The sequence below is a fragment of the Gossypium hirsutum genome, chromosome D07, assembly GCF_007990345.1.
Source record: "Gossypium hirsutum isolate 1008001.06 chromosome D07, Gossypium_hirsutum_v2.1, whole genome shotgun sequence".
In the NCBI taxonomy this organism is placed as follows: Eukaryota; Viridiplantae; Streptophyta; class Magnoliopsida; order Malvales; family Malvaceae; genus Gossypium; species Gossypium hirsutum.
In genome coordinates this window covers 24,221,618-24,293,706 of record NC_053443.1, presented here as the reverse complement: position 1 = coordinate 24,293,706, position 72,089 = coordinate 24,221,618, and the positions used below count along the sequence as shown (strand labels likewise).

The window sequence follows — 72,089 nt, the reverse complement described above, 5'->3', positions numbered from 1 at the left end:
ACTAAATTGACTTACCAATTAAGCTCTGAACCCTTGAAAACCCTAATTTTTTTTCTCCTTTTTCTTTCTCTCTTTTTCTTCTCTGTTTCGTTCTACTTTGTTCTTCTTTTTCTATTCTTTTTCTTTCATTTATTTTATGTTTTAATTATTATAACAATATAATATAATAATATAATAATATTTACTTAAATAATAAGTAAGTAATAATTATTATAAATTTATGTATTTAAACACACTTGTTAATTTGAGGTTTAATTGCTTATTTAGTCCCTTCACTTTTCTCTAATCTATAACTTAACTTTCTCCCTATATGCAATCTAGTCCTTACACCTAATTACTCTTAAATTAAGTAAATTTACCTAATAAAAATCTAATTAACCACACAACTAACTTCGTAAATATTTTTATTAAATATTTACGAATCTATTTTCCGAAAACGGTGACCCAAAAGTACACTTTTCGATACCCGTGACTATCGAGTCGTTACATATAAGATCCCATATCACCAAGAATTCAACCATGACAACTTAAGTGAAACTTTGTAATTGAAAAATCTAAGAGTTGGTAAACTAAATCAAGCTTCCATGATAAAAAAAATCCATAAAAATTAACAAAGAATATCTTCTTACCTTAATGGATTTAGGTATGAAAACGGCTAAAAATTAACAAAGTTTTCTTTCTCTTTTTCTATGGCATAGACGACACTTGAAGAAGATGAAGGTAATTTAATTCTTTTTCCACTCACTTAATATATATTGTAGCACGCCATATCCGACCCGATGGTCGGGTCTGAGTTAAGAGATGTCACATCCGTTGTCGGAGTAACTATGACCAAATTCAATTCAATTTAACCATGTATACACTCTACTAATTATATTACTCATTTACAATATATTATACGATCACTTTTAGGTCTTATACAAGCTTACGAAAGCTCTTAAGATGACTTGGGGTCGAATAAGGACAAAATTATAAAGTTTTTAAATTATCGTGTTAAAGTTGCAACTTCGAGGGATCCTCGTTGCAATGCAACTCACTGACTTGATCTTATCACGACGTTGAGAGTATGTTCTTGCGACGTAACTTACTATTTCCAAAAAAAACCATATGGTACCAAGTTAAAACACTTGAAACAATTGTGTAATAGCCTCACTTCAACCATTTCAAATGACATGCCAATTCCATACATGCCAAAGTATACCAAAATCTTGATTCAAGTTAATCTTAATTAGCCAAACTTCCAAAATGACCATTTTTATACAAAACCGACTAAAAACTTAGGTATATGCCATTTATTGAAACAAAATAAGCTATACAGACATTGTTGAGTCGAGTGTCGCGCTCTAGATGTTGGGTCACTTGTTGTAGCCTCAAGATTTACCTATACCTGCATTCGAAATAACAACCGTATGCTGGCGATAAAGCTCAGTGGTACTTTCATGATTCAAGTCAATTAAACATCAATAACATCATGTATAACACATCCCATGTAACATCTAGTTTTCAACTAAAATCATTACCATTCATGTATCAAAAACTGGGATAATGCACATTCATATTTAACCAAATTTATTAACTATCACTATTAGCAATCAATGTAACATATCACCCTTTTCTATTTAACATCAACAAATTTTAATTCAATTCCAACCATTTATACGTATCATTATTCCATTTCCATATTGAACCCATTAATTTTCCATGTTTCCATATTGGCCCTTCAGGCTCGTATAATTGGTGCGCATGGTCTTTCACATGCTATCGATATTTTTATATCACATAAATACATTTGTAGTATCATTTCTGATCATCAAATCAAATTGAACATCATTTTATCGATTCACATTTTATGTTCCCTATTAACCTTATTTGGCCTCGAGAAGGATACATGAATTCCAACCAACACACAAATCTAGCACCGAGTGCCTTATCAGAATGTCTAAAGTATATAAATTGCGCCCAGTGCTCATCGGCATAACTGAAGTAAATGGTGTGCCCAACACTCATTGGAACGCCTGAAGAAAAATGCGCCTAGTGCTTATCAATTTAACTGAAGTAACTCATACACAATCTATTCTACGACATGCTAACTATATACGACTCTGCTTGAACAGTTAATAAGGTATTCAATGTTCAATTACACTATACAATATAATTCATATACCATTCCATATTCAATATCATAATCTCATTTCAATTTATCATCAAATCATAAATATCTCAGATCATATACCATGTTTCATTCCATATTCATATCATATATCATGCATCTTTTATATCATAATATTTTCTACTTCATTCAATCCAGTCCAATTTCTCAATATTCAATACCATTCACTACAAATCAATTTATATGACAAGCATAAGCTTACCTCGATAATTAATCATGCATTTAATATGTATATGCATATAAATAGTATGATCTCGAATCATAAAAGTACAAACTAAATTCTCTCGTCACTCGCCAATGACTCTCACTTTTCACTTCCTCTCGATGGCCTGACGTAGTCTTTAGCTACTTTTGGAAAATCAATAAACAAACTAATACCAGGTTTCATTCAATTCACATTCAAATACAAATTTAAGTATATTTTTCATTTTATTCAATTTAGTCCTTATACTCCAGATATGCGTATCTTTCGATATCTAGCATCGGATCAAAATCCGATTTCACATTATTTGATTAGGGACCTTAACTCTCTATTCATATCATAATTTCAGGTCAAGTTTTCAATTTATTCAATTTAGCCACTAATATTACAAAGTTATCTAACAAGCTTTATTAGTTTTACAATCTATTTCTTTTCATTATCTAAGCTTAATATCTATCAAATTAAAGCCTAATTCATCAATTTCTCTATAATGGTAACTTGCTAAAAAATTAAAAATTTAACAAATTGATACATGAGCTAGCTAAATCAAGCTCTCATGATCATAAATCTATAGAAATTACAAAAAAACAAAATGCTTGATTGCCTTATAATTTTTAATGGCCGAATGATAGCTTCAAAATGGAAGTTTTCTTCTCTTTTTATTATGGTGGACGGTGGATGATGGAGAAGATGACAATCCTCCATTCATCTTAGCTTTTATATTATTGTTAACCTTAGATTAATTTGTTTAATCTTAATTAGTTTATCAATAAATTATTAAGCTTAATTTAATCATTAGTGAAAATAGTCATCATCCACCAAATCATGTTAAATAACTGTTAAATAACTATTTTGGCCCTTTGGATAATTGCAACCTAAGTCCCCGAGCCTTTTCTTAATTAAAATTTGGACTTTCATAGTTTAGTCTTTGAGCTTTAATTAACCATTTTTTGGTTAAATTACCGAACGCCAATATATTTTTATATTAACTTCGTAAATATTCTTATTTTATATTTACGAACTTGATTTATGAAAATGAAATTCCAGAACTATATTTTCCAACACCACTGAAATTCGGGTCCTTATATGATTAGTAGTCTAATTAACATTAATTAATCTTTAAGTAACACTTAATGGATTAGTAAGATTTAAGGTTAGTTTACTTAGTGGAAATGGATGAATGGGACCATCCAATCAACTAATTAAAAAAGAATGATGGTACAATATATATTTGGTCTTTGGTTTAATTGTCAAAAAGGTTTCCCACGAACCCTATGTGATGGCCTAATGGTAAAGGGTATTCATTGCCTCAGGTGTGGCTTGAGTTCGTGTCGTGTTAATCGTGTTTGTTGTTTGGACTTTACCTTGTAATAGTAATTCACCAAAAAAACAAAAAGAAAAAGAAAACGGTCTCCCACATTTCTCTAATCAAATCTCATTTGTGATAACACTTGAAATTTAGTCATTGTACTATAATTAATGGCTTACTTGATTTTATTACTTGATAATTCAATATTATAATCATATACTATAAACTTAAATTCTTAAATTAATATTTTCAGTAATTCAATTTACGAAATCCGACTTCATAATCGCATTTTCCAATATCAATTAAAATCGTTTCATTACAAATAGATTGATTAAATCATTAAAAAAACTAAATTTAGACCTAAAAATAAATCAAACAAATCAAAATTTCTCGAATTAGTTTAATCAACTTTTTCAAAATTTTGAGGGTTTTTTCAAAGATTTATTTATAAAATTAATTACTTAATTGAGTTGGGCACATAAACAGAATTATTTTCATTTTTTTATTTGGTTTTTTCGATTTAACTAATATCTTTCTTAGCCTTATGAGTATGATGGCTTAATCAGTTAGAAAATTTTAAATTGAATTCTACTACAGTTGATTTAAAAAAAAACCCTCAACATAAGCAGTTGGACTGGGATCTTGCATAATCAACTTCGTCAGCTATTATGACAGTAAGTTTGAGTCTACTATGGTGTGATTTAAATCACCTATCTAGAAATGCACTTTGTACAACATCTTTTCTCCAATTGGGAACAATGCTGATTGATCGAAGCTGGGTTTTTTTTTAAAAAATTAAGTTTGGATGCGAATGCTTTGAATACAGTAGTCTACCTTTTGTAAATGCTTTAGTAGTACTAAGCCTAATACCAGTGGAAAGGAAAATTTACTTACTATATGTCCATTTACACAGGTGTTAGATTAGAAATTTTCATTTACACAGGTGTAAATGGACATATAATGTTATTTTTACACCTGTGTAAATTTGATAATAATATTTGTATATCAAATTCATTTATATCTTGTTTAGTATAGATCATTGGTTTAACTCTAATAATTTTATTGGGATTTTATAATTTAATTTCACAATATCTAGTGCTATTTTGCCATAATTTTAATGGTTCTTCACTAAAATTATTTTCTAATATTTTAAACAACCAATGACTTGTTTCAAGTTGTTTAATTTGTTTTTTTTCTTGGTGGTGTAAAATATTGGGATTTCCTATTACTCCAGCATGTAAATTTGATTGAATTCCTCCAATAAGTGCTTTTATTGAATTTTCAAATCTTTTATCTAATAAAACTGCTATTGTTGGTATATCATGACCTTTTCTAAACAAAGCTCTTATAGTTATCACTATTATTCCTAAATGTATATATCTAACTTGGGGATATTTCTTTTTAATCCTCTTAATTTTATCTTTATTAAATAGTGAGATTTCTATTAATCCGCCTCTGGTATCTTTAGCTACTGTATTACCACTTATTTTTTCTATGTCTTTGACACCATATCTTATATTTAGATATTTTATAAATTTCTTCTTTAGAAATATGATTTTTATTAATTTTTTCTATCATTTCATCAGAAAAGTCTTTTTCTACTCCGATTATATTTCCTAATTTTATATCTTGTTGTTCATTCTTAGGAATTTCTTCTAACTGATTATTAGAACTGCTTCCTATATTAAACATAAATATATATTCTTCTTCATGCATATCAGAATCTGTTTCTGATATTAATTCGTAAATATTTCTTCAGGATTTATTTCCTCTTCTAAACATATTTCTAAATTTTGTTCTTCAAGTGTTTTAATCATTTTTGTTGCACTTTTTTCCTTTATTAGGACAATTTGGTGCTATATGTCCTTCTTTATCACATATAAAACATTTACATATTTATTTTTTAGGTTTTTTTAGAAGTTTTTCTTCTAATAAATCTTTTCTTTTATTATAACCAAAATTTTTCTTATTTCCTGGTTTCCATCTAACCAGCTTTGTAACAGTTCGGTTTAGACCATAGTCGGACAGTGATTGTGGGACCACAAATCTGAGTCAAAAAAATATTTTAATATTAATTTCTGTGCTTATAGTATGTGAATTGACATGTGTGAAATTTTCGTGATTTAATTTATCCGTTTGTGTGCTTAATTTGTGAAAAAGGCTAAATTGCATAAAAAGTAAAAGTGGCATTCTCATTGTTAATATGCTAATTTGTTATGATTTGATTTATGGGAAGTCCTTAAAAGGTTAATATGTCATTATAAGGTTAGTGGACATTTATGTCCATGATTCAAGTGATTTTTATTAAGATTTCATTAAGGTTAAAATAGTAAATATTAAATAAAATAAAACACAAAATAGCCATGCATTCATCTTTGTTTTTGCCAAAACTTGAAGAACAAAGAAGCCATTTTGTTGTTTTAGGTTCGGCACTTTGAAGCTTTAAATTAGGTATGTTCTTTGCTCGGTTTTGGATGATTTTTTCATTTTTGAGATCGTTACTTCGAATACTAGCTAGCCCGTGCTCAAATTTTGAAATGGTCGTGGATTTTGTAATTTGCCATTGTTGATAGCTTTAGATTTTTTTGGTTTGATGATGAAAAATAAATCTTTGTTGATAGATTATTATGTTTAATTAAGTGATTTTTAGTAAAAATGTGTATTAGGGATTAAATTGTGAATTTTGTAAATTGAAGGGTCAAAATGTGAAATAAATGAAAGAAATGAGCTGCTAGGGACCTTAGTGAAATTTGGAAAAGCTTGGTTGTGGTGAAATTTTGAATATTTTGTGTTTTGTGAAATAGAGACTAAATTGTGAAAAATGTGAAATGTTAAGGGTAAAATGCAATTTGCTCGTTTATGTGTTTTTGAATGAATTTGAATTAATATATGATTAAACAAGTCAAATTTTTATTAATTTAGATCGAGAAAAGAAGAAATCAGATTTGGAACGAGGGAAATCGAAAGTTGTCGAATAGTCGTCCCGGTCCGTTCGTTTTCGTCCGAGGTAAGTGTATAAGTAAATAAATATCATTAAATTTGTATGTATATGTATTATAAATTTCGAATTGTTATAAGCATGGGATAATTATTTATGAGTTTGATTCGATTAAATTATGACATCCGAAAGCCCGTACGAACCATAGGATTCTGGTATGTGATTTCATGTAAGACCACATTTGGGACGTTGGCATCGATTTGATAATTACATGTAAGACCATGTCTGGGACATCGGCATCGTATTTGACTTCGTGTAAAACCCTGTCTGGGACAGTGTCATCGATATTTGATTCCATGTAAGACCACGTTTGGGACGATGGCATTGTACGAGCTATTGAGCTATCCAAATATCCTTAACCATTCCGAATGGTATAACGGGCAAAGATTAGCAAGATCGAATATGAGTTCGGTTTAAATAATTAAGGTATGTTTTATGCTTATATGAGATTCGAATGAAAATGTAAGTTTTGATGCAATTATGCGACTATGTGAAATAACTTATGAAAGGTGATTATATATATGTATGAGTTTAGTTATATTCGGCCAAATAGTAATAAGTTATTAATGTCCTTATTATACTTTATTTGCTTATGACTTACTAAGCTTTCCAAGCTTACTGTGTGTATGATTGTTCGTTGTTTTATAATTTTAGGAAGCTAGTTACGAGCTCGGGGATCGTCAAGGAAGTCTATCACACTATCAATCGTTATTTCGGTATTTTGAAAGCTTGAATTATAAACCTATGACATGTATAGACTAGTACTTGTTTTGGTTGATTTTGAATTTGAATATAAAGCCATGCGAAAATGGCTAGAGTTGATGCTTACGTTTATGCATTTTCAGTAATGAAATATATGCTTGTGATGTTTTGATATATGATTCGGTAATGGGTGATGAAAAGCTTGGTTTACAATCGGCCATGAAATTAGCTCATTTGGATAGTGTGTTTATGGTATTTGAAATATAGGTTAAGTGATGGTTATGTCATTATTTTGATTGGTTATTTAGGTGTGATTGGTGATGGCAAATTATGGATATGTTTTATGATCAATTGTGGTTTGGCTAATTTGATTCATTTTATGGTGACAAGCATACTAATATATTATGCTTGAATGTTTAGTCATGTAAGTTCGGTTGTTAAATGGTAAGTAATGAACATGTTTCATAATTGTTTTGGTTGATTGTTTTGGTACGAATCCAAATGGTAAAAGATGGTTATGATTTAGGCATGTTTTGGTTAACTTTTAATGGATAGTTAAAAGTATCAAGTTGAAGTTAGTATTATTATAAGTATGCGCATATGTGTGCTTGTAAATTCGGTCTTGATATGTGGTTCATTTTGGTAAGCTTATGATCTTTATAATGTAATGATATATGTTGGGATATGTCTTAAGTATACAAATGCCATTAATATTAGGGTTATGTGGTTCGAACATTAATATGTATGAAGTACATGAAATTTGGTTTTGTTGCACATTAGTTAATTCGAACATGTGGTTATATAGATGATATTAATATGGTTGAAATTTGAAGCATGGTTTGTATATGTGTTATAAGTAATAAAGCATGATAAAATTTATCTGGTTATGTGTTTTGTATGTGCAAATTTAACTAATATGAGTTGGTGGATGATTGATATTGGATTTAAAAGTTATATTGTATAGAAGTTGATATAACCACGTGTACGAAAATGATAAATGATTATGCGGAACGGTGTTTTGTCCAGTAATGCCTCGTAACCCTAATTTGGCAATAGATGCGGGTTAGGGGTGTTACATTTGATTGGTATTAGAGCTACAATTTAGTCAATTCTAGGACTAACGTAGCGCGTGTGAGTCCAGCTATACATGCCATAATCTTATACTACGATAGTGTGATGATTTCTGACATTTGAAAATGTGTTTTTGTATAGTAAACGGATCCTGATCGAGCCGTAGCAGATGACGTGGAAAGTAATGTACCAGCTCTCGTTCAAAGGGCAGTGCAATCTGATTCTAGACCTATTTCGAGTAACCATGAGGGAGAGGCTAAACAAGCCTTCTTCCAAATAATGAATGAGTGGTTCACGGATTTCATACGAACGAATCCGGCTACTCAACAATCTCCACCCCCGCCTAATGCTCCTCAGACTTTTGTTGTGCCTCTGGTTATGAATCTGGTTCTTATGAATAAGCCTCCGGTCGATAAAATCTAAAAGTATGGGGTCGAAGAGTTCGGGGCCACTAATAGTGACGATGCTGAGAGAGTTGAGTTTTGTCTTAAGAACACAGTTTGAGTGTTTGATGAAATGTCGTGTACTCCCGACGAATCTGTTAAATATGTCGTTTCTTTATTGAGAGATGCAACCTATCAATGGTGGAAAACTCTGACTTCTGTTGTTCCGAAAGAACAAATTACCTGGGATTTCTTTCAATCTGAATTCCGAAAGAAATATATCAGCCAGAGATTTATTGGTCAAAAACGTAAAGAATTTTTAGAGCTAAAACAGGGTCGTATGTCTGTTATAGATTATGAGCGTGACTTTGTTCGACTGAGCTGATATGCAAGAGAATGTGTATCAACTGAAGAAATAATGTGCAAAATATTCAAAGATGGTTTAAATGAAGATATTCGTCTGTTAGTCGAGATTTTAAAAATCAAAGAGTTTGTTGTGCTTGTTGATTGAGCGTGTAAAGCCGAAGAACTTGGGAAGGAGAAAAGAAATTTCTAGATCATTAGAGATGCAAGAAAGAGACCCTCAAGTAAATCATTTCAGTCAGTATCAAAGAAATTTCGAGATGATTCTAGTCGTTCAAAGGCTAATATGGGATATTTGAATAGAGATCGTGCTAAATCATATTCGAATTTCAAAGCTCCTGCTACTTCAATTGCAAGTGTTGGAAATGTTCGATCCGATCAACTTGAGTGCAAGCATTATAGTAAAAGACATCTAGAAAGTTTTAGATGGAATGATCGAGCTTGCTTTAGATGTGGATCTTTAGATCACTTTATCCAAGACTGTCTTGAGTCTGCTGAGCAAGAGATTGCATAGAATCCGAGATCGAGTAACACATCAGCTAGAGGCAGGCCTCCTAGAAATACGAGAAATGTGTGTGGAAGTCAAAGAGAAAGAAAAGATACAGGTGTTCGAACTGAGGCTAGGGCACCTGCTAGAGCCTACGCCATTCGAGCTTGAAAAAGCTTCGTCTCCAGATGTGATAATTGGTACTTTTACTCTTTATGATACTAGTGTTATTGCATTGATAGATCCTGGATCGACTCATTCTTCTGTATGTGAGACTTTAGTATCTAGTAAGACTTTTCCTGTAGAGTCTACTGAATTTGTGATTAGAGTATCGAACCCCTTGGGCTGGTGTGTCTTGGTTGATAAAGTATGTAAGAATTGCCCGTTGATGATTCGAGATTCATGTTTTCCGACTGATTTAATGTTGTTGTCATTCGATGAATTTGATATAACTTTGGGCATGGATTGGTTAACGTTGCATGATACTATTGTGAACTGGTTTACTGGCAGTGATTTCTTCGATGTTAGCTCAGAAATATGCGAGAAAGGGTTGTGAATCTTACTTTGCCTATCTACTCGATTCTAAAATGACCGCAAAGAAGATTGAATCAGTATCGGTCATGTGCGAGTATTCGGATGTGTTTCTTGAAGAATTACCGGGTTTGCCACCGATCCGAGAGGTAGAGTTTGGCATTGATTTAGTGCTGGGGACAACTCTGATTTCGATAGCTCCATATAGAATGGCTCCGACCGAATTAAAAGAATTGAAAGTTCAGTTGCAAGAATTAACAGATAGAGGATTCACTAAACCGTGTTTTTCTCCCTAGGGTGCACCGATTTTGTTTGTGAAAAAGAAAGATGGAACCATGAGAATGTGCATTGACTACCGACTGCTCAATAAGGTAAATATAAAGAATAAGTATCCTTTACCATGAATTGAAGATTTGTTCGATCAGTTGAAAGGGACTACAGTCTTTTCAAAGATTGATTTGAGATCAGGTTATTATTAGTTATGGGTAAAAGACTGCGATGTGCTGAAAACTATTTTCCGAACGAGGTACGGACACTATGAGCTTCTGGTTATGCCTTTCGGACTTAAAAATGCACATGCTACTTTTATGGATCTAATAAATCTAATCTTCAGACAGTATTTGGATCTAATTGTGGTTGTGTTCATAGATGATATCCTGATTTATTCTCATGTTGAATCTGAGCTTTCCGAACATCTAAGATTAGTATTATATTGCCCCAAAAACATAAGTCTTTAATTTTTGCGTGTTTTGACACAAATTGTTTATTTGCTTTAATGGCTAAGTGATTTGGGTGTGTATGGGAGTGTTTGAGAACCCAAGGGTTCAAGTCTTGGCATTTGCAGAACTTTTAGTTTTGCTCTTAAATGAATCTGGACATAGGCATTTAGGTCTTTTAAATTTTAGTGTTGGTTTTGTTTCACAAAATGAGCCTGTGGTCTAGTGGCAAAGTGGCATGTAGAGTTCCCTTGAGGTCTGAGGTTCGAATCTTGTGCTGCACTGTGGTGTGATATCTTTTATCACCTGTGCTGTGAGGTGGTAGAGTTTGATTGAAATACTAAAGAATTTGAATCAATGAGTGAATCATGGAGTGATTAGTGGGAATGAATCATAGAATTTGAGGAGGAATCAGTGGAGAAAATCAAGGAGGGATAAGGGGAGTATTCTTAGGAGAAACTCAAGGAATTTGAATAGGAGGGGGAGTGTGTGCCGTTTGGAGGAATTGAAGTATTTGACATTCAGCTAGGGGGAAATAGATTGGTATTTTCGGCTTCTGGGAGAATTTCTTGGGGTAGCATCTACCGAATTTGGTGTCGACTTTTGCTAGGTTTTGGGAAGTACCTTTCGGGTTTCATTCTATTATACTTTTTTCTTTTCTCTTTTCCCTCTCTTCTTTACAGAATTCTTTCTTCTCTTTCTTTCCCTTTTCCTTTCTCTATTGGCCGAACCTTCTTTCTTTTTCTCTTCTTCTTCTTTGGCCGAATGTTCTCCTCTTTCTGTCCTTGATTTTCACCTTCTATTATTTCCTTTTTGATTGAGAGTTATCTTTCTTTATTGTTGTGGTTCAACCATTTATCACTCCTTTCTATCAGTTTGAACTCTTGAGGGTTGTAGGAGTATCAAGTAATACCAATTGTCGTAACCTTTCTCTCTTCTCTCGATTTAAGGCAGGTATGTGGGCTAACTTTCTGGGTGTTGGCCGATTGTTTGTTGCTTTTTGTAAGTGGTCATGAAGGGGATTTAAACCAATTGATTACAAAATTTTGGTTAATAAATCTGGTTGTGATGCAGAAATTCGTCTAAAGGATCTTAGTCAACTTTCGTCAGTGGTATAAGTGGGCTAAGCCACTGTTGTCGATCGAGGTAAGTGTTTTGGGTTAAGGGTATATTAAGGTGGAGATCAACTCTTTCGTTTAGCGATTAATGAAAAACTGGTATGAATGCAGATTCTAGGTGTTCGTGGATCCTAGTGCATTTTCGCAAATAGGTGTGTAATCACACCCTCCCTCAATTGCAAATCAGCGAAAGCTGAAAAGCCGAAAAAGACGGCACTGAGAGCATAAGGGCGTGCGAACGATTGTGTGGTAAACCGAGCCCACGAAACACGATGTTGGACTGTAGATGCCTCCGTGAGAGTTTTCAAGGGCTTAGGCCGTAATGGGCCTAAAATGACCAAATCACCCTCAATGGGTAAAATGATCGAAATTACCTCGAAGGGTAAAATGACCGAAATACCCTCAAAGGGTAAAATTATTGAAATACCCTTGAAGGGTAAAATGATTGAAATACCCTTGATGGGTAAAATGACTGAAATACCCTTGATAGGTAAAATGAATGAAATACCCCCGAAGGGTAAAATGATCGAAATACCCTTGATGGGTAAAATGATCGAAATGCCCTTGACGGGTAAAATTATTGAAATACTCTCGATGGGTAAAATGACCGAAATACCCTTGATGGGTAGAATAACTGTTATACCTCTAGGAGTTGAAATGAGTGTATGACCGATTTGCTCTCTATATATATGACTGTTACTGAGTATGACATATTGCATACATGTATGATTTATGACATGACATACCGCATGGGGTTGGGATTCTAATATAGGGGAAGTATACTGTATTAGTGGCTTTGCCACATATACTGTTACTGGCAGTCTTGCTGCGTTACTGTTATTGGCAGCTTTGCTGCGTCATTATTACTGGTAGCTTTGTTGCGATATTGGTGTGTTGGCTGGGTGGGTCGATTCTATCCCCACATGGTGTGTTGGTGGTACAGAGTGGTGTGTTGGCTGGATTGAGATGGGTTGCATAACTGCATTGTATTGATTATTGTATTGGGCTAAGGCCCATTCACTGTTACTGTACTGGGCTTAGGCCCACACCGTACTGTGCTTAGGCCCAGACTATTATTGCATGTTGTATGTGGACTATTTGGTAGGGGATTACACACTGAGTTTCAAAAACTCACTCTTTTCTTTTAACTGTGCAGGTAATCCTCAGCCATAGACGATTTGGGGCTGCAAGGGACTCGAAAGTGGCCACACAACTACTGCTGATGTTTACATTTGCCTTTATTTTAATTTTAATAATTTGTTGGGTTTTGTTTTTGTAATAAGGCCTTTGATTGGGTTTTTAACTTTAACTGGGCTTTGCTTATATATTTTATACTGCTAGTTAGGTGAAAACAAATTTTCAAAATAATTACGATTTTCAAAGACACGAACTTTAAACGTTAGAGTTTTCAAATGCTTCCGCATTTTAAATTAACTTAATATAATAATAGCATTTAATAAGGCAAACAGTTGGTTAAGTGTTCCGTTAAACATTACTAAAGAGGTTTCCAAACTTAAGAAACGAGTTTTATCAACAAGTCTAAGTTTTGGGAGTCACTTCAATGTGACACACCAGATACAGCTATAACGTCTAGGCTGGGTTTGGGGTGTTACAAGTACTACAGACTTTGCGTGATAAGCAATTATATGCGAATTTCAGTAAATGTGAGTTCTTCTTATGAGAAGTTATTTTTTTGGGACATGTTCTATCAGCATCAGGTATTCAGATTGATCCGAGCAAGATTTCGGCAATATTAGATTGGAAGTCTCCGAGAAATATTTTCGAAGTCTGAATTTTTCTAGGACTCTCTAGTTATTACACACAGTTCGTAAAAGGTTTCTCTATGATTGCAACCTCAATGACGAGACTACTTCAAAAAGATATTAAGTTCGAGGGGTCAAAAAAGTGCCAGAAAAGTTTTGATCAGTTGAAATCTTTGTAGACAGAAGCTCTAGTGCTAGTTCAACTAGAGTCGAGTAAGGAATTTGTAATCTATAGTGATGCGTCTTTGATTGGTTTGGGTTGTGTTTTAATGTAGGAAGGCAAATTCATAGCTTATGCCTCGAGACAGTTAAAGCCGCATGAAAAGAACTATCCGACACATGATTTAGAATTGGCAGCTATTGTATTTGCATTAAAGATTTGGCGCCACTATCTGTTCGGTGAGAAATTTCATGTCTATTATGATCACAAAAGCTTAAAATATTTGATGACTTAGAAAGATTTGAATCTACGACAACGAAGATGGTTAGAATTGTTAAAATATTACGAGCTAGTAATTGACTACCATCCGGGGAAAGCCAATGTTGTTGCTGATGCTTTGAGTCAAAAATCTTTGTTTGCCCTACGTGCGTTGAATACTCAGTTGACCGTATCCGATGACGGTTTGATTGTAGTTGAGTTGAAAGTGAAACCGTTATTTATACAGCAAATTTGCGAAGCTCGGACTCAATGTGAATTGTTAGCAAAACGGACTCAATGTGATGTGAATACTAATTCAGAGTTTCAAATTGATACTGAGGGTTGTTTGAGGTTCAGATACCGAATTTGTGTTTCGAGAAATGCAGAGTTAATTCAGATGATTTTAAATGAAGCTCACAATAGTCGGTTATCTGTTCACCCGGGAAGTACAAAAATGTACAACGATCTGAAACAGCTTTATTGGTGGCCTGGTATGAAACGGGATATCTCAAAATTTGTTTTGAAATGTCTAATCTGTCAGCAAGTTAAAGCTGAACATCAGGTACCATCTAGGCTACTACATCCGATTATGATTCCCGAGTGGAAATGGGACAGAATCACGATGGATTTTGTATCGGGTTTGCCTTTGTCACTGAGTAAGAAAGATGAAATTTGGGTAGTTGTCGACAGATTGACTAAATCAACTCATTTCATTCTAGTACGAACAGATTATTCGCTTGATAAGGTGGCTGAATTGTACATTTCTCATATTGTGAAATTGCACGGAGTACCCATATCTATTTATTCGAAAAAAGATCCGAGATTCACATCGCGATTTTGGAAGAAATTGCAAGAGGCTTTAGGTATGAAATTACACTTTAGCACTGCTTTTCACCCACAGACGGATGGTCAATTCGATCGAATTATTCAGATACTCGAGGATATGTTGAGATGTTGCATTCTTGAGTTTGAAGGTACGTGGGAACGATACTTGCCACTGATTGAATTCGCATATAATAATAGCTTTCAATCAAGTATCAAAATGGCTCTTTACGAGGCTTTGTATGGTCGTAAATGTCGAACGCCTTTGTATTGGACTGAGCTCAATGAGAATAAGATACACGGGGTTGATTTGGTCAAAGAAACTAAACAGAAAGTGAAAGTGATTCGCATTAGTCTGAAAGCAGCGTCAGATCATCAGAAATCATATGCAGATTTGAAATGGAAAGATATTGAGTTTCATATTGGGGATAAAGCATTTTTGAAAGTATCTCCACTGAAGAAAATACTTCAATTCAGTCGTAAAAGCAAACTGTGTCCGAGATTCATTGGGTCGTATTAGATTATTGAGCGTATCAGGCCGGTTGCTTACAGATTGTTGTTGCCATCTGAGTTAGAAAAGATTCATAACGTGTTTCACGTATCAATGCTTCGATGATATCGATCTGATCCATCGCATGTGATTTCACCGTCTGAGCTTGAAATTAAGCCCGATATGACATACGAAGAAGAACCGATCCGAATTTTGAATTGCGAGGTAAAAGAATTGAAGAATAAGAAAATCTCATTAGTGAAAGTCTTATAACATCGACACGAGGTTGAAGAAGCTACGCGGGAGCCCGAGGATGCTATGAGAGAACGTTACCCAAACCTATTCGCCGGTAAGATTTTCGGGGACGAAAATCCCTAAGTGGGGGAGAGTTGTAACAGCCTGATTTAGAACCTAGTCGGACAGTGGTTTCAGGACCACAAATCTAAGTCAGAAAAATATTTTAATATTAATTTTCGTGCTTATAGTATGTGAATTGACATGTGTGAAATTTTTGTGATTTCATTTATCCGTTTGTGTGCTTAATTTGTGAAAAGTGCTAAATCGCATAAAAAGTAAAAGTGGCATTCTCATTGTTAATATGCTAATTTGTTATGATTTGATTTATGGGAAGTCCTTAAAAGGTTAATATGCCATTATAAGGTTAGTGGACATTTATGTCCATGATTCAAGTGATTTTTATTAAGATTTCATTAAGGTTAAAATAGTAAAAAGTATAATAACATGATATTAAATAAAATAAAGCATAAAATAGCCATACATTCATCTTTGTTTTTGCCAAAACTTGAAGAACAAAGAAGCCATTATTTTGTTTTAGGTTCAGCACTTTGAAGCTTTAAATTAGGCATGTTCCTTGCTCGGTTTTTTATAATTTTTACGTTTTTGAGATTGTTGCTTCGAATACTAGCTAGCCCAGCTTAAATTTTTTAATTGGTTGTGGATTTTGTGATTTTTCATTGTTGATAGCTTGAGATTTTTGTGTTTTGATGATGAAAAATAAATCTTTGTTGATAGATTATTATGTTTAATTAAGTGATTTTTAGTAAAAATGTGTATTAAGGATTAAATTGTGGATTTCGTAAATTGAAGGGTCAAAATGTGAAATAAATGAAAGAAATGGGCTGATAGGGACCCTAGTGAAATTCGGCCAAGCTTGGGTGTGGTAAAATTTTGAATATTTTGTGTTTTGTAAAATAGGGACTAAATTGTAAAAAATGTGAAATTTTAGGGGCTAAAATGCAATTTTCCCGTTTATGTATTTTTGAATGAATTTGAATTAATATATTATTAAACAAATCAAATTTTTATTAATTTATATCAAGAAAAGAAGAAATTGGATTTGGAACGGGGGAAATCAGAAGTTGTCGAATAGTCGTCCCAATCCGTTCGTTTTCGTCCGAGGTAAGTTTATAAGTAAATAAATATCGTTAAATTTGTATGTATATGTATTATAAATTTCAAATTGTTATAAGCATGGGAGAATTATTTATGAGTTTGATTCGATTAAATTACGACGTCTGAAAGCCCGTACGAACCATAGGATTCTAGTATGTGATTTCATGTAAAACCACGTTTGGGACGTTGGCATCGATTTGAGAATTACGTGTAAGACCATGTCTGGTACATTGGCATCGTATTTGACTTCGTGTAAGACCCTGTTTGGGACAATGGCATCGATATTTGATTACATGTAAGACCAAATCTAGGAGGATGGCATTGTACGAGCTGTTGAGTTATCTGAATATCCTTAACCATTCCGAATGGTATAACGGGCAAAGATTAGCAAGATTGAATATGAGTTCGGTATAAATAATTCAGGTATGTTTTATTTTTATATGAGATTCGAATGAAGAGTTGAGTTTTGATGCAATTATGCGACTATGTGAAATAACTTGTGAAAGGTGATTATATATATGTATGAGTTTAGTTATATTCGGCCAAATAGTAATAAGTTATTAATGTCCTTATTATATTTTATTTGCTTATGACTTACTAAGCTTTCCAAGCTTACTGTGTGTGTGATTGTTTGTTGTTTTATAATTTTAGGAAGCTAGTTACGAGCTCGGGGATCGTCAAGGAAGTCCGTCACACTATCGACCGTTATTTCAGTATTTTAAAAGCTTGAATTATAAACCTATGGCATGTATAGACTAGTATTTGTGTTGGTTGATTTTGAATTTGTATATAAAGCCATTCGAAAATGGCTAAAGTTGATGCTTACGCTTATGCATTTTCAGTAATGAAATATATGCTTGTGATGTTTTGATATATGATTCGGCAATGGGTGATGAAAAGCTTGGTTTACAATCGGCCATGAAATTAGCTCATTTGGATAATGTGTTTATGGTATTTGAAATATATGTTAAGTAATGGTTATGCCATTATTTTGATTGGTTATTTAGGTATGATTAGTGATGGCAAATTATGGATATGTTTTATGATCAATTGTGGTGTGGCTAATTTGATTCGGTTTGTGGTGACAAGAATACTAATATATTATGCTTGAATATTTAGTCATGTAAGTTTGGTTGTTAAATGGTAAGTAATGAACATGTTTCATAATTATTTTGGTTGATTCTTTTAGTACGGATCCAAATGGTAAAAGATGGTTATGATTTAGGTATGTTTTGGTTAACTTTTAATGGATAGTTAAAATTATCAAGTTGATGTTAGTATTATTATAGGTATGCGCATATGTATGCTTGTAAATTCAGTCTTGATACGTGGTTCATTTTGGTAAGCTTATGATCTTTATTATGGTGTGATTGAATCAATAACTAGTTAATAAGATGAAATATAAAGTTAGGTATAATAATATATATATACATGCGAATTAGGTGTGTAAGGGAATGTTATTTGTGTTCAATTGATTAATGTGGTTTTTGTTTTTAGGGTAAAATATGCAATATGCATATATATGCATCTCTAGTATGTCCAGCTATATCATAATGTTACTAAAGTCGTATACGTGATTGTACCATATTATGGTATTATGGTTCAATTGGTTTTATTAGGTACTTGTGCAGAAGTTATGAAATGTTATGTTTGATATTCAAATAATGAAATAAATATTGTGATGTATTTTTTTAATGTATGAAATGTAATGATATATGTTGGGATATGTCTTAAGTATACAAATGCCATTAATATTAGGGTTATGTGGTTCGAACATTAATATGTATGAAGTACATGAAATTTGGCTTTGTTACACATTAGTTAATTCAAACATGTGGTTATATAAATGATATTAATATGGTTGAAATTTGAAGCATGGTTTGTATATGTGTTATAAGTAATAAAGCATGATAAATTTTATCTGGTTATGTGTTTCGTATGTGCAAATTTTACTAATATGAGTTGGTGGATGATTGATATTGGATTTAAAAATTATATTGTATAGAAGTTGATATAACCACGTGTACGAAAACGATAAATGATTATGCGAAACAGTGTTTTGTCCGGTAATGCCTCGTAACACTAATTCGGCGACAGATATGGGTTAAGGGTGTTACAAGCTTATATATTTCCTTTTTCTTTTTATTTTTCTTATAATTATTAGGACGTGTTGATTTACATCCAAATTCCCATTCATTTTCTAGAATTTTTGTACAATGTTTATTACTTAATTTATGCTTAACTTGTTTAGAAGCCATACTTTGTAAACAATGTATAGTTATTCTTTCTTTTGCAAAATTAATTCTATTTCCTATAGAATCTATACTTCTTGGTTCTACACTACCTATTTTACTATGCTTTTCTAAATAAGAATCGTACTTTTTTATACAAATCTCATCCCATGGTGGTGGTAATTTATGAAAATATTGGTCTTTCCAGAAATTTATATTTTCATTTTTTAGTTTTTGATATTCATGAAGAAATTTTTTTAAAAAATTCTTCTAGGTATCTTATGTCACATAATTTTATTTTTTACAATAAATAACTAGATGGACAATCCTGATCTTTTTATCAGTATATCCACAAAATTCTATTTTTAGAATAAAAGTTAACCCTTTTAATAAATATTTGGGAGTTCCAATCTGGTTGATTGACTGCCCTTTCTGTTCTTTACCTTTTTTTTATTCTTCCCATCTTCTTAGGAATTGTAAAACATCACCTTGTAATGTTCCAATAAAGTAGTTTAAAATTTTTTCTTTTGACCACATGTTATTGCTAATAACTATAGTCATAGACTGTGCCCAATCATCTATGGTTTTTTCATAGTCTACTATAGGAATATTAGTTAGATCTAAATATATTCCTCATTGAACATCATTTCTTTTGTTTAGATCATCTATTCTATATGGAACTGGTTGAGTAGATGATTTTCCTAAATTTTCAGATTTTATTTCATTTGTAGCAATATTGTCGGTTTGATTTTGCTATAGGAATATTAGTTAGATCTAAATATATTCCTCATTGAACATCATTTCTTTTGTTTAGATCATCTATTCTATATGGAACTGGTTGAGTAGATGATTCTCCTAAATTTTCAGATTTTATTTCATTTGTAGCAATATTTTCGGTTTGATTACCAAAAATTCTAGTTGTATTTTCAACTTGTTCATAACTTTTATTAAAAGATCTTAAATAATCATCTTTTTGAAAATCTGGCTCTATTTTTTTTTCCATGAGGATTTGTTTGATCAGTATTCATTGGTTCTGGTATTTCTATATTTTCTTCCTCATCTGTTGAAGTATTGTCTTCATCAAAATTGTAACTTGTAACCTTTATGTCTTCTAAGTTTATAGAATTATTAGCAGAATTATTAGAACTACTACTATTGTCTGTAGTGTCATAATTTAACATATAATGATAATTAAATAATGTAAACAGATCTTTATGTTTTTCATAAAGTTGTTCTATTAGTTTTAGATATTCTATTCTTTCATTATTATCAGATGTCTTAGTAAATTTGTTCTTCCAATGTTCTATAAGTTGTTTATAGCATTGGAAATCATATTTTTGTTGATGAGTATATCTTAATTTCTGTTTTTCAAGTTTTTTTATGTCTTTTGTTTGTAGAAGACGATTCTTTAGAGGAAGTATCTTTTTCTTCTGACAAAGTTAATATTATATTACTATTTCCATAATATAAAGGTCCTAAATCTATTTCTTATTCTATATTTTTATTAATAAGAACTTGTTCCAATTTTTTATTAACTTCAGATAAGATTTCTTTAGGTTCGTTGTTCAAATCTCATTCTGTAACTTCTCCTAAATTATTTACTTGTTGTTCTATTTTACTTACTTTATTATATAACTTATGAAAACGTATAGAAGTGATATCTATTAAACTATTAAAACCCTTATTGAGAGCTGAAACATTGTTTTCATTTTTAGAATCAATATGCATATCATGATTGCAAATTTTATCATTATATAGACAATTAGTTTCTTCCATGAAATTTATCTTAGGTACTTAAAACCTTCTGTTATCTTTATATGTTCTTACTTTAAAAAGCCAAAAGTCTCATCTAGACATAAATAGGCTATTGTAAAATAGAATAACAGATATATGGGTTTTAAGATAAACAAACATGAAATTAACAGAACTAAAAATAAGGAATAAGAACTTACAACGAATACTACGATATTATTTCTCTAGATAACATTACACTGAGGCTCTGATACCAATTATAACGAGATACAGAAAATAGTAGATAATATTACAAATTTACAACATAAAACTAGTGGATAAAAGTAGGGAGGATGATGGATAAGAAGTGGATGGAGAGAGATTTTCTAAACTTTTCTTCGATACCCCCTTAGGCTTCCTTCATCTCCCTCTTATAGAAGAATTCTTGAACTCTATTTAATTTTTTTTGAACCCCACACAATTTTTCTGATAAGGATAATGTCTCATCATTGATTTGACATAATTGCTTCCACGTTGCTTCCTTTTTTGTCTGCATCTGGATGTCATTTTTTTCCAAGTTGCTTTCTTGGATGTCATTTTCCACGTAGCTTCCTTTTTGTTTACACTTGGATGTCGTTTCCCCAAGTTGCTTCCTTGATATTTTAATTGGTTTTTTCCAATTGGCTTTTATCCTTCCTGGATATTAACTAGATTCATTTCCTCCATTTCATCTAGTTGTAATGAATCTATTGATAGTCTTGGTGAGTTCCAATTTTCCCACATATTCTTGATTTCTTTTATTATGTGTGATGGAAAACCATCAATCTCCATGTCAGCTATCTTTTTTAATAGTTGCACGGATTTTTCGTCTCTATCATCCTGAGTGTTTCCAGTATCATATGCCAATATTTTTCTTCCATCAGTCCATAAGCTATAAGTTTTTTGTTGAAGTAAATATTAGGCTTTGGTCATTAAATCTATTCATGTTTGGATCTGGTAATAACTGGGATTATTATAACACTTGTCAATATTTTTTGTCAAGTGTCTTTTTTCTTCTATAGCTGTTGAAAGGTTGAGACCTCCAATTATTTTTTTGATGATCCAAATTTGATATGGCTGATAAAAATTTTTTTTTTAGCTATACCAATCAGACTACTGATTTCAATATGAAAATAATAATAATAATCATCTTCATATATCATACGTAATAATATTTGGATAATATTACAAATTTACTTACTATATGTCCATTTACACAGGCGTTGATTAGAAAATTCCATCATGTAAAGATAACAGAAGGTTTTAGGTACCTAAGATAAATTTCATGGAAGAAACTGATTGTCTATATAATGATAAAATTTGCAATCATGCTATGCATATTGATTCTAAAAATGAAAACAATGTTTCAACTCTCAATAAGGGTTTTAATAGTTTAATAGATATTACGTATATATATTTTCATAAGTTATATAATAAAGTAAGTAAAATAGAACAACAAGTAAATAATTCAGGAGAAGTTACAGAATTAGATTTGAACAACAAATCTAAAAAATATTATTTGAAGTTAATAATCAATTAGAACAAGTTCTTTTTAGTAAAAATATAGAATAAGAAATATATTTAGGACCTTTATATTATGGAAATATATCAAGAAGATTGTTTATCTTCTTAATATCTAAATAATTGATTTCTAGTTCTTCCCAATCTTGATATAAAATGGATTTTCATAATAAATCATGAGCTTCTTATTCTTCAGTTGTTTTTTCAACTAGAAAATGTGAAAGCTTAGTAAGAGCTCTCCTGAAATTAGCTCTTTGTTCAGTAATATGGGTTTTCCACATATCATTAATAAAATTATATAATTCTGATGGTAAGCCTGGATTATAAAAATATTTTATTTCCTAAATTTCTTATGGTTTCAACAAATTTTCTGATGCACAAAATTTTTTTGCTCCTTTTATGATTTCAGCATAACTGGCTTGGTATGCTGAAATTGAATATTGAAACCAAGGGAATTGACTTACCGATTGTGGTGTAAATGATAAATGAGTTCCAACTGGTTTTCTTACCATTGGGTATGGAATATAATATCCTTGGTTAGGATAAAAAGATACTTGAGAAGCTATTGTCACAAATCCTTGATTAGGATTTGTCGATTTGAATGTTTTCCTTTTATTAGGCCTTTTATGAATAGTAGTTCATTCATCGAATTTTTCAGAGGTTTTTTACCTCTATCCATATGGTCTGCTAAGATAATCAACAATAATATTGTTAGTTCCTTTTACATATAAAACTTCAAAATTAAAAGTACATAATTCATTATACCATCTAATTCTTCTGGGTACCGTTTCCAAACTTTTATTAGTAAGGAAATGTTTAATTGTTTGATTTTCAATTTTTATAATAAATTTTTCAAGGGCTAAGTTAGTCCCCACGGTCTGTTGTAGCCTTGGGTCCAAGGCTGAAATGGCATCTCCATCGTTAAACTTCTTCAGCGCCTGCAATTCTATAAACATATCAGTAAACTTATTGGGGATGAACCATGGCATACGCCATTAACTGAATGGTACCAACTACCAAGTGATAATATGAGCAAAGAGAGAATTAATGGAAAGAAAATCACACCCATTTCGCTGTTATCCGCTCCCTGGGTTCCCGTTTTGGTTCAATAGGGCGCCTGCCTGTAACTAGTTCAACCAATAATATCCCAAACGAATAAACATCACTCTTTTCTGTAAGTTGATAGGTTCTTAGATATTCTGGATCCAGGTAGCCGGCAGTTCCTTTAACCTGGGTTGACACATGGGTTGCACCAGAATCTATGTCAGCAGCCAACCTAGCAAAACCAAAGTCAGTAACCTTGGCCCGAAGCTTTTCGGTGAGGAGAATGTTGGAAGACTTTATGTCTCTGTGGATGATTGGGTGATCTACAAGAAATCAATGGATAATCTTATTAGTCTCTCCCTTCCTATTTCACCAACAACTTAATGAAAATCAAAAGCAAACCTATATACGTATGAAGATAGGTGATTGCATGCGCCACATCAATAGCTATATTAAGCCGTGCAGCAAGGTCAAGAACTTTTCCATGCACACCTGCAGCATTTCTTTTCATGTTTCAAGTCCCAAAGTTCCAGCATAAAGAGGGGTAAAGGAAAGGAACAAAAGGAAAACACAAAACCAAAGAAAGGGTGGACTACTAGTCTATAACAAGAACTCACCATCCAAGTGTTCCTAAGGGTTCCTTTGGCACATATGTCACAACAACAATCCTTTCATCCCCATGTTCTAAATACCCACAAAACTTAACCAAATGCAAGGGTTCCACTTGTGCCAGTGTTCTTATTTCACTTTGGAATTCCACACCTAAATGCTTCTCGTATACACTCTACAAAAAGAAGAGAGGGTTCGTCGATTACTTAGTTAAGCCCATAAAATATGATCAACGCAAGGGACAAAAAGAAAAGACTATTTAAAGTAACTTTCTTTCATAGTTCCAAAATCCAACCTGTTTAGCACGCTTAATAGCAACAAAGGTTCCATCATCAAGTCTTCCCTTATAAACCGTCCCAAATCCACCCTGTCCAATCTTGAAAGCAGGGGAGAAGTTCCTCGTGGCCTTCAAAATTTCCTCCATCGTGAATTCCATGCTCCCAGGCCCTTTCTCCTTTGTTGAATTGGAATAAATCCCTCGATTCGAACCCCTCCTCTCGCTCTTCGCTCTTGACGCTTTCGGTGCAACTGCAACTTTAACAATTGGCGTGTGTAAGATGGTTTCTGTTACTACGTTACTGAAGGGTTAATTAACAATGTTGGTTTCACAAGTGTTATTAATGAATCTATGACTAGCACACAAACCTATGACTGAATCAACATTAACTATAAATTCTTCGTATAAAACTCGATCGATGAAGAATTTTGCGTTTTCTTTCTTCAGTCCAAAGCTTAAATGAATATCTAATAGCAGAGCCGGCAAGTTGTTTGGTTGCCGAGAAAAGAAAAAAGCACCATTAAAGAAAACAAAGACAACATCCTCATTAAAGGAGGAAAAAAAATACAAGAGATTTTTTCTCTGTATTCAAGTAACACATAAAAAGAACATTTTACCGCTTCCTCGGATCCAAGGATCGAAATTCAAACTTATTGAAAGTTTTATACGAGGACTACTTACTGAAATCCGATTAAAGAAAAAAAGAAGTTGTCCATCGACATTTATAATTTAAACTAAAAAGAGAAACAAGGCATACCGGAAGGAACTCTTATCTCACCGGAATCCCCAACTTTCTTGTAGCCATCTGGCTCAGGAGGTGTAAAACAGTCGACAAAGGCACCAACAATGGACCGGGCGATAAGCGTGACTAGATTTCGGCCTGAACCGATTTTTCGAGAGGAAGATGATACAGAGTAAGAAGAGATTGGAGAGTAAGGAAATTGATCCAGCGTTGACCTTATGCCGAAGCTAGGGTTCCGGCTTGTAGAGCTGCAGCTGGAGCTGGTCATCATGAGAGAGAAACCGAAAGTAGAGAAATACTGTGTGTACGTAATAACGTAGAAATGGCTAGGGGTGAGCATTCGATCGAATCGAATCGAAAATTTTCGAGTTAATCGAGTTTCCGAATCTCATTTTATCATCCTAACTTTATTTGAAGTTTTCTCGAATCGAGTCGAGTGAGATGGAATTCGAATTCGAATCGAATCGAATATATTTGTTTGAGTTAAATTTTAAAAAATAATTTTGGGTCCTTGTAACCATTGTCACCCATCGTAATAAAATTTGTCCAACTTAATCAAATTTTTTATTAACTTTCATCACTTCATAATTTATTTATCAATTTTTTATATATTGGTTAGCTTCTTTGCTTGCTTAATTGTTTCAATTATCTTCAGATTCTTGTCACTATGTATTTTAGAATTAAAAAATATATTAAATGTAAAAATATGATTTTTTTAATAAAAGTTATTTTAAAAATAAAATGTGAAATTGATACCAATATAAAATTTTAACACGAATATTTTATGGTATAATTAATAATTCAATTTTAATATAAATATTCAATATGACTAAACAATTCAATAATATAAATAATATAAAATGTGAAATTTAATTTAATAATATAAATAGTAGATATAAATAAAACTACTACTATTTATGTTTAGTGATTTTTTTTGGATAATTTTGATTTTTTATTTGAGAGTAAAGGGTGAGAAGTAAGAGTTTAGGGGGAAAATTAAAAAAGTTTTGGGAATAAAATTTTGGAGGGAAAATATTTAAAAAATTTGGAGGGGAGAGGGTTTGGGATAGATGAGAGGTGAGATGGGAATGGAATAAAAGTTTTAGGGGAAAAGTGGGAGGGAGTAAAAATTTTGGGGGAAAATAAAAGGTTTTGAGGGTTTTTAGGAGTAAAATTTTGAGAAAAAATAAATGGGAGAGTAAAATTTTGGTGGAAAATGAATTTTTGGTAGATTGGGGGGTTGAGAGGGGAGGGGAGTAAAAGTTTTGGGGGGAAAGTGGGAAGGAGTAAAAGTTTTGAGGGAAAAGTAAAAAGGTTTGGGAGTTTGGGGTAAAAATGTAAAATATTATAGTTTGATATTCGAATTATTCGAATTATTCGAATTATTCGAGTTATTCGAGTTATTCGAATTCGAAAATTCAACTCGATTCGAACTCGAAATTCAAAAAAAATATCGAGTTGACTCGAATAACTTGATTAACTCGAATAACTCGATTCGTTTAACTCGAAATTCGAATTTTTTTTCAATTTTTTCGAGTCGAATCGAGTTTTGCTCACCCCTAGAAATGGCGGGTAGTTAAGAGATGGAGATATAAACGAGATGACTTGTTTTCATTTTGGTGATTATTTGAATGTTAATGAGGGTTATATTGCTTTGTGTTTTTAAAAGTTGTTTTAGAATAATTTTTGAAAAGTTTTGTTTAAAATTTAAGCGTAAAAAATACTTTTAGAAATAAAATATTTATTTTAGATATATAATATTAAGTAACAAATATGTATTTAAATAATATTCAAGTTAATATTATTATATTTTAGTAATAATATAAAAAATAATTTATTATAACTTGTTAATATTTTAATATATAAAATATAAATTTTAAATATTTTTAAACAATAAATATTAATTATTTATAAAATTTAATTAGAATATATAAATTATATTTTAGATAATTAAATATAACCATTAAATATTTGTAATTAGATATTAATACATTTGTATTATTTTAAAAATATTTTTTTTATTTTTAATTAATAATTTTAACACATTTATAATTAAGTACAAGAAAAAAAAGAAAAAAATACTTTTAAAAAGTCAAAAATTTCAACCAAAAGTAACTTATTAGCACAAAATTTCTTTCAAAAGTGATTTTCAAACTAAAAGTGTTTTTTTAAATAAATACTAAACAAGGGCTAAATTGAGTTTATTAATTGAAATTTTAGTTCAGAGGATTATACCGTCCCGCCCTTCGGGTAAAACATAAAAATCTCGAATTTTAAATAAATAGGAATTGAGAAATAATATGATATAAAAGAATAGAATTATTTAGGGTAAAAATTAAAATTTTTTACGATAATAAAAATATAATTTCATCATTTCAAAAAAAATATATCTTTATAAATTTTATAAAATTAAATTAATTTTTTATATTTTTAAGAAGATTAAAATGTAATTTCACCTCTATTAATTTAAAATTTTAAAAAATTTTAGGAAGGCTGGGCCTCATAATATTTATAATCACGATTCATTAGTATTTGAGTTATAAAAGAGTATTAATGATTGATTGTAAGTTGTAACCAAAGAGATTAAAAGAAAAAAAATAAGAGATTAATTATCGTAAATTCCAAATTTGTTATTTCGACCGAAGCAATCGTGACATTGGAAGAGTATTTTTACGGTCAAAGTCAAGCTTTCCTAAAATAAAGCCAAGTCAAAGAAAGATTCACAAATTGTTAAAAAATTACAGTCATATTATAATTCAATTCATTATTTTACTCTTTTTTTTCTAAAATTTTATCATTATCATTTCTAAGCTTGAAATTCACTAATTAATATTATATTTAAGAGATGATTATTTATTAAATTCATCATTTTTTTAAAAAGTGCTTTTAAAAAGTACTTTTAAGAAGTGATTTTGAAAAGTTTGGTTTAAAATTTGAGTGTTTAGTATTACTATCAAAAAGTACTTTGAAAAATAAAATATTTATTTTGGACATGTTTTTATCAAGTAAAAAATATGTTTTTAAATAATATTTAAATTAGTTAATATTATTATATTTTAGTAAGAATATAAAAAATTTATTATAACTTATTGTTAATATTTTAATATATGAAATATATATTTTAAATATTTTTAAGCAATAAATATTAATTATTTAGAATATATAAACTATATTTTAAATATTTAAATATAACATTAAATATTTATAATTAGTATTTTAAAAAATATTTTTTTTATTTTTAATTAATGATTTTAACACATTTGTCATTAAGCACCAAGAAAAAAAAGGAAAATACTATGTTATTGGAGGGGTGAAAAAGTAATTAAGTACCACAAGTATTTTTGGGAGAGGAAAAGCTAAAATTTTTAGCTTCTCCTTTTCAGAAGTGCTTTTTAAAAGCACTTCTGAAAAGTTAAAAATTTCAACCAAATGCAGTTTGTTCTTCACAGCTTTTCTTCTAAAAGTGTTTTCGGAGTCAGAAATCTTTTTTTAAGCAATGAAGAACTTGCCTTTAGCCTTGCAATGCCTGGCTCCTCATAGACAGAATTTGCCTAGAATGTGGAGGTGTGGAGAAATCCTGTGGAGCATCCGTAAGGATTATCGGGAACTATCAGCTTTAGACCTTCGCTCTCCTTCATGTAATTCCCAAACAAGTGCTTCTGTTAGAGAAATATAATCCAAAGGCCAACTAAGATACAAATGACAAAGTGTTGTTGAATCTAAAACCAACGTACAAATGTATAGAGAAGGAAATACAGCGGTCCACCTTGAGGATCAACCAATCGAGAATCCGCCATCAATGGAGGCATAATAAGGAAGCAAATAAATTCCCAAAACTGAATTTCAAAAATGATTCTTAACTGCAAGATTATGCCGGTAACGTGCTCGTCTGGTTTGGATTGTGTAGTGGAAAGTCAATTTGTTGATTATTAAATGTTGTTCTATTTCTGTTGTAGATTAGAATCATACCATGGTTAAATTGGTCACATCAGTTCTTGATTTTATTGTTTCATTCGGTTGAATTGCTTGTTCATGACAAAATTCAAAAAAATTCTAAAAGGTCACAATTAAAAAAGAAAAAAGAAAAGGAAAAACTACTAAACACAAATACATAATAAATGAAATATAAGCATTCATTTCATAAAAGTTATAATAACAAATGAAATATTTATCTAACATAAACTTGGTTCAACAAGTTTAGATAGAGTTTTTATTGGTTCAACTTTTTTCGATTTTATAACATCAGTTAAATTAATTGAACTATCAATTTTCGATTCAATTAATAGATTTATTCTGAAATTTGAGCCAAAACGAAACTTATTTTATATGATTCCGATTTTATGTTTGAAACGAAGTGTACCGATTGATATGATCAGTATCGAAACGAAACCGACCATGATATAAATCTTGAAATAAAAAGTGTATATCAATCTTTTTCCAACTAAACTAATACTTGATTAATAACCAACACTAACTCAAGGGTTTTATAATAAGCATAGATAAGATAAATAATACATATAGCTTTAATATCCTTGGTCAAAAAATTAAAAATAATTAGAAGGAAAATATTTCATATACAAGTGGTAGAGTTCTTTTAACCATACAAGTGATTTAAATGTTAAACCATCATTTGTGGAGTGAAAAAGAACTCTGTGCATGCATATTAAATAACAATCCTTGAAAAAACTTGTAATTGATTGGTTCTAAATTCTGTTGGAATAGGGAATGTGACGTAACATGGTAGAAAATGATGTAAAGTAGGGAGAGAAATAACATATAATATTTATTAATACAATTTGGATAGATAATTTTATTTTTGCAGAATCTTATTTAAAGAATGATTTCTTTAATGATGCAATTAAATTTTGATTAAAGCCTAAACTACTTTTACCATAATAGATATTTGCAGCTCCAAAAATGCTTCGAATTGTTACAAATTACTCTCACAAATATTTCACTTTATATTCAATATAAACTCTCCAAACAATACTTAAAAAGTTTGACAAAATTAACTAATAAAATAGAAAAATATCTCACTTTATATTCAATGTAATTGAATGGATAATGATGGTGATATTATAATTTATCACGAAATTCCCTCATCACTTGTTGTTCTATAATATTAAACCATAATCCATTAAAAGTCAAATATACTAACATCAAAAACTTATCAATTTCAAACAACTTATTATAACTATTGTTCGAACATGGGAAAATGCAATCATTCCTAATTAAAAATTAATATATATAGCACCTTTGGGTAAAATACCAATAAAAGCCCATTTTTTTTTAAATTACTGAAATGGGCCTGGTAAAAAATTAATTACCAGAATGGCCCAATTCCCCGAAAACGCGTCCATGTCAGCGCGTTGTCAGGTGACGAGGCAAGAAAACGCTTCCTCAAGGAAGCGCTTTGTCCACGCCGACAGAAAGCATGCCCTCAAGGACGCGTTTTCTGTCCACGTGGACAAAGTGCTTCCTTGAGGAAGCGTTTTGCCCATGCATGAACAGTAGCAACGACTATTTTTTTGACCGTTGGTGACCCCCCAACGGTAAAAAAAAACTATAAACCCCATGTTGAAACCGTTTTTTGAAAAACAAAAATTTAGTTGTAAACTTTAAAAATAAAATTGGAGTTGCCACCGATCCTTTATTAAGGTGTGATCGGCTCACCTTAAAAATTATTTTGATCTACGAATTTTGAGAAAACGAGTTCGGGAGTCAGTTACGTACGAGGAAGGGTTAGCACCCTTGTAACGTCCAAAATCGGTACCAAATTGATTATTTGATGTCTTAGTGTCGAAGGTTAAAAAATTTTAAAATCAACTCAAACGATGAAATTTGAAAAAGGATAATCAATTGTTCAAGTCATGTAAAGAAATCGAGTCCCAATACGTTAGGGTATAATTCCTCATAATCCCCAAACTTTGAATATCACTTTATTTTATGTGAAAATCTTCATTTTGAGAAAGTAACATGCCACATCCAATACGTTAGGACACAACAAGTTAAGTTCCCAAAAATGATTTTTGTACTCATGCACTTTGAATAAGAATATCCTCGGTTATTTAAGATTAACAAAGAAAATCAGAACCCAATACGTTAGGGCTCAATTTCCTTTGAAAATCCCAAACTTCGAATATTGCCTTTATTAAAAAAAACCTTTGAATCAAGAAAATAACTTTGATGTATGGTTAAAGCCAAAATATATTTTCAAAAAGGGTATGTTAAGGTTAATGTACAATGTGAAACAAAACTTTAATGTAATATGAATATGTATTTACAATATATATACAAGTACAATATACAAGCAAATTCGAAAATATGAGTGGGCGCATACTTAACACATAAATATAAGTGTACATATAAAAAGGTAAGTGAAGAAATATATACAACAAACTTATAATAATTTCTAAAAATATGCATGTATATATGTAATGAAAATTGTAAAAATAAAATAAAAGTATGAAAATATGCAAATGTGTACATATTTACAGAGGCAAGAAAAATGAAACGTATAAGTATATATACATAAGCCAATCGTGAAAATTCATATACGTATATATTCAAATACATATATATATGTACAATATGTAAATAAAATAATGGGATACATGAATTAACAAAAAAAATATTTATAATAATTAAAAAATGAAAAGTGTATGTAAAAAAAAATCTTTTAAAAAAATGTATGTATATATATTTATATGTATAAAAAACTATGAAAACAAAGTAATAATACAATGTGCATACAATAGATATATATATTTAAAATATTAAAGTATATACATATTAACATGCATATGCGCATATGCGCATAATAATAATAATATATAGTATTATAGTAGTAAATAAAATAAAACAAAATAATAGTATGGCATAATTGTGATAAAAACTAAAAAATGGGTTAAATTGAATTAAAAACGAAAAAATAGGGGGAATTTAAAAGAAATTAAAAAAATAGGACCAACTTGATTGCGCAGGAAACAATGGAGGACCAAAAGGGGAATTAATCCCTCCCTCCTACATGCTGTGCAGCACTGGATTAAATCGTCATGCGGGTAAAATATTTGGGCCAAATTTTAAGGAGGAAAAAGAACTTGATTAAAACGCGTCACAAAAGGGGGAGGGCTAACTGCGCAATTTCCCCATTTAGGTGGAGACGCGCGGACCCCCCCAAAGCTAAACGGCGCCGTTTCTTGTTTCTTCTTTAGGTTTTAACAACAAAAATCAGAAGCTAATTTTGTTTCCCCCTTCAGCAAAGGAAACAGTTTCCTTAGGGTTTCTTCAACCCCCAAATGCCGCCGTTCAGCCTTATGCCAGAGCCCCGATCACGACGAAGCCGGCAACAATTGGGTGACTCCAGTGAAAGCTCTGTTTTCCTTTTCTTTTTATTTGTTATTTTATACGAAATAAAATGAAGAAAATAAAAGAAAATAAAAACATAAATAAATAAATAAACGGACACTACGAAGTGAAACAAAGAAGAAATCACCTATGCAAAAACAAGTTTGATCTCTCTATTTTCTCTCTATTTCTTTGCATATATTTTCGACTGAATCCCCCCCTTTTTACAGATTTTTCAAGGCTTTAAATAGCCGAAAAATGGAAAAAATGAACAAAATCCAAAAAGAATCTATTCTGTTTTTGTTGGCATATTTGCGTTCGTTGCTACAGGTACTGCGTGCGGGGAAGGCAGCGAGGGGCGCGATGTGCGGGATCGACGGGCGCAACGCGCGGGAGCAGTTGCAGTACCAGCTGCTACGGCGCTGAGGCAGGGGCTGTTAGGGTTTCTAAAATTTTGATTTTTTTGGGCTGGGGTCTGAAAATTAGTTGTTGGGCCTGTTAATGGTTTGGGCCCGTTTATTGGTTTGTGCCCGGACATTATTGGGTTTGTACAGCTGCCCCTCTTTTCTCATTGTCGTGTAACAGGAATAGAGCAAAGACTAAAAGCCCAATTGTGCCCGGTCTTACTGAGCCTCGACTTCTTCAGTGCTTTTCTTCTTCAAGTAGCCTCGTTCCTTCCTACTGCATCTTCAGAGGTACAAGAACTAGCGTTTCAATCCACTCCACTATAATGACGAAGAGATAGAACTCATATGTTGTAGCTTCTCAAAAGAACAAAATTTGTTGTCTTTAATATGCTCCACTGCATCTTCAGGGAGATAAGACTTATAGCTTCAACTTGTTCTGCTATGACTTAAAGATAAATCGGATGCGATCTACTCTACTGCAACTTTAGAGAGATAAGATCTGTGGTTTTAATCCACTCCATTTCAACTTCAAGGAGATAGGAATACTGGCTTTCAATGTACTCCACTGTAACCTCAGGGAGGTAAAATCTACCATCTTCGATTTACTCCACTACTGCCTAGGGAGATAAGATCTGTAATCTTCAATCTATTCCAATGTTGCCCAGGGAGATAGAATTACTGGTTTCAATGTACTCCACTGTAACCTCAGGGAGGTAAAATCCACCATCTTTGATCTGCTCCACTACTGCTTAGGGAGATAAGACTTGTGGTTTTAATCCACTTCATTGCAACTTCAGGGAGATAAAACTTGTATCTTCGATCTACTTCGCCACCATATGGGAAGACAAGATCTGCTCTCTTTGATCTACTTCACGCCAGTACATAAAGACAAGATCTGCTTTCTTCGATCCACTTCGCCACCAGTATGGGAAGACAAGATATGTTCTCTTTGATCTACTTCACGCAAGTACATGAAGACAAGATCTGCTTTCTTCTATCTGCTTCGCCACCAGTATGGGAAGGCAAGATCTGTTATCTTTGATCTACTTCACGCCAGTACATGAAGACAAGATCTGCTTTCTTCTATCTGCTTCGCCACCAGTATGGGAAGGCAAGATCTGTTATCTTTGATCTACTTCACGCTAGTACATGAAGACAAGATATGTTTTCTTCGATCTACTTCGCCACCAGTATGGGAAGACAAGATCTGGTATCTTTGATCTACTTCGTGCCAGTACATGAAGACAAGATCTACTGCTACTCCACTGTTGCTCAGGGAGATAGAATTACTGGCTTCAATGTACTCCACTGTAACCTCAGAGAGGTAAAATCCGTCATCCTTGATCTGCTCTACTACTGCTTAGGGAGATAAGATCTGTAATCTTTAATATATTCCACTGCTGCCTAGGGAGATAGAATTACTGGCTTCAATGTACTCCACTGTAACCTCAGGGAGGTAAAATCCACCATCTTCAATCTGCTCCACTACTGCTTAGGGAGATAAGATCTGTAATCTTCAATCTATTCCACTGCTACCCAGGGAGATAGAATTACTGGCTTCAATGTACTTCACTGTAACCTCAGGGAGGTAAAATCTGCCATCAACCTGCTCCACTGCAACCAAGAGAGGTAAGGCTGGTATCTTCGATCTAATTCGCTGTCAATGCAGGAAGGCAAGATCTGCTATCTTTAACCTGCTCCACTACAACTGAGGGAGGCAAGGCTTTATTTTGATCTGCTTCGTTGTCGATGCAGGACGGCAAGATCTGTTATTTTCACTGATCTATTCTTTGGAGAACATGACCTATATCATGAACCTAATTATGCCTAATGATTAGGATGGCATGATCAAAATGAATCAAATGCTTCTAACTAGACATATGTGAATAACATTTGAATGAATGCAGAATTTCTTTTCTCCAGAATAATCCCGCTTAGGTTGTCATTTCTCGAGGTTTATTAAGGCTTTAACACTGACATGCTACAACGCCTTCTTGCTTGACTGGCTTTTCTTCAATCCTCTCTTATCATTATTCAAGAATACAGGATTTAAATCTTTCTGGTCCCTTACACCATTCCCAAGGTGTCGTACCAAAGGCTCATGCGCAAACGAAAGCTCTCTTCTCTGAGGCAACCTTTTCCTATTGCCTGGTGATCATTGCTTGCTTGTTTATTTAAGCTTTGTCATCAACATGACCTTCTTCTCCCTTTCTTCAGTCAATGTTTTTAACGACAAAATGTGAAGGGATACTCTTAATTTAGACTCTCCCTCTTAGATATTCAACCTTTAAACTTGATGTATTCTAAATAATAGCCCTGCTTCAGGTTACCGTATTATTTAGAAACTTCTAGAGTAATATGAAAAACTTCTCTTGTGAAAGTTTTATTAGTCTATTAATTATTATTCTAATGCAACATGCTTGCAAAAAGATCATGGATAAGAATAGAGTTGGCTTTAAGCATAGCTCAAAATGAATAAATTGTCAAGGATAATAAAGATGGATAACAAAGAAATTGATTTAGGAATGCGTATCTTGGAAATGAATGAAGTGTTCCAAGAATAAAAAAAATAGTATAAGGATTAGGTGCCCCAAATATCGCAGCTTGAATTTTTTTGTATAAACTTTCTAAAGACCCTTCTAAGTTTGACATGTATTTGAGAGATCTGCAATACTCTGTTGATGCTTCAGGATATCGCCTACCCTTTCCTGTTGATTCAGGTATAACAAGATCACTACATGCCCCAATCTGATCAAGATTTGAACTGCTCTGATCACCTCATGCCCCATTCTGATCAATATTTGAGCCGCCCTTTTCGGGTTTTCAACTCGAATCCCCTTTGGTCTCAAGGTTCCCTTTGCCAGTTTTCACCTTGGCCTCTCTATTTTTTCTCTTTTTCTCTTTTTTGACTTTTATTTTTTTGGACTCAAAGCACCCTTTGCGGGTTTTCACCTTGGCCCCCCCCTTTTTTTTGAAATCAAAGCGCCTTTTGCGGGTTTTCACCTTGGTTCCTTCTTCTTCTTAAGCCAAGTATTTATTGACTGAATCTGAGTTTATAGGACAAGGCAGGTTTTTTACCATCCATTTAACTCAAGATTAATGCTCCTCTAGAAAAGGCCCTTTTTACAACGTAAAGTACTTCCAAATTTGGCATTCATTTTCTTCTGAAATCCTTCTGAAGAGGAAGAATATTTTCAACACTAGGTCCCCATCGCGAAACTCTCTAGGACAAACCTTTTTGTCATATGCTTGCATCGTTTGTTTCTAGTATATCTGACCGTGATATCGAGATTGGGTCTATTCTGCTTCATCCAACTTCAGCTCAGCCAATACCCGGAGATAAAGAATTTTGACTTCAAATGGATAGAACCGTGATAAACTAAAGAGAAATGCGTTGCCCCGGTAAAGAATTTTCACTGCATCGTTTATGATGTTGACTGTAGATTTTTGACGTCGTACTGCTGTTCAGATTACAATGACAATGCTTAACCCGGGCATATCCTGGTATGACTATATGAAGATATCTTTAAACTTTTGCTTTGTTTTTTTTTGGTCATGCATGTTCTCTCAATGTCACAGTCTCTATTGTCTCATTTGTTTCTCTTATTGCTTTACCATCCTCAACAAGTTAGGAGATAAGCTACAATTCATGACATCTTCAAAGTCATGAGATCGCTCTAAACACACGTCTCACTCAAAAGGCGATTTTGAGTCTGTAGCAGCGTCACTCGTGCCATTGGTATTTGGGGACCCATGGTGGGTACCAAAGAATATACAAAAGAATATATGAATAATATGAATGAATGAATGGTTTGGCAGAAAAATCCAAAAGAATGAAAGAAAAAATCGTAAAGAATGAAAGAACATTTGCTCAAAGATGATTGCAATAATGTATTTCATTAAAATAATAATGTTTAGACGTGAGCCTATCTCACAAAGAAATTCTTATTGCTTCTAGGCTGAAAGCAACAATTGTGTTCTGAACATTACTCTAACAGACTCTAAATACTTCAGGGGTTTCCTCTACAGTCCCATTATTTAGAACACCTCTAAGGCAAATATCTAACAAGGATCCTTTTAATTGTGTCTGGGTATCGATGTGCAAACTTCTCACCACTTCTTCATACATTGCAGTCCCTCCATCCTCAATCATGATTGGGTAAAGGATTTTTTGTACTTGATGAGTCACCCAACTTGACAATACCCATGTTGATGAATTTTTCAACTAGCTTTTTGAAGGTAATGTAATTCTCTATTGAGTGCCCCTTAATTCCCGCGTGGTAGTCACATTGTGCATTCGCATCATACCACTTAGGATACGGAGGTTGTGGAGGTTTTAAGTAATGAGGAGCAACAACATGCGCATCAAATAAGCTTTGATACAGATCCTTATATAACGTCGGAATTGGTGTGAACTGGAGCTTCTCAGTACCTGGTTTCACTCTAGATTCTTGTCTTAATAAACCTTGTTGGTTAGTAGCCACCTTTCTTGGTTGACTCACAATAACTGGTTTAGAGTAACTCGTGTTGTTCACCTCATCTTCTCTTTTCCTTGAGATTGACCTCTTGTTACTCTCCTCTGCATCAATTTTTCCGCTCCTTATGGGGCTTTCAATCATTTCACCATTCATGACTATGCCAGAAAAGCTTTTTGTGGCACTTCCTAACATATGTGTGATGAACGGGGCTTTCAATGTATTTATAAAAAGCATCGTCATTTCTTTCTCTAAGAGCGGTGGTTGAACTTGGACGGCGACTTCCCTCCATCTTTGTGCGTAATGCCTAAAGCTTTCACTCAGCTTTTTCTCCATGTTTTGAAGGGTAATTCTATCAGGAGCCATGCCTGTCACATGACTATACTGTTTCATGAATGCTTGTGCCAAGTCCCTCCATGAACCAATTGTGGTACGGCTCAGCTAATTGTACCACTTAGATGCTACCCCTGCTAGGCTATCTTAGAAACAATGTATTAATAGTTGGTCATTGTTAACGTATCCAGCCATTCGCCTGCAGAACATGGTGATATGAGCCTCTAGGCAAGTCGTCCCATTGTACTTCTTGAATTCCGGCATCTTAAACTTATGAGGGAGTACCAAATCAAGAACTAAGCTCAGCTCTTTAGCGTCAATCCCGCGATAGCTTTCAGTGACTTCCATCACCTTGAATTTCTCCTTTAGCCATTTGCACCTTTCTTCTAACTGCCTTGGTAACTCCTCCTTTAATCCTTCCATTTCAGCCCCTTCATCGAAGTTAGGAATGACAAAGTTAACAGGGCGGTTTCCGGGATTAGAAACCAATCCAGCTTGAAAATTCGAAGCACCAGCCTGGGACTGCTGAGGCATGATGGTGACAGTAGATTTACGTGGGTATCCAGCTTGAGTTCGTACATGTGGAGGGGTGAAACCTGGAGGATAGAGAGGTTCATCATCATTTCTATCCTCGACATTTGCCATGGGGCCCTTTCCTTTATCACTTCCCCCAGTTATCAATTGGGTTAACTTTGCCATCATATCATCTTGGGATTCCTGCATCTTCTCAGACATATCTTGTTGCATCTTGTCTAATCGTTCCTGCATCTGTAGCTGAAGTCGGTCTTGCATCTCCTTCTGATGCTGTTCGAGCTTTTCCAATCTCTGATTCATATCTTTAATCTTTGCCCGAGTGTCGTAACGGTGTTTGGTTAGTTGGTTGGTTTCCAGGTTAACTGAGTAATGATTTTAGTTAATCAGGATCCCTTAACGGTGTTTAGTGCATGTGATGTAATGTGATGCAAGTGCATGGAATGAATGCAAAAAAGAGACGTTGATTCATGTTCGATTTTTTACTAGAAAACTTTACTAGAAAATAAATCTCTTTACATAAAGCGGACATATATATACGGCTTTACCCCCATACTCTAAGTGAAGATATCGACCCTTTAGATATTAAGATACATCTCACGAATTTGATCTCCTTTTTGTTTGATCTAGGTCGTAAATCCTTACTCATTTACGTTCATTGGCTTCTTTATGAGATTGGGACTTTTGATGACTTTTGAATAAACTTTGACAATTTGGATCCTCAGGTCATGCAGCAAAGTCGTAGACTCCTCTTGTTAGGCTTTTCGTGCCATGTTTTCTTCGGACCACCGTATTATCTTCCACCTTATCAAGAAACCCGTATTCCATAATAAGCTTTCTAATCTAGTAATCGAACTCAAATCAACATCTCTTTTCTAAGATGAAAATGCAATGTAATCATGATGTCATGCAATCAAAACAAAATAAACCCAAGTCAGTATCACACCAAAAAGATATAATCCAATACAAACATGGAATAGCAAGAACATTTATTTAGGAATCCACTAGGGTTTGGTATAGCTCTACCTAAGGCAAGTTCCTAAACCTCACTATATGAGGTTTAGTTTCGAGAGTAAGGGTACGCAAACCAGCAAATTCCTCGATCCTCACCCATTATAGCTCATGTGGATCGAGTTCAGTTCAGGGGGATACATTTCCCTATGGCTGCACGGAGATGAAAATCTCACGAAGACATAGGTACGGATGTATCCCGGAAGCGGTCCACTACCCTGCACGGAGGTGAAAACCTCACGAAGGACTAGTTTCTCGCTCCCACTTAAAGGGGTAAAATGGACCATGCAAGGCAAAATGCAAATACAGATTAATCGGTTTGGTCCAATCATGCAAACATATCGTGATAAAAAATCAATGAATGCGAAGGGAAATCATGATTTTAAAACAAAACTTGATTTTTCGATCACAAGACAAAAATAATCAATTTATGGCTCGACTCTCTAAGGTCCCCAGTGGAGTCGCCAAGCTGTCGAAACCATTTTTTGAAAAATAAAAATTTAGTTGTCGACTTTAAAAATAAAATTGGAGTTGCCACCGATCCTTTATTAAGGTGTGATCGGCTCACCTTAAAAATTATTTTGGTCTACGAATTTTGAAAAAATGAGTTTGGGAGTCAGTTACGTACGAGAAAGGGTTAGCACCCTCGTAACATCCAAAATCGGTACCAAATTGATTATTTGATGTCTTAGTGTCGAAGGTTAAAAAATTTTAAAATAAACTCAAACGATGGAATTTAAAAAAGGATAATTAATTGTTCAAGTCATGTAAAGAAATCGAGTCCCAATACATTAGGGTACAATTCCTCATAATCCCCGAACTTTGAATATCACTTTATTTTATGTGAAAATCTTCATTTTGAGAAAGTAACATGTCACACCCAATACGTTAGGACACAACAAGTTAAGTTCCCAAAAATGATTTTTGTACTCATGCACTTTGAATAAAGAATATCCTCGGTTATTTAAGATTAACAAAGAAAATCAGAACCAAATACGTTAGGGCTCAATTTCCCTCGAAAATCCCAAACTTCAAATATTACAAAGGCGACAACAACTGGGTGACTCCAACGAAAGGTCTGTTTTCCTTTTCTTTTTCTTTGTTATTTTATACGAAATAAAATGAAAAAATAAAAGAAAATAAAAACATAAATAAATAAATAAACGGACACTGCGAAGTGAAACAAAGAAGAAATCACCTATGCAAAAACAAGTTTGATCTCTCTATTTTCTCTCTATTTCTTTGCATATATTTTCGACTGAATCCCCCCCCTTTTACAGGTTTTTCAAGGCTTTCAATAGCCGAAAAATGGAAAAAATGAACAAAATCCAAAAAGAATCTATTCTGTTTTTGTTGGCATATTTGCATTCGTTGCTGTAGGTACTGCGTGCGGGGACGGCGCGAGATTCACGGCGACGAGGGGCGTGATGTGCGGGTTCGATGGGCGCAATGCGCGGGAGCAGTTGCAGCACCAGCTGCTGCGGCGCTGAGATAGGGGCTGTTAGGGTTTCTGAAATTTTGATGTTTTTTAGGCTGGGGTCTGAAAATTAGTTGTTGGGCCTGTTAATGGTTTGGGCCCGTTTATTGGTTTGTGCCCGGGCATTATTGGGTTTGTACACCCCCTTTCATTTTTTTCACACCTAAATCCTTTCTCTCAATTTCTCTCTAATATTCTCTCGAATTCCTCTCAAATTACTCTTAAAAAAGCTTTAATTTTTTAAATTATTTTAAAAAAGCTTTAATTTTATTTTTTTGAATTTTTTTAAATCATAAAAATTTGATCTTGTTAGCAGTGGCCGGGGAATTAATTCGTCTCGATAACAAGCACATATCTGTCGAACAAATGAAAATGTTAAGTGTTAAATTTAATTTTTAAATATTATTTAAGATTTTTTTGATTTATGCAATTTTAAATAATTTTTATTTTTATTGTTTCTTATAAAAGTCTGTAGATCGGATATTGTAATGCTATATACGTAATATACATGGTCCTCCATCATCATTGGTAGAGAATTACCTGCGGGAAGCGGGTTTTGGCACGTGGCGACGGTAGGTCGGGGATGCAAGTTGGACCCGAAACTCATCAGTGCGTTGATTGAGAAGTGGAGACCCGAGATGCACACATTTCATCTTCCATGTGGAGAGTGTACTATCACTTTGGAAGACGTCAATTTGTAATTGGGATTGCCGGTGGACGGGTACGCAGTCACCACGTCTGTTCAATCTGGTGATTGGGGAGCGGTATGCTACGAGCTTTTTGGCGCTATTCCGGAGAATATTAACAGAGGTAGGATCGAGATGGGCTAGTTACGAGACACATTCCCAGAGCCGGATGATGATTCTACCGAACTAGAAAGAATCCGATATGCTCGGGCATACATTCTTCAGATAATTGGAGGTTATTTGATGTCGGACTTGTCACGGAACCCTATACATCTAAGATGGCTGCTGAAACTCGTTGATTTTAGAGCAGCTGGTGAATTTAGTTGGGGGTCTGCCGTGTTGGCAATATTGTACCGAGAGATGTGCGGGGCGACGCGACCGAATAAAGTGAAAATCGGAGGTTGCCTATCACTATTGCAGTCATGGGCACGGTTTCGCTTTCCATTTTTACGTCCTTGAGTGGACCACCCATATACATTCCCACTCATAACGAGGTAAATTTTATATTAGATTTTACAATTATTACGTAGATTTAAAATATAATCGTATGCTAAAAATTTATTTAATTAGGTGGAACCATTCGGCAAGTTATGCTCGATACCTACCTCTCTTGAAGATATACAGCTTCTATTAGACCAACGGTCGGAAGCACAAGTAAGTATTAAATAAAATAAATGTTTCCATCATGAGATAGTCTATTGGTATTTAGTATTTAGTATTATGTATTATGTATATAACTAATATTTCCATCATGTTCATATAGTTTCAATGGATACCATATAAGGATCCGACAATTCGGGCAGTAATTCCAGATGACTACTTCCAAAATCCAAACGCTTGGCATGTGAAAGTCTCATTGGTCAACTTTGCGACCGTGGAGATGCACCAATCGGACTGAGTATTACGGCAATTTAGATTCTAACAACCGATTCCCGTGGCACCTGAGGTGTTGGATGATCATTTCAAAATCAACCTTTTGAAATTAAAATATATCATTTATGAAAAAGGATTATATGAAACTTGATTCTACCTTATCCTTATCCATTTCAAAAGAATGACAAATTAGATCTTTTCTCTTATTTTTTAGTTTTTTCTTCATGCTTCTATTGGAAAGGAATAAAAATGATGTACAATCACAATTTCATATAATCTGTTCTTTATCGTAAGATAATGATCCCAATCGTGGCTGAAATAAAGAGAAAGTGTAATAGAGAGTGGCCATTGAACTGTAGTCATATTGGCAAGGAGACTAATGCAGCAGCAGATTGCTTGGTCCACCATGCAAATAACAGAGAATCCGTTCTTATGTTGCTTCCTTCACCTCCGGCACAAGTGCAGGACGTTTTGGAGAGAGATAAAAGTGTGTGCAATTCTTGGCAGAGAGATGATTTTGGGGGTTTTAAGACATTGGTCTTCCTTGTACTCGGAAAATATATATAGTATTACCGCACAGAATTAGAATTTGGAAAATTTGACTGAACTTTCTTAAGTTAGATGATTCCGTTTCAAACAGTTTCTTTTTCATTTTTAGTTCCCTCGGCTTGTACCAGATGTACTATTCCTGATCCTCAGACTTTTTATATGCTATATATTTCCGTTAAGAAGGTGATAGCATTGTATCATTATTGGCGTTTTCGTTTTCTTTGTGAGCTAGCGGCCGTAACACTAGGTTACGGTTTTTTTTTTCAGTTTCGATGTTGATGTTTACGGCTGATTTTTATCGTAAATATTCACGACATTTTTCATCACGATCGGAACTGCAATAATAATACCATTTATATATTTTCTGTTGGTTTTTTCTTTCTTTCTTTCTTTTTTTGTTAATTCATTTTCCGTGTTTGGAATCTGAGTTTGAATTTTCAAGAAAATGGGGCTCGCCGAGACGCTAGAAAAGATGACCAACCGTCAGGATTATATTAACTCTTGGCATACTCCGCTCATGGACACCACAAAAGAAGATTGTCGCTGTAAACACTTTCTCTCTTTCTTTTTCCCCCTCAATTTTCTTTCAGTTCGTTTTCTCTTTGGTTCCCTATATAACAAAATGCAGGGAAGAAAATGAATGTTCGAATTCTCCCTCATAGCTGCTTGAATGTGAAGATCATTTTTTCTTCCCACAATGTTATTGTTATAACATGTAATATATATATATATATATCTGATTGCATTTTCTTTTACTTGAATATGCAGACTGTGTGCTTGCAACATTTTGGCGAGTTTTTTTATGCTTTAATTACTCTTTTCATTTATTTTTCGACTCTGGCTGAGATTTGAGAAGATTCAATTCCCACGACGTATTAATATTGTATCTAAGAACATTAATCTTGGCTTTTTTTTTTTCTTTGAAACAATTTATTCATACATTTTATTACTATTTATCATATACTAGTATTTAGGATGAATCTGTTTCAGTCAAGAGCTAATTCAGCTCATGTCATGATAGCACATAATTAGATCCATGCCTTTTAATTTCTTAACTTATTTATTAACCAAAACTAAACTTGGGTAGATTTGAATGGTTGACTTGATCAAATCTAGTGACCATGAGTTTTTATTATGATGAGCTGGATCAGATTTTGGAATTATGTAATAATTCCATCTCCATATTTCTTGAACGACAGTGCCCAGTGCATATCATATTCCCTGCGGAAACAAGCACTACACGGTGACATGACGAGGTAAAAAGGTGCCATACCTTTCACATTTACTGCCCTAACATCATAAAAACAAGAATTTAGTACTGAAGTATTTGGGAGTGTTGTGTGTTAATAACGTTGTAGGTACGTGTGCTGTGCGGGTTACATTTGTTGCAGCGGTAAGTTAAAGGAAAAGAAATGTCCTGAATTTTGTCTCTGCCTTGAGGTTAGATTCACAAAAGCAAAATCCCTTTTACCACCTCTCTTACTCTTTCTTGTCCTCAGGATTTAACAACATATTAGTGAGTTTGTTTTTTTATTTCAGTTTATTCTAGGTCGCCTGTTGCTTCAGCAGTTCAGTTTTGTCTACTCGCTATCTTCTTCAAGATGAGTACGATATAAAGACCACGAAATGTGACAACTGCATCATTGTAATCTATCCCTAATCAGATATATTCGGCCTTTTTTCTTTCTTGGCTTTTCATTCAAATACAATTTAACGTATTTTGCAGGCATTTATGGTAATCCTTTCCCAAATCGCATGCATATGTCATCTGGTAGCTAGTCTAACTGACAATGAAGAACTTGAGGAACTCGCAGAGCTATTGACTTGTCTTTCTGAACTAATCAGTTGCGTGTAAGACATTCAAATGCACCCTTCTGAATGCCTTCTGCTAGTGCTAAAGGGTTCCTTCAGAATCAGTTGTGTTTTGATTTTTCTTTTGTATTGTTTTGTCTTGTATTTCAAGGTCTGTGCTTGTATGCAGGTAAGCAATGAGTTAAGTCAAGTGCTTGTAAAAGAGTTTCCTAGGCTAATGCAGAACAACCAAACGTCCAAGCCCGCTAGATTGATGCTCGGTTTTATTCGCTTTTCACCCTTAAAAAATATTCTGGAATAATGCAGACTCAGCACAAGATTGAAATGGACCACAGGCACGGTACAATAGTGGAGGGTGAACCTGCTATGATGATTCCTCCAGTGCAGGAGATGTCACGGTCTGATCAGCCAAAGCCTCCATCGCCAAACCAAGTTAAGGTACTTGCGACTACTTGGATCCATAACAACTTAGAACCCTATCCATCAACATAAAGAAAAGAGTGATGTTTATTCATTTGGGTTACCATTGGTTGAACTGGTCAGAGGCAGGCACCGATTTGAACCAATAGAACTCAGGGACCGGATAACAGCAAAAATGGGTGTGATTTTCTTTTCATTCTCTCTTTTGCTTATGTTAATACTTAGTACCATTCAGTTAATGACAAGTGTGCCATAGTTAATCCCTTTTTTCTAGTTGGAAGAAGTAATTACTGGCTTACTTGGATCTATGAGTCTAGATTTAAATTGCGGCCACGGCCGCGTTTTCGGTCACGTTGTGTTTATCGCGGTTGCGGACATAACGGATGCTATTGCGGTCACTGCGGGTATCACAGTCATTTTAAAATTCGCACAACTTATTGTAAAACATAATAATTATAATTATAATTATAAAAAATCACTTTTAATGATTTTTAGGGTGTTTTCTAACACTTATAAACTTTTATTAATATGATATGAGAACACAACTTTTATAATCATTAATTATTCTTACATTTATTTACGAATTATCTAAGAATGTTATATTAACTAATAACAAAGTAAAAAAAAGAAATATTAAACATTTATCATATTTAATAAGTTTGAAAGTTTTTATAGATAAAATAATTGAAAATTCATACCTGAGAGATGTCTTCAATATTTCTTGACAGCTTTGAAGATGGTAAAGATATAAACATTCTATGTTGCAAAAGGAAAAAAAGGAATAGATAAATGTATAGATTCTCATTAATTATTCCTATTTCCTACCACTTATTCTCACTCTCATTCTACTTTCATATATAGTTTAACATGCTTCGATTCTTAATTATCTTTTCATAAAATATACTCCATTCATTTATCTAAAGATATATTTTAAATGTTTTAATATCATCAAAATTAAGAACATTAACAAAAGTTTTCTTTAAAAAAAACATACCTTACAAATAATAGTAGTGCTACGATTTAGTTTTCACCAATTAGTGGAATGACGAGGAAGATCAGATCCTTCACCTTCACTTTGAGAGCGTTCTTGATTTGATTCTCTTGGCCTTTGTCCAAAAATATATCCAAAAAAAGTAACATTTTCACATTGGTTTTCATATAATTGATATGGAGGATATATTTGAGGAGAATGATACATGAGAGGTGGAGGTGGGTGATACATTGGTGGTGGAGGATGCATTTGAGGCTAGTATGGTACACCATAATTAAGAAATGGTGGATAATAACCATATGGTTGTGGATAACCATGTGAAGGTTGACAATATGAAGGTTGCTCTGGTGGATAAAAACCTTGAGTGCTAGTAGATGAATCACTATACCCAAGGTTACTAGAACTCGATCTCTTACCAGATGAAGAGCCTATAAAAGTATGCTTCTTACCTTTTCCTTTTGATGGAGCTCTAGGTTCACTTCTATCTCTCCTAGGTTCAGGAAACATATTTCCATCAAACTCTGATCTATCACGAAAATGTCCACTAGTGGTACCAACCCCATATTCTCCTCCATATTGACTGGAAGACCTAATTTCACCTCTATCACCATTATATCCATCATCCTCATCAATTGGACTTAAACCACCACCATCGGGTCCATCGCCACTCTGACTTGGCGTTGAACTAGAACTTGAATGAGACAAATTTTGTTGTTGAGATTGATCAACATCTATTTCATCATCAGAGGTATCCACATGCAACACACCGACATTTTCACCATCTAACAATGGATTCTCTTTCTCATGAAGCCATTCTGATAGTGGATCAACATCTTCAAAGATATGATCAAGGCTGATAGGATTAAAACTAGCATTTATATCATCAGTGCTCATTCTTTTTTGATGCTTTATCTGAAGCCTCATATTATAATAGGTAAACACTAGTTTCTCAATATTTTTATACTTTATCTGAAGCCTCATTCTTTTTTGATTCTTTTTTTATGTTTACCCTGATTCATTTGCTTCCAAGCTCTTTGTGCTTGTGGAGTACCGAATGTCTCATGTTTATCTCTAAATAGTAACAACTGCATAAATAAAAGATAGAGTAAAAATAAAAAAAAAATAATTCTATTTCAAATTATGTAACTAAGTTACAAATAATAGTACTTGAATCTAACTTGATTAACCATTCTGACTTGAGTATCAAGAGAATGTTCTAATCTTTCAATTACTGATCGTGTACCTTCTAATGTTTCTATTAGTACATTTTCAGAATGCTCCACCCCAAATTGAAATTGAGGATTGAGAAAATAACCTAAGTATAATTTATAAGAATATCATCAAATAATAATAATCTAAAGTTTAAAATAATAAAATATAAAAATAGTTCTTAATTATATGAAACATTTTATCTTACCAGCTAAATGCAAGTCGGAATGCATAAAATTTCATCTATTGTCAATAATATTTTCGTACTCGGTGAAATATCGACAATTTTGTTGAATTGCTCGTTTAGCTCTATCAATAGCCTCATAAATACAGCCCATTGTTGGTTTTTCATTGCTATCCACAAGTCTCAATACTTTACTAGGGGCTTATAAACTTTTATGGGGTCATTGGCTTTTTTCCAAAAATCTTTTCCCAAAACAATTTTTTTGGATTAATAAGCAGGCCCTGACTTTTGCTGTCCCCATTTTGATTCTTTAAATTCTTATATATTCATAAGAAAAATTTTAAAATAATATAATTTAAATTATTTGGAACTAATAAAATCATTAAAGGTTGCTATATTTCAGTAATTATATTAACTAATTATAAAATACTGACCTTTGAATTAAACATTTCTCTCAGACTTTGGTTTTGTCTTGTTATCTCTTCAAGTTGAATGAAATGAGTTGCAAATCGAGTAAGAGCGAGTCAAATTATTTGTTTCCCTTGTGTATACTTCTTCATCAAATCAATAGTCCAAATGTGATTGTATATAAAGAAAGTCACTTTCTTTGCCCCATCTAACACTTTTGCTACACTGGGCTTTTTCCCAATATCTTCAAAGCATAAATCTAAACAGTGAGCTGCACATGAGGTCCAATATAGATGTTTTCTTTTCAACATTAAATTTTTTCCAGCAACATTCATTGCTGCCTCATTATCAATAATTATTTGGACAATGTAATTTTCTCCAATTTCTTCTACAACTGAATCTAACAAACAGTAGTAGAATTCAGCATCTCTACTACGGACACTTGAGACATCTACCGATTTCCAAAAAATGGTTCCTTTACTACAATAAACAAGGAAATTAATGATGTGCATTTGATTCAAACTGTTGGTCCAACCATCACACATTAGAGTTGCACCCAATTCTTTCCAATGAGTCTTTAGTCTATTTACCTAATCACGAACTCGATGATACTCTGACTCCAAATACACATCTGAAACCTCATAAGGTGTTGGGAGTTTTACACCTTGTCCAACTTCTGTTGACACTTTAATTAAATTATACAACCATGGAGAGCTTGCTAATTGAAAAGGAAGTCTTTCATATATTAAAAATTTAGATACCGCTTCACCTATCTTCCTTCGAAAACTCTTTAAAAAAGAGTCATTGACCTTTGGTTGCTTTGAACTTTTGCTTCTAACCAATTCAGGTATAGCTCCCCTTAAGGTAAACTCAAACTCACTTGGGATGGATTTACTTGTTCTTTCTCTATGATATTCTCTAGTTGATCCATGAGAAGATCGCCCTTCTTCATAAATGTTATTCCAACCACCAGTATTTCGTCTGAATTCTTCCCTTCTATGCCACTCGTGTTGTGATTGGATACTTTCTCGAGTTGCTTGCCTTATAGTAGAAACCTTATCAATGAATTCTTCGTGTTCATCCTCCTCTTCTCTTAATTGAGATAAGAATTCATCTTTTCTCCTCTTTTTGTCTATTTTCTTTGTGTTGCTTTCTTTCAGTATATTCATCATACTTTCTCTAATGATACCTGTTAATAAAATAAAAATAATTCACACTTTATATTATTATCAATTATATATAATATTTATTGATAAATTTACAATAACATTTAAAAATAATGATAAAGTATCACATACCAGTAACATTAGGGCATTGTGCAACATTGCTGGTTTTATGAGCAATGTGCTCTTTAAATTGTGTTAATCCCCATTTCACAACTTTACCACAAAATTTACATACGACATTTCCTTTCGTAGTCGGGAACTCTTCACGTGGTGGCATGCTTTATTTTTATTTATATATAAGAAACATAAAATTATATTTAGAAATATAAGCAACTCATTTCTTATATTATCAACAATATAATACAAAAAAAGTAAACATTATTAACATGGATAAATTAAATTTATTGCATAATCCATAATTTATTATTTTTTTAAAAAACAACAATACCATAACCCATTATTACTTGGTTCCAAAGTTTTTGGTATAAATAGTTTGTTTTGTTCCATCTTAATAAAATTTAAATTCAAATTGGATCAAATTTAAAAATTCAAGTTTTTCATATTATGCAAACTAAAATCAATAGAGATTTATCTAATGTTGAATTGAAGTCATCTATCGGATTTGATGAAGAAAAACACGATGAATTAATTTTTCTTGATTTTTTAGCTTTTATAATACAAGTCATAAGTGATGGAGGCTATATATTTTTTCATTAAAAGCATAATAAAATAAATTATGAAATTTAAATATATTAAAATTGAATTAAATATTAATATTAAAAAAATTAAATCTTATTATTTTAAAAGAAAACTATTTAAAAATAAAAATATCATTATGTATTCAATAAATGTTAATTAGAAAATTTTAAACCATGCATTAAATAATGGTTTTTTTGAAGATTTAATGCGTTAAACTATCCACTATCCAGCACATCAATGCCTGTGCAGGAGGAGCTAATAAATGATATTTAATGTTTTATAATAATAATAAATCAACCTTGACATAATAAAATCTGACCTTTAGAAAAACTAAACGTCAAAACTGAAAAGTAAACAAAAAGGAAAAATTAAAAACGAAAAGAGAGAGGAAAAAAACTATTCAAAATCTCTGGCATCCTTCATCATTTTTCTCTACATCCATCTTCAAACCCATTCGAATCATCTAATCCCTTCTCCCTTCATCCCTAACCTAAAGTCTAAAGAACATATTTGCACTACAGATTCAAGACTTGTTTGTAATTTACAACAATATTTGCATTTTACGGCAAAAACAAGCAAGAATCAAGACAAAAAATTTCAGGTACTTACTTACTTGAAAATTATGAATCTCTGAATGTGCAAGACTGCAAGTGATCAGGGTTTGCTTCTCGGGTTCAATGGTAGGTGTGTTGTTATTTTGTTTGCCGTTTGGTTTGGAGTTTAGAGTCTAAACCAAAATATGAGAATTTCATATTTTCTATTGCTTTTGATTGCTTTTTTTCTGTTTATTTGAACTTCTTTTTACGTTTTTTGATTGAAAACTCTCTAATTTTGCAGGTAAGGGAATATATTTCCTTTTGTCTTGTTGTACTTCTATTGATTTTTGTTTAGAGATGAATTTTTTTAATTTTACAATAACAGAAAATAACGGGAATAGCGGCCTGTTATTGCCGCAATTTTCCATTACCCGTTAAATTGCAACCGCGATCTACCGCTATCGGTGTGACTCCGCTTCACACTGCTATTTTCAACAGTAGTGGTTTCGGACGGCGCCACTACCGCTATATAGCGGCCGCTATTCCAGTATCGGACCGCTATTTAAATCCCTACTACTGATATGTTTTTTAGAAATGCTGGCAACGAAGAAGTTTACTGATGGTGATGCCATTTCAGCATTGGGCCCAATGTTACAATTGACTGCGGGGACTAACTTAGCCCTTGTAAAGATTGTTGAGTTAGCCTTACATGTACGGCTATTTTACCAAATTGACCCAAAAAATTTGATATTTACAAAAATGACCCAGGTTTAAAAACAATCACCAAAATAACCTGAATGAACAGTAAAAAGGGGTTTTGGTCTGTCAATGGCCGGCACCACCTGATATTTTGGACCCATGATTGCCTGATGGTTGTGTCAGACTTTAAAAAATTAACTTTTTTGGTTCTGGCCTGTCAATAGCCAGCACCAGTGTATTTTTTTAAATCGTATCATATTCGTATACAAAAATTAAAAAAAAATTGGGTGTTGGCCTGTCAGTGGCCGGCACCACCAGTACGAAAAAAAATTTTTGTGATGGCTTGCCAATGGCTGGCACCAGCAGTATTGAAAAAAAAAATTTGGGTACGAAAAAAAATTGGGTGCAGGCCTGTCAATGGCCTGCACCAGCAGTACGAAAAAAAAATTTTGGGTGCTGGCCTGTCAATGGCGGGCACCACCAGTACAAAAAAAAAATTTGGGTGCTAGCTTGTCAATGGCCAACACCGGTAATACAAAAAAAAATTGATGCTGGCCTATCAATGGCCGTCACCTGTAGTACGAAAAAAAAGAATTTTTGGGTGCTAGCCTGTCAATAATTGGCAACACTAGTACGAAAAAAAATTTTTGTTTGGGTGTTGGCCTGTCAATAACCAGCACCAGCAGTACGAAAAAAAAAATTTTGGTGCTGGCCTGTCAATGGCCGGCAACAGTATACGAAAAAAATTTGTTGGTGTTGGCCTGTCAATGGCTAGCACCAATATACGAAAAAAATTGTTGGGTGCTAGCCTATCAATGCCCTGCACCAGTATACGAAAAAAAAATTTTTGAGTGCTGGCCTGTCAATGACCAGCACCAAATTTATCAAATATATATAGGTATTTTATCTTCCATTTTGTTTGGTTTGAAAATTTTTTTTCCTTTGTTTAGAATAAAGCAAAATTTTTTAAAATGAGTTCCCAAATGTTGTTTGTTTATGTTCATTTCGATGGATAAATGATAAATACAACTGAAGAAGGCTGTGTATTTCGAAGTCGGAAAAAAATAGGAATGAGATTCAACAAACGGATTTCGCTGTCGAATTTAAAACGAAAAATCAGTACAAAGATAGCAACCCGTTGCGGAAAGCAAATGTTGAGACTATTTTACAAATTTTCAGTTCCAACTGATTCGCTAAAGTTCTCAGAAATATAGCTTGAAGATGATGATAATTTAGGGACAATTATAGCAATTTATTGCCCTCCTGAGATAGAAAATCCCAGCTCGATTGAGTTGTTCGCGGAGATAGTTGAACCGAATCCCATTCAAGTAGTAATTCCAGCAAGCCAGCGCTCCGGAATTGATTTTGATCTTAACATCTCTTGGGAAAATTACTCGAGTTTTGGACAGTCAACGTCAACTCCCGAAAATCCAAACACAAGTGGATGTTCGTATAACACCCCAGACTTGTGTCCTCGTCTAGATATCCATCCAAAGGTGTTGGCCACCATAGAAGATAGCGATGAAGGGTCTGATAATAATGATCAATCCCATCGTGATCCCAACGATGAATTTAGTGACCCCGATTTGGATGACATCCCTGAAGACATAGACGAGGAAGGGCCGGTAGAGGGTGAAAATGCGAACCCCCATTCGGCCGGAAACACGGGCTCTGGTATAGCTATAAGAAATAATCCAGGGTCCTTCATGACCAACGTGGATTCTGATGCGGCTCTTGCACGTGAGTTCCCGGAATATACAAATATTGTGCCAGCTCACTTAGTTGACAATGAATTCGATGAAGAAGAGTTGTTTGTAGGACAACAATTTGATAACAAAAAGACTATTTACATGCTATAAAACAACTTTGCTTGAAGTTAGGTGTGGATTATAAAGTAATGAAGTCGACGCAGTCTTTGTACGCAGGAGAATGTTAGAAAGCGTCGAGTGGTTGTAAATGGAGTGTCCGAGCCACGTTAATGCAGCGGACACAGATGTGGATGATAAGGAAACTAGAAGGTCCACACACATGCACGTCCGCTCGTATGTCGCAAGACCATGGAAAGTTAGATGCAAAAACTATATGCAACTGCATCATCCCTTTGGTGAAAGAGTTACCCACCATTCAAGTGTCGGTCCTTATTGCGGATACGCAAGCTCTATTCAAGTACAAAGTGCCGTACCGAAAGGCATGGTTGGCAAAGCAAATGGTGATGCTAGAGTTGTATGGTGACTGGGATGCATCATACAACGAGCTTCAATGGTGGATAGCTGGGATGCAGGAGTATGTGCCGGGGACAGTAACTGATATGCAAACACTGCCATATAAAGGCCCTGACGAGGAGATACAACCGGGTAAACGAGTTTTTCAACCAATTGTTTTGGATGTTCGAGCCGTGTGTTAGGGCCTTCCCTCAATGCAAGCTGATGGTGCAGGTGGACGGGACATGGTTGTATGGAAATTACACACAAATCCTCCTGATTGCTGTTGCACAAGACGACAATCGAAATGTACTTCCGATCACTTTCGCTATCGTGGAGCGTGAGTGCTTCGAGTCTTGGGAATTTTTCCTCACAAATTTGCGAAGGCACGTTGTCAGAAAAGACAACATTTGCCTTATATCAGATAGATCGAAAGGATTACTTGCTACGATAAGGTGATCGGGGGTTTCGTAGAGGTCTGTTTATTGCATTTGGCACATCGTGGCAAACTTTCATAGAGATTATAAGAATAAAGATTGGAAAAAAGAACTCATGAACATAGGTAAAAAAATTTGTTTGCATTGATTTCAAAAATTACTTTTCAATTTTTTTGTTGTTTCTAAATTGGTGATTTCAAATTAAATATGCAGCCCATGTGTTAGAACCGAGAAGATTCAGACAGAGGTTCGTAAGGCTTGAATCTCAAATGTCATCTTTACCAACAAATCTTCGGACATGTTGGGCAGCATGGAGAACTGGCAATGGACTCAAAGTTACGATGATGGGTTTCGGTATGGCTCGATTTCTGCTGTATTCTCGGCAACATTCTATAGGTTGGCGACATTGATGCCTAAGATGGGGTTGAGACAAGCTAAGCAAATCGAGGCCGAACACGTGTACGTAGAGGCCGTTCGAAAGGCCATGGTGGTAAATAGTCGAAAGGCACAAACAATGAACCCAAAATTGTATTTGCGTGACTTAGAGACTTTTCGAGTTCAGGAGTACATCGACCGTCGTTCGAGTCTTCCACCTAGGTCGTACGCAGTTGATCTGTGAAACAGGCGATACAAGTGCGGGATATTTCAGACTCTTTGATATCCGTGTGCGCATATTCATGCAGCATATGCAAGAGCAAACTTAAATGTTGAACAATTCATAGACGAGATCTACACGTTGCAACGCACATTACGTATATAGGGGAACGAATTTCTTGTAATGCCTGATGTCTCAAATTGGGAAGTTCCACCGCCTGCTATCAAGATGGTGCCTAACCGTAGTCTCCGCAGACATCCTAAAGATCGACCACAATCGATGAGAATTCGAAATGACATGGATGTTAGGGAGACGGGTGAACCCAAACTGTACACTGTGTGTCGAACATCCGGACACAACCGATCAACATGCCCACATTGTGTCTACGTTTCCGGTCAATCGTCTCGTAATGTTGGACTCCAAGATGACGAGTGATATATTATTGAGCGCATGTTCTAGTAAAAATATTGTAAATATTTAAAAAATTAGATAATTTAAATGTAATGAGAAAAAAGTTGAAAGTAAATTAAATTTAAATGAAATGAGGGAAAACTTTAATTTAAATGAGGAGAAAAAAATTTGAATTGAAAATAGAAAATTTAAATATAAAATGAAATGAGAAAAAAATAAATTTGCATTGAAAATAGAAAATTTAAATGAAATGAGGAAAAAGTTAAATTTAAATTAAAAAATAATATAAATGAATTGAGAAAAAATAAATTGAAATTGAAAAAAATATATTTTTTAAATGAAATGAAAGGGAAATGGTAATGGAAATGAAATTTGAATGAAATGAAATAAAAATGAAATAAAATGAAATAAAAAAAAGGTTGAAATGACCCATCTGCATCAGGCCTGTGTCACTGGCCAATTTGGCCTTCCAATGGCCGGCCTTACACCTTTTTTTTTTTTTGCCTTCAAAATTGAAATAGCTGTTATCAGGCTTGATAAATGTGGTGTCAGGCTAAAAAAAACCCAAAAAAATGAAATCAGATATTTTTTAAATAAATTTAAAATTTAAATTGACAAAAATAATAAATAAATGAAAATATTTAAATAAAAATATTAAATGAAAAAAATGAAATTAGATTTATTTTAACAAATTTAATTTATCTAAATTGGGTGTCAGGCCTAAAAAACCCCCAAAAAAATGAAATTAGCTTTTTTTAGAAAAATTTTAAATTTAAATTGACAAAAATAAAATATAAAAAAATTTAAAAATAGATGAAAAAAATTAAATTACTCTGATATTAGGAAAATTTAAATGAAACTAAAATAAAAAGTAATGAAATGAAAATAAATTTTGAATGAAAAAAAAGGGTTGAAATGATCCATCTGCGTCAGGCCTGTGTCACTGGCCAATTTGGCCTTTCAATGATCGTCCTTACACCTTTTTTTGCCATTTTTTTTCTAATTTTGCCCTTTAGCCAAATGGTCCCCCACTAGAAATAGGCAATTCCGACGACCACCGCGGTTCATCCTCAACCACCGCCGACGACCACCGTTGTTCACCTTCAACCACCGTTGACGACCACCGATCACTCCATGGATCCTAATCCGAATGTTCTTTTAAATGACAATGACCACATTGCAAGCAATGTGCATAAGGTAAATGAGAAATAAAATGTCTTATTTAATTTTAAATATTCTTTTAAATTATTTTTAAAACGAGAAATATAACATTATATATTTACTATAAATGCAGGATTTGTACAGAATTGTGATGCCCCGGTTGCATGATCCCGATTATTTTTCTGATCAAAGAGTTATACCGTATTTGAATGTCGCGGGTTTTGGGGTAGCCGCGTACGTTAAGATATCTGAGCCACGGGCCGATTTAATATCGGCATTAGTTGAAAGATGGCGCCCGGAGATACATACGTTCCACCTCCCATGTAGGGAGGTAAATGTTACACTGCAAGACGTCGCAGTCCAACTAGGGTTGTCTATAAACGTCGAAGCAGTGACCGGGCTTGGAAGAGTGCCCGATCCGTGGGGCACTTGCGAGTGATTACTTGGAAGGGTGCCCCCGAACAATGAGGAAGGATGATTAACATATATTAAATTTACTTGGTTAAAAGAAAACTTTCAGCATCTTCCGAGCAGTCCAACGCAAATGGACATTATCTACGCTGCAAAAGCGTTAATTCTTCAACTTATAGGTTGGATACTTTTGCCGGACGTCAATCAAAATAAAGTCTCAATAATGTATCTCCCCTTATTAGAGGATCTCGAGCTTGCCAAAAGATTTAGTTGGGGCTCTACAGTGTTGGCATCCTTATACCGCGAGCTTTGTCGAGCAACAAAGCCGTCTACGAAAACAATGGGCGGTTGCTGCCTTCTACTACAGTCTTGGGCATTATACCGAATGCCATTTATGGCATCAGTGAGCCACCAACCGTATGTCTGGCCACTCGTTAATAGGTAAATATGTAGTTCAATTTTGCCATCTATTTTTTTATTGTATACTATAATATACTTATTTTTTGCTTAGGAAAAATAATTTGATAATTTTTCTTTTTTTAGATGGACAAATGTACCAGGAATCGGGCGATCGTTCACCGTACCTATGTACCGTATAATGATAGAGACTCATTCCGGGGATAGCATAAAATACGATTTCGAATATTTCTTTTTTAAATAGAATAATTGCACAAGAAAAAAATAACGTGTTGTCTTTATTTTGCAGTTTATATATGGATGCCATATAATAAGGAAGATATTGTGGCGCTCATACCATCATGGGTTATCGAGCAGCAACAGTTGTTCATGTCAAATGTGTCATTGATTCATTTCCATATGGTGGAGTGGCACAATGGAGGTCGGGTTTTGAGGCAGTTTGATTGCGCACAACCTATCCCGAACCCTTTCGTCGACATCAAAGAAGTCCACGAAATGGATAAAAAGGGTTCGGGTCGGGACGCTTTAAATTGCGTGCAAAAACATGAACCGTATATCTTTCTGTGGAATCAGCGACATTCGAGACGCCCTCCCTTGTATGTCTTAGAGGGAGGGTTCTCTCCTATGCCCGAGTACGTAGCATGGTATATGGCACACGGGAAACCCTTTATATTCCAAGGTCAGTACATGCTGATCCAAAGAGACGCGCAACTTGAATCTTCTCAATGGCAACCAAGGAACGCACAACCGCACAGTAACTGAGTTTCGCCATTCGGGAACATCGAGTCCGATACTACCTCGAACCCCGATCTCGAGGCCTAATATGAAGCATCCTACTCATCATCACACAACATAGATCCGGATCCGTTGAATGAAATTCCTCCATCGTTTGAAGATATTTTTGGTGACAACCTCTAGCCTCAACATTCGACACGATCCGGATCATCCTCATACCACCCGAAGTTCCACCCCGAAGCACGTACTCCCACCACTGAGGATATTTTTCCATTGGCACCTCCGGTCACGCAATACCAATTAACTCCCGATTATAGTGTATATGATTATTCTACCTTTCTAAGTACACCAGACGAGACACCGAACACCGAACCGAGCAATTATCAAATGCCTTAGCAAGGTGTACGGCATCACCGACGGAGGCATCCGGACTGTTACACGCCAGCGCCGGGGACGTCCCCGAGATCGCGACAATTTTAATTTTTTTCTGTTAATTTTTACTTTATTTTAAAATTATTCTGTAAATATTTCTTTTATTTTTAAATTTTTCTATTTTTAATATTAATTTATTTTCTCTAAAATAATTATTTTTTTGAATAAATGACTTCGCAACATTTAAAAAATAATAATTCAAATAAGTAATACTACACGATAAATTAAATTTACGTACACAATAAAATAAAATCATTCTACAATATTAATACAAAAAATATAAATTTCAAACTAAAATAATATGCACTATATTAAATTTAAACACCCAATGAACTACAAACAAATAAGTAAAATTAATACACGAAAATTTAATTTTCAAATTTTATATATTACAGATTAAATTAAATTTACATATAAAAAATACAAACATTCTAAGAAATTATTACACGAAAATATAAAAATGAAACCTTAAATCCTAAACAACTATATTAAATTTACAAATATAAAAAAAAATACAAACATTCTTAAGAAATAATACAATTATTTTCAATACTAGTTTCTTCACAATTAATTGTCTTATGCTTGAATCAGGTCTACGTGGCATCGGTACTAGTTTCTTCACAATTAATCGTCTTTTGCTCTAGACCTTTTCTTCTTCCATTGTCCCATGAGATACCTTTGCATGGAGGCTCTACCAACCGGTTCCAACCACAACCTAGTTGCGAAATAAACACTATTGCACCATAGTAATGTCCATCTGCGTTGGACAACTCAATTAGCCATCTATGGTGCAAATAATCATCCAACCCTTAATGACATAACCTTTAGGGTAAACATGACAGTATATAATTCAACTCCATTAAAATACGATAGTATATAATTCAACCTCGAAATTCGGTTGTACACTACGAAAAACTCCATATACAATCCACTCCAAAAAACTCATTTGATGATATACTACAAAACACTCTCTTTTTTATGGCTCTCTCAATTTTTTTTTTCTCATTCCATTTACACTACCAGAACCCAAACCACCCACTATATATAAAGTTTGATGTCGGCCATTAGAAGGTCAGCACCCAAAATTTTTTTTTCGTATACTAGTGCCGGCCATTGACAGGCCAGCACAAAAAAAAAAGTTTTTTTTCGTACTGTTGGTGTCGGCCATTGACAGGCCAGCACCCAAAATTTTTTTTTCGTACTGCTGGTGACGGCCATTAACAGGCCAGCACCCAAAAAAAATTTCTTTTTCGTATTGTTGGTGCAGGCCATTGACAGACCAGCACCCAAAAAAAAATTTTGTACTGCTAGTGTCGGCCATTGACAGGCTAGCACCCAAAAATTTTTTATTTTTTTATTAAATTTTTGTATACCAGTATGATATGATTTTAAAAAAATACACTAATGCCACCCATTGACAGGCCAGAACCAAATTCAATTTTTTAAAGTCTGACACAATCATCAGCCAATCATGGGTCCAAAATACCAAGTAGTGCCGACCATTGACAGGTCAAAACCTCATTTTACTATTCATTTCAAGTTATTTTGGTGATTGTTTTTAAACCTAGGTCATTTTTGTAAATATCAATTTTTTTTGAGTCAGTTTAATAAAATAGCCTACATGTACAATGCCTGTAGGTAGAGTCTGCCTTGTATGTGGAGGTGTGGATAGATCCTATATATGGAGCATCCGTAAGGGTTATCGACAACTATCCCAAACAAGGGCAGACTTAAGATACCAAGCGCTGTCGAATTTAAATCAATGTGCAGATGCACAGAGAAGACAATACGGCGGTCTGCCTTGAAGCTCAACCAGTTGATAATCTGCGAAGCATAAGCAAGCAAATAATTTTCTAAACTGGATGTGAAGAAAATTATGCGGGAAATGTGGTCGTTTGATTTCAATTGTGTATCGAAAATTCAATTTGTTTGTTATTACAAGTTGTTCTGTTTCTGTTCTGGTTGATTGATTCATTAATTTTACCATTTAAGCTTTCATGCGGCAGCAGGCAACATTCACAAAGACGCCATATCTGATGCAGCATGTACATAAAGAGAGCAACCAAAGCTATTTCACGAATAGATTTGGAAAAGAAAACTTAGCAAACGCACGGTTTAGTTAAAGAAGATAAATGGAATAATTACAAAAACTCACAAACTTATTTATAGATTTTAAAATACTTCACTTCTAAGCAAAAGATATATAAATTAAATAATTTGTATATTTATCTAGTAAGTAAATAACAAATTTTATCAAGAAAGGCTAAACTTGTGTAGATAACAAACTAATATTACTAAAATAAATAAAAACTAAATAAAAAATCTAGGTCAATTTTTTATTATTGCCCAGAAAAAGAATTTGTCCCCAAGTTCATCTTTCGGATATAGTGTTTTATCAAATGGGTGATAAAGAGAAAGATCGGCTATATTAAAAGTTTTGGAGATTGGTATATTCTCTATATTAATCTTCATTAAAATATGATAACACATATTATTTAAATATTTTTTTTAGATCTAGTCATAAATGATATCCTCTCACTGGTATTTGTTATAAATCATTTATTTAGAAAAATTTATTTAAATGCTATTAGTTAGTTATTAACTTTTTTTCATGAAATAAAATATAATTGCTACCCTGAAATAAAATATAATCATATTAGGTGAATAGATTTAACCAAAAGAGATTAATAATATCCTATAAGGGTAACACACGTATGATAATGTCATTAAACAATCACTTAATGAGTTGCTTTCATAATAGTCTATAATGGGGGAGAATTCAATTATGGTACTTTTAGTGGATTGACTCAATGATTAAATAATGTTATAATTAATAGATAAAGAGTCAAAACTTAATTACAAATTATGTGAGCCCTAATTATATATATCCAATTATTCATTCCACTAGCCCAGTAAAACTCTTGACAGTTTGCATTTGAATAGAAGTGATGAATAAATGAAAACGAAGAATTAGAGAAATAGATCGTATGAATCATTATCCGCAGTGAATGCATTTTTTCATTATGAACAAGAGAGCATTTTTTCATTATGAACAAGAGATGACTTAAAGTTAAAAATTAATTTCTTCGACTTATTATTTAATTGATTGTAATTAAATAAATAAAGTTTGAAATGGAAGTTAAATTAATTAGTCATTATAGTTTTATTGAACAAAACAATTAAATTTATTTACTCATAAATTCTATTACAGTAAAATTATCATGACTTTAACAGTGACGACTTTTCCGTAATTGAAATTAGCTTGAGAAAATAATTTAATTGAGTAAATTAATTAAAATAGTTTTAAATAAAATAAATAATATTTTAGGAATAGAAAACTAGTTATTGAATTGGTTAAATATATGAGTTAGTTAAAAAATCAGATAACATATATAATGGTACCTAAAACATTAGATAGGCCCAATAGGCACATCATATGTGTGAAAAGTGATACATAGGGTTCCTAAAAGGGGTGCCACCCACTTAGTAGTCATATTAGGACTACATGTATTTCTTTTTAATATTTTTATTTTGTTACCCTTTATTCAAGTAATTTTTTTGTATTTTTTCTATAAATAAAGACCATGGGCTAGGTAAAAAAAAGACCATATCACTCTGTCATTTAATAGTGAGGTTTATTTTTCTAATAAATTTTATTTATCAAGAGAGCTTAGTTTTGGTTTCTTGTTATAACACCCTATAACCGACCCAATTGTCGGGTCCAAGCTACAATGTGTCACATTCGTTGTCGGAGCAACTACGATTAAAATATTGTTCAATTTACAACATTAAACATTCAAATATAAATAAAATAGGTATATAAAATGATTTGTATTCATTTACGGGTCTTATACGAGCTTTTCACCTATTAATTATAAACTCATTTAGTCATGAAGTCATTCCACTATAGTATCGTAACTGAGCTCTCCCCAACAACAAACCATTACTAAAGCAACTTGATCAATGCTCATCCAATAACCTTGTCGTAAGTAACCCTTATAAGATATCATTAATCTCTTTGGGATAAATTTGTTCTCCCAATATGATCATATTTTATCTCATAATAACCATTACATCCTCCTTCATGAAAAGTTAATCACTAACAAATAGTGATCAAGTCATCCATTACAAAGACGAACGACCCGTGGCCACGTTTACTTTTCATCAGCCATGTAATGCCAATGAGAGGATATAATTTACTCATGTCTCGGACTATGAATTCTACTATTGTGAATGATACTACATACTATAGATGTCATATACCCAACGCACCAGCTTTCGATTCCTTATCTCTTTGAACTTAGGTTTTTATACGAATCACGCATACATAGGTCGTCATCCACTCAGAATTTAGGTATACCGCACTATAAATATCACAAGTGAATAAATCCATAAACAGATTCAGGATCTACTCCTCTTGGGTTCAATCCGATGTACTACAAATCCAGTCAGTCACATCTATGTCTCTACCTTCTGGAAATCATCCGCTCCGATGCCCAAGACAAGATATCTCCCCAATTGGACTTGATAGACAACATATTAGTTTTTCAATCGGTTTGCTTATTTTTTATTAGACTAAGGACATGTTTAAGTTTTTCTACTAATATAAGCTGTCTTTTCTTATTACGATCTAACCACATAATATTGATTAGTATTAGTTTAAACATTAGACAACCAGTGAGCCAATATTTGCATCTATTTTGCTTTGCATGCAAAAGCCACATGAGGATAATTATATAAAGTATATTAATGTAATCCATGAATTGTTTTATTGACCAGTCTGTTCAAAAAAATTATAAGTTTACAAACGAATATACTACACTCAAGACACCAAATCTAATAGTCTCTCACTTACCCTAGTGAAGTAGATAAGTCATATTCCACATTCTCATTCTCTCTACATGTTTTTCAAAACTCCTAGCTAGTAGAGTCTTGGTCAATGGGTCCACAAGGTTATCCTTATATGTGACCTTGACTACATCCACGATAATGTCTGTAATTGCCTCCCTTATGACCTTGACTACATCCACGATAATGTCTGTAATTGCCTCCCTTATGATATGATACTTCCGATCAATATGATTCGTCCTCTTGTTGTTTTTCATCTCCTTGGTATTAGCTATTATTGCACTTGCCACAATACAGTTTGATAGTTTTTCAAATACTAGAACTAACTTCAAGATCCATACGAAACTTTTGAAGCCATATTGCTTCTTTGGTAGCCTCAGAAGCAGCCACATGTTTGGCCGCCATAGTGGATTCAACAATACAGCTCTGTTTTACACTTCTTCACATAATGGACCAGTTGCTTAGTACAAAAACATAGCTTGATGTTGATTTCCTCGAATCTGGACACATTTATAAGTTAGAATCGGTATATTTGATAAGAATAAGATCTCATTCGGAATACACAAGCATATAATCCTTCGTTCTCCATAAATAATTGAGTATATGATAAACTGTCTGTCAATGTCTTAGTCTCGGATTCGTCTGATATCAACTCACCAACCCCACTGTAAAATAAATATCTAGGCGTGCGCATAATATAGCACACATGAGACTTCCTACTATCGAAGCATAAGGATCTTTTCTCATGTTCTCTCTTTCTTCTACTATCTTAGTACAGTCCTCCAAGATGAAATCTCGATACAGAAGGTTGATTTCCCTTCGTTGAATCGATCATTGCTTAACATTCTAATATCTTGTGTATGTATGAAGCCTGCGATAGTGCTATCACTTTTTTCTTTCGATCCCTTACGATTCGAATACTAAGAACAAAATTAGTTTCTCCCAAGTCTTTCATGATAAACTATTGGGTTAACCACAGTTTAACCGATGAATGTCCCTACATCATTCTCAATGAGTAGAATTCCATTAGCATACAAAATGAGAAAAACATTTTTCTATCCCCAATATGTTTATAAACACAATGTTTTTCTACGTTTTGCTCAAATTCAAAAGTCTTGATCGCTTGAACAAATATTTGATTTCATGAGTTGGATGTTTCCTTAATTCTATATATGAATCTAAGTAGTTTGCAAACTTTATACTCGTTTCCTTTAGCTATATATCTAGAGGGTTGCATCATATAGATGCTCTCTTCAAGATAGTCGTTCAAGAATGCTGTCTTGACATCCATTTCCCAGATCTCATAATCGAGAGCCGTCGCAATGGATAATAATATATGGATTGACTTGAGCATGGCAACCAGAGAAAATGTTTCTTCGTAATCAATACCTTCTTTCTAAGTATACATTTTGCTACAAGTTTGGCCTTATAAGTTTCCACTTTTCCATTTGCATTTCTTTTCTTCTTATAGATCCACTTACACCTTTTGAGTTTTATCCCTTCCGGTAAATCTACAGGTTCTCACACTTAGTTGGAATCCATAAAATCCATCTCAACTTTCATAGCTATTTTTTGGAGCTTGGAATCAGCACTCTGCATCTCTTTGTCATATGTGGATGTGTCATCATCTTCCTATTTGGCAGACTCAGTGTTTAAAATACTTCCACTAGATTGGAAGAACTCAAGTCTAAGAGAGACCCTCCCACTATGATGAAGTACCCTATGCTACTGATCATTTTTAGGTCTTCAATTAGGAGTTGGTTTTGGAACCATTTTTGTAAGCTTTATATATTTACCGAGAGTTCCTCGAGTACTTCTTTACTCTAAGGTTTTAAGTCATTCATGTAATTTTCTTTAAGGAAAGTAGCAAGAGTTGACACTATCACAGTTTTCTCTTTTGAATTATAAAATAAGCCGCCATTTGTTCTCTTGGGATATCCTACAAACATGCACAAGTCTATCTGTGAGTTCAACTTTCTCGCATCTTTATCCAATACATGGGTCAAGCATCCTAAAATTCTTAAATGGTTTAGATTTGACTTTCTTTCATGCCACAATTTGTATGGAGTTTTCGATGTTGTATTAGTTGGCATATCATTCAGAATATAGCAAGTCGTTTGTACCGCATATCCCAAAAAGAGATTGACAACTTCGAATAACTTAACATCAAACGAGTCATGTCTAACCACGTTTGATTCATTCTCCCTGCCATGTCATTCTATTTTGGAGTGCCCGACGCGGTTAAATAGGATAGAATCCTATTCTCTATAAGGAACCCTATAAACTCATTTGGAAAATATTCTCCACCTCGATTAAATCAAAGTGCCTTTATGGGTAAACCTAGTTGTTTCTCCACTTCGACATGAAACTCTTTGAATTTGTCAAAAGTTTCACTATTGCGGTGCATTAGATACACATATCTATATTTGGAGTAATCATCAATAAAGGTTACATAATACTCGTAACCACCTCTTGTACTAACATTCATAGGGATACATATATTAGTGTGCACAAGTTCTAAGGGTCTGATGGCCCTCATTCATTTTACATTAAAAGATATCTTACTCATCTTAGCTTCCAAGAAATACTTACACTTTGGAAGATCAACTTCTTTAAGTGAACTTCAAGTTTCATCTTCCACAAGTTTAGTGATTCTTTCTTGGTTAATATGACCAAATCTCAAATGCCAAAGATACGTCTCATTAGAGTGAGAATTTTAATTTTTTTATTCAAAATTTCAGTTTGAAGTAGTGTGTACATATTTAGTTTGATAAAATAAAGACTATTCGACATCCATCCCTTATAGATAAGTTTGTGATTTCTAAATATTGTAATACTATTATTAAATGTCACAATCAAACCATCTTTATATAAACAGGCAACAGAAATCAAGTTTCTTTTGAAACTTGGTACATAGAAAACGTCTTTTAAAATAATCTTCCTAAAATTATCAAAATAAAGATGTACATGTCCCACTACTTCAGCTGCCACAGTTGTCCCATTTCAGTCAGCAGTAATAGACTCATCTTTCGTCTCCTCAAATCCCTAAAGAGAAACACATACTTGATTAGTAGTCATCGAATCAATAACCCGATAGTTTATTAAATCTTCCACTAAGCAAGCTTCTATCATAAAGAGTTCCATACATTTGCCTTTGACAGTCTGGTATTCCGTCTACTATTTACAGTTTGCCTTGAAGTGCCATTTCTTATTACAGAAGAAGTATATAGACTTAGATAAGTCTTTATACTTCCTTATTATCTTTCTTTCCACTTGTGGTGGCCCAGATACCTTAGCATCGTCTTTCTTAGTGCGTTTTCCCTTCCCTTTTGAGGAAGAAGAGACAACTATGTTTGCTTCTGCACTTCGGAACGACTGACTGACATTCAACACCAACTCATAGGATTGTAACTCCTTCATGATTTGTGTAAGCATTAAGGTTTTGTTCCCAAGGTTATATGCAGCCCAAAAACTTGCAAAATCCTTGGATAAGCTCTTGAACATCATATCAATTTGAGTGTTCTAATCCAAATTGATCTCGTTATTTGTAACCTCGGCAAATTATCTCATAATAATAATCATATGGTCTTTGTCCAAAGTGTTGGGCTTTTTTTGGGCATTCATCAAACCAGTAATAGTTGACTATCATGCCAAGGCAGGGTGGCCTCCGAACATGTCTTCTAGTTTGTTTTGAATTGCTTTAGTAGTCTTACAGCTCTCCAGTTGCTTATAAAGGGTGTTGGTCATGCTTGTCAATATATAGCAATGAGTTATCTCATCAGACTCCTCCCAGCATTTTTTAGTCTTAGCTTGAGTTGCTAGATCAAACTTATTATGAAAAACTACTTTAAGTTTCTCACATCTTAGGACAATCATTAGATTCTTTTTCCATTCTTAATAGTTATTTTTGTTCAGTTTGTTTTTCAGTGAGTATATTTAATAAATGAGTATGTGTCATTTCTATACTAAAAATAAAATATTCATTCATTAATATGTTTGTATTAAGCAAATATTAGAAAACCTTTTGCTACATTTCCATATGCATTAAGATGATGCATATGTCTTAAATTAAACCTTGAAAACATTTGTAACTTGTTGCAATGATAATTCCTACACCCATTGAGTCAAGCCACCGTGGGGTGGTCATGATCAACTAGTAAGAACATGGATTTCTATCCAATTAGTACATGAACCTAATTCCTTATACATTCACACGTACTAATAATCATGCAACATTTGACCATTATTCTAACTGAAGTAATCGTGGGATGTTACTTAGCTAGAAGATCTTGAGTGTATAACCATCAACTTAACATCTATCACATCATGCACCACAAATGAGTCATCGTGGGATAATCTCGTCGAGTAGCATGTTGTGACTAGTTTTCCTCTCAAAAAATAGAACTTCTTGTTATATCGCATAATAATACCTACCATAGAGGCCGATCCAACTATCATACGATTACAAGATATTTTTACTTACTTTCATGAAATCTCCTCAATGAGGCCCACATGATAATCCTACCGCGTGGTAGTTAAATTGTCATGCCATCACAAGAGACCATTGATGAAGGTTGTAGGTCTTGTTTAAGAATCTTCTCCCACTCAATATTTTAAAAACATGTAAGGTTTTTTTAATGTTTGGATTCCATCATTGATCAATATATACATGACAAGTTCATATGACATTCTTCCCTAAACTATATGGCATGCTTATTATACATTTGCAGTCAAACAGATATCATCATGCTTATCTCGTAAATAAAAACATAAAAACTTAAATGAATCTCACAAGCCAAAGTTTCCATGATTCCAACCTAGAAATATAAAAAAAATTTATAAAATTCACCCCAAAGCATATTTTTGGTCTTTTATTTTGCCACCATGAACTTCTGTTGCGGTACTGGTTCACGTTTCTATTATTGTCGTCATTTCCACATCGTTGTTGTCACCGCCGGGTTGTCTTAGGTCACTGTTGGACCACCATCGGCCACTGTTGTCAAACATCATCATCAGCCACCGTTTCTATCAAACATCACCGTTGTCAGTCTCTTCTCATTTTGGCTAGGTTGGGTTCGCAGCATCTTAATCGACATGGATGCATCTCAGTTTTTCAAGTTTCGCCAAAAAATTTAAGTTACAAAATCCCTATGTTCGTTTCCAACTCACATAATTTATTCTAAATTGATAAAATTAAACTTTGCATGGAAATGATAGTCCATGATTTAGAATATACATAGCCGAGAAAATTAATCAATTACATTTAATTTTATAATAACCACAATTTTGTCAAAATTACTTTATCATACAAAATAATAAAATAAGATAATACATTCATTCACATACATTCCCCTAAACATGCATGCAATTATAAGAATGTCACATCTTATCAAAATTAATCACTCATGAAGAAGAAAGAGAATTTTGATCTCTGTTTATACTATAAACATAACACAACCTAGTTCTGATACTAATTGTTGAAAAAATCCAATTCAAAACTAGTTTTCTTACACATTAGAAAATAAAATTTATGAAAACCGAGTCGATTTGTGATATTTATAGTAATAAACCCTTTATCAAAATCGCACATGGGTTTTCAACTAGATGGATCCTTGACATTCCTGGATTTTAATTGAACGACCTTCTCTACTATTCTCTTACCACGAACTCCTTCGAGTGTAAGCTCGAACAATTCAAATCAAACACAGAACAAGAAATAGTTTTCTTTACTTTCAGTGTCAAAGCAAAATCTCTTCTCAATAGAAATCAGTATAATTGTTTTTCTGAAAAATAGATTCAATACTTATAGAATAAACTCGCACTATTTTTGAGTAGAGTAACAATATCTTAAAATTCTATATTTAGCTCTATCAATGTAATCTATTTATAAGGAGAAGAGGTAAAACCCTTGTTGAATTATAGAAGTCTATTTAAAATAGAAAAATGAACTCCTAGCCTAACTAGGAGTATAGGGGGCAACAACCCTAGTTAAAAAACTAGGGTTTATTGTCCCTCTCTTAAACATGAGGGGCTTTTGGGCCTCTCTCTTATTGGGTCCAATTACAAGTACTTCTTGGACTTTTAATCCATTACTTTATAATTTGATCTAATCTGATATTAGTTTTTCTATTTTCCAAAATAAACATCTCAAATTAATTTAAATAAATTAATTTCTCAATTAAAGAATTTCATTAAAATCATAATGACTTCATCATAAAAAAATCTATGAGAAAATATATTTAACGTTTCTACATTCAATGGATTTATTATGACCAAATGATTTATTTCAATTTTCGAACTTCATTTAATTTGAAACCATAAATTCATTTCCAAGTCATTTTCATCTTGGAGAAAACAACATTCATTTCTGAATGTAACATTTTATCCATTTTAGCATTTATATCATTTCTGTTCATTTGATTCAACATGCAATTCATTTCCAGTTTCAACGAGATAGCGAAGGGATCGATTGAACATTTGTGATTAGTGCTCAAATAATTATAATTAACTTACAAATTTTTGTCCATTAATTATAAACTCATTTAGTCACGAAGTCATTCTACTATAGCATCATGACTGAACTCCATCCCCAATGACATACCATTACGAAAGCAACTCGATTAGTGCTTATCTAATGACCTTGTCATAAGTGTGTTACTCTCATAGGATATTCTTCATATCTTTGGGATAAATTTTTTCTCCCAATATGATCCTATTTTATCTCATGGTAACCATTTCATCTTCCTTCAGTAAAAGTCAATTACAATCAAATAGTAATCAAGTCATTCATCATAAAGACAAACGACCAGTGGCCACATTTACTTTTCATAAACCAGAAGATATTATTTACCCATGTGTCAGGTTATGAATTCCACTATTGTGAATGACGCTACATACTTCAGAAGTCATATACCCAATGCACCAAAGTTTAATTTCTTATCTATTTGAACTCAGGCTTTGTAACGCCCTCAACTTGACCCGATTCATCGGATATGGATCTTAGGTGTTTCATTACTATTATAGACTTACACATGCTTTAATACATACTAATTATCAAAGAAATACATCTTATTAATAATCTTACCCAACAAAATTGCATATTGGCGAGCAACGTGTACAGAACTTACAAATATAATTACACATCACATTGGCTGGCAATGTTTCCCCCTTATTCAACCTCTAGATAATATTACTGACTTCATTTATTGACCAAATCAGTCTATTCACACTATAAAGCTTACAAACCAATTTTCGAGACATGTACAAAATATTTTTATCGGGCTTAACACACTCGTGCAACCCATGCTCATATGCATGTGTCCACTTCACCACTCCTTTGGCGTAGCCTTGGCGTAGCCTTGGCGTAGCCTTGGCGTAGCCTTGGCGTCGTCCCCCCCCGATGCTTCCTTTACTTGAGACATAGAATATAGCGGGGTAGGTCCGATAGAACTTAGTGAGAAAACCCTCTTTTATCTGAGTCCTTATTCAAGGATTTCATCATTTGTTTCTCGATCATATCTTTGTCCCTATTGGTTGTACAAACTTTGTCATAATCTTCCACATTGGTGCTTCTTTTAGAGCTAAATCGTACTTGCCAATTCTCAGAATACTATGTTCGTCATTCATTCAGAGTCCTCTCATAGGCGTTGTCTTAAGATGGTTATCACGAGAATCGTTCTTCAGATTCTGCCACGAAGGAGTCCTTTTTCCAAATATAGCCACTGAAGCTTTCCTTTTAGATTCTCGCAATGAGGGCGTCCTTCTAACAGAGATATCCACAAAGGCATCCTTTTAAATAAGATAACCACAAAGACATTCATTTAATAAAGATAGCCACAACAGCTTCCTTATAACAGAGATTGCCACAAAGGTGTCCGCTTAGAGATAGCCACAAAGGCTCCCTTATTCAAAAATTGGTGTTTTTGACGATAGGGATTTGCCTAAACTCACTATCATGAGGCTTCCCCCTCATCATTGATTCTCACCCAATCATTCTTTACATATATTTCATATGATGCCATGACCCAACCATAGTCTTACACTATATGGTTTTAGAGTGCCATGGTCATGGACTTGTCCTTATTAGATATTTGTGTTTTTAGTCCTGTCGGACCCCTTTAGACTAAGTTTCGTGTTTTTAGTCTCAATGAACCCCTTTAGACGACTTCGGAGACAATCACATACTCATAATGCAGACTCATGCTTGACAGATTTATTCCATTCAAACTTCTTCATAATAGATGCATCCATGCTTCTATATATGTAACACATTCCCCTTAAACTTCATGCATAGACCCTTCATGTGGTGGCTTGCTTATGACAAACACTTTCACAACAGACTTGTTCAAACAATGACTAACTCATGAAAGACATATTCATGCTTTCAGACATATATTTACACATACCATTCCTTTTCTTTTTAGATTCATAGAGTCATACTTTACTACTTCCAGTTTCATACTTTAGTCAATTAGCATAGATATATCTAGACTACAACATACATATAAGAGTCAATCTAGAGACTCACATGTTAACCTTAATAGCAGCTTGAGCCCCAAGTTCATACATCTATAGGCAGAATCTTGAAGGTATTGATTGTAAGAAATAGGAATACTGTCAAATCTTAACTTTTATTTTCATCTAAAAGCTAAACAAACTCTTTACAAGGCCTTACTTTTACATCTTCCATTTTACACTCAAGCAAGCTCAGTTTTACAAGAGAAACTCATATAGGTCTAAAAGACTTACCCCAGGTGAACAAAAAACCCTATACTTAAACTCTGACCTTTAGTATTACCGTAGCAGGAAAATCCCCTGATCAACAACTATAGGAAGGTAGCAATCGTGCTATTTTAAATAGAAGGGAGAAGATAACTTCTTTCATTCAGAAGCTTCCTTAATACGAATCCTTGCTTTTACTGTGAGACTTGAAACGTGTCACTCAACTTTCAAATCTGCCCTCATTGGTGGCTTACAGCTATGCGGAAACGTGTATAAGAATTCAAAATCTTTTTCATATTTTCGATTTGACCGATTGTTCATTTCTAATTATCTCGTTAGTGTATAACCTACACATTAACTAAATTAACTAGGCACGCCTTAATCTTGGCAACATCCCTTACCACTCAGGAACCCTTGACATTGTTTTTCCAATTTCTCCTTCTACATGTACACATACTTTACAGAGGACATTCCTTCCTTTAATTTTCCATTATTGCCTATGGGCCCTACGAGTGTACCAGAACATCAATTGGGCAAGTAGGGTCACGCCAACCATATTTCCTTTTACCTACATGCCCAGACTCAAGACTTCTCCAAGTTTGGGTATTACAGGCTTTTACTTACATCAAAATATACGAGTCACACATACATAGTTCATTATCCACTCAAGATTTAGGTACGTAACTCTATGAATTTCATAAGTGAATAAACACATAAACAGATTTAGTATCTATTCTTCTTGGGTCCGTCCGATGTA

General features: G+C 33.5%; 1 long non-coding RNA gene and 1 pseudogene across 3 annotated transcripts; one reads left to right on the top strand and one right to left on the bottom strand.

The window, feature by feature from the left end:
- Positions 1–23,116: 23,116 nt before the first annotated feature.
- On the bottom strand, positions 23,117–37,535 carry LOC107956123 (calmodulin-binding receptor-like cytoplasmic kinase 2; annotated as a pseudogene).
- A 5,501-nt stretch (positions 37,536–43,036) lies between these two features.
- Positions 43,037–45,563, top strand: LOC107956717 (uncharacterized). 3 transcript variants are annotated; one of them, XR_005915827.1, is made up of 7 exons: positions 43,038–43,384; positions 44,039–44,095; positions 44,198–44,279; positions 44,379–44,484; positions 44,566–44,690; positions 44,821–45,089; positions 45,195–45,563. It is a non-coding gene; the product is annotated as an uncharacterized lncRNA (long non-coding RNA). The 3 variants fall into 3 exon arrangements; XR_005915826.1 differs by having other exon boundaries at positions 43,037–43,384; positions 44,039–44,103; positions 44,821–45,563; XR_001700217.2 differs by having other exon boundaries at positions 43,039–43,384; positions 44,821–45,563.
- Positions 45,564–72,089: the final 26,526 nt, after the last annotated feature.